Source organism: Bufo gargarizans, chromosome 2 (assembly GCF_014858855.1).
Source record: "Bufo gargarizans isolate SCDJY-AF-19 chromosome 2, ASM1485885v1, whole genome shotgun sequence".
NCBI classification, from domain to species: domain Eukaryota; kingdom Metazoa; phylum Chordata; class Amphibia; order Anura; family Bufonidae; genus Bufo; species Bufo gargarizans.
The window spans coordinates 40,400,561-40,472,649 of record NC_058081.1 but is presented as its reverse complement, the minus strand read 5'-3'; the positions used below and the strand labels follow the sequence as shown (position 1 = coordinate 40,472,649).

The window sequence follows — 72,089 nt, the reverse complement described above, 5'->3', positions numbered from 1 at the left end:
AAGAGCCACTATGAACCTGGAAGATACCAAGGAAAGTGTTTCCTTACAAAACCAGATGTTCCAAGGTCTGGGGGAGAGGAAAAGGCGGGTATTTTCAGTGCACAATAATATAAAATCACTCATATCCAGAGAGTGGAAGGACCCTGAAAAGCGTACGCCTGTTTCAGGTTCCTTTAAAAGAAAGTACCCGTTTGCTGAGTCTGATTCCAGCCTTTGGGACAAAACCCCCAAAATTGATGGGTCTGTGGCTCGAATTTCAAAGAAATCCTCACTACCATTTGAAGACATGGGTCTACTACAGGACCTGATGGATAAAAAGTGCGGGAGTCTGCTAAAAAGTGCCTGGGAGACGAATACAGCCATGTTCAGGCCTAGTATCTCAGCCACCTGTACCGCAAGATCCTTATCCCTTACCGTACTCAAACAAGTCTCAAATTTTCTAGCGGATGCCTCCGCTGAATTGGTAAAGCTTTCCGCAAGATCCGCAGCTATATCAAATGCCACCCGCAGAGCTGTATGGCTCCGACCCTGGTCAGGTGATACAGGTTCAAAAAATCGCCTTTGCTCAATCCCTTGTGAGGGGGTTAGGCTTTTCGGATCTGTCCTGGATAACATATTGGAAAAAGCGTCCGACAAGAAAAAAGGTTTCCCTTCAGAGCCAAAATATTTCCACCAGAGACGGTCCTTTCATTCCCAAAACAAGCCCAGAGGGGACCAAAAAAGGAGAGAATCCTCAGGAAGATGGCAGGCTTCAAAAGGAAGAGGAAAGGGGTTCCTTTTCAATCCAGATAAATCATCCAAATCCTCCCAATGACGCCAAAGGTCAGGTAGGGACAAGACTGAGAAGTTTTCGCCCCAAGCTGGGAAAAAATCGGAACCTTCCCTTGGATACTTGCCTCAATTCAAGAAGGTTTCAGACTAGAATTCGATTCTTACCCACCGCAGCATTTCGTTATAAACAATCCATTACCCAGAAGAGGAGAACAACTATGTCTGGAATCCAAAATAATGAGCCTGATCCAAAAAGAAGTCTTGCTTCCTGTTCCAGAGCACCAACATCAACAGGGATTTTATTCCCCAGTTTTTTTGGTCCAAAAACCAGGAGGTTCCTTCAGGCTAATCATAAACCTGAAAAATCTAAACAAATCCTTGACCTACAAGAAAATCTTCTGCCTCAATTTTGTTACATGGTAACTATGGACCTGCAAGATGCCTACTACCATGTTCCCATATCCGAAGATCATCAAAAATTCCTCAGAATTGCAGTCTTTTTAAGAGGCCACCTCAGTCAGTTTCAGGCTCTCCCCTTTGGCCTAGCATCGGCCCCAAGAATTTTTACGAAAGTTATTGCAGAAGTAAAGGTTCATCTGCATCTACGAGGTATCTTAATTGTCCCATACCTGGATGATTTTTTAATTGCAGCAGACTCGAAAGACCGTGTCATCTCCCATCTAAATATGGTCCAGGGCCGGCTACCTTCACAGATCTGGGATGGGTAATAAATTTAAAAAAATCGGATTTTACTCCTTCTCAGCGAAAATATTTTTTAGGAGTACTTCTCGACTCCCGCTCACTAATGTCCTTTCTCCCCGAAGAAAAGCAGACGGCCCTGTATCAAAAAGTAAGTCGTTTCTGCAATTTAAGAACCACGACCATCAGGGATGTCATGACCTTGTTGGGATCACTAAAAGCAACAATTCCTGCAGTCAGGTGGGCACAAAGCCACTCCAGAATTCTACAGGCTTTCCTACTGGATAGATGGAACGGCGAGAAAGGTACCTTAGACAAAAGAATCGTTATTCCCCCCCAAGCGAAGTACTCTCTGGCCTGGTGGAAAATAAAGAAAAATCGTCAAATGGGAGTCTTTTGGCGTCAGGAAGATCAGCTCGTGATTACTACAGACGCCAGCAGTTGAGGCTGGGGAGGTCATACCCAACAGTTGGTGGTTCAGGGCATCTGGGACCATTCTATGGCAGACGCCTCTTCAAATTTCAGAGAACTAACAGCGGTTCACAAGGTCCTTCTAGCACTCCAAGCAAAAAGGCCTCTTGGTCACATAAAGGTCCTTTCGGACAATACTACCACCGTGGCCTATCTAAACAAACAGGGCGGTACCCGAAACAAAAATCTGGCATCGATAACAAGAAAAATATTTCTATGGGCAGAGAGCCACCTGCTTTCTCTTACGGCGGTTCACCTAAAAGGGAGCAACAATTTAATAGCAGACTACCTCAGCAGGCAGACTCTGAAAGAGGGCGAATGGTCCTTAAACACCAAGTTATTTCTTCAGATCACAGAGAAATGGGGAAATACCCATTATAGACCTATTTGCAAACAAAGTCAATCGGAAAGTGGCGCGGTTCGGTTCCCTATCTCCTCAGGACCATCCGGATATCTTAGACGCTCTGTCTTGACCTTGGCCTCAGGAACTCCTGTATGCATTTCCTCCCTTCAGCCTGATTCCGAGGACCTTGATGAAGGTGGTAGAAGAGAATGCACAAATAATTTTGATTGCTCCTTACTGGCCCAGAAGGGCATGGTTTCCGCTGCTTCTGAGTCTATCGTCCGGAATATCCTGGACTCTTCGTGTGAGTCCAGGTCTCTTACATCAAGGCCCGGTCCCTCATCCAGAGGTCGCTCATCTGAGTTTGACTGCCTGGAAATTAAGCGGCTAAGTCTGGAGAACAAAGGTCTCTCTGATGCTGTAATATCCACCTTATTGAAAAGCAGGAAGAAAATAACCTAGAATATACCTCTTTTTATTGTTTGCAGGATATGAAATTCACCAGGAAGCCTTAGAGAATATCCCCAAGATACTGGATTTTCTACAGTCGGGCCTGGAGAAAGGTCTCAAGCCATCAACTCTTAAAGTCCAGATTACGGCTCTAGGGGTCTTCCTGGACACTAAGTTATCGGAGCACCCCTTAATCAAACGTTTCATTAAAGGGGAAATCAGAGACTCTCCTACTATCTGTGCTTCTGTCCCTCCTTGGGACTTAAATTTAGTCCTCTCGGTCTTGGTGAATCCTCCTTTCGAGCCCATTGAGGAAATCTCCCTGAAGCTCCTGACTCTGAAGACTACCTTCCGTCTTGCAATCACTACAGCCAGAAGAATTGGGGAAATCCAGGCTTTCTCCTGCCGTTCTCCTTATCTGTAGATTCTTGACGATCGCATAATACTGAAGCACTGTCCGTCCTTTCTCCCGAAGGTGGTATCTAGTTTCCACTGTAACCTAGAAATTACCTTACCATCATTTTGTGCCAAGCCTTCATCAGATCAAGAGCAAATTTTTCATAACTTAGATGTAAGACGATGCATCCTGGCCTATCTAAAATATTCTGATAAATTCAGGAATTCAGACCATCTCCTTGTCCAGTACCAAGGGCCTAATAAAGGTAAAGCAGCCAGTAAAGCTTCAATTGCCAGATGGATCAGGGACACTATCTCCTTATGTTATACCCAGCAGAATCAAGATCCTCCTGCAGGACTTGAAGCCCACTCAACAAGAGCCGTGTCAGCTTCTTGGGCTGAATCTGCCTCTGTCTCTATCGAACAGATCTGTAGAGCAGCAGTATGGGCAAATCCAACTACTTTCTTCAAACATTATAAATTGGACGTGGTCCATAACCAGGACCTCTCTTTTGGACGCAGAATCCTTTCTGCAGTGGTTTCCCCCTAGATTTATTCCTCTGAAAATCCTGTTGAGTGCTGTTGGGGAGGCGCCGGGAAAAGGGTTAATTACTTTTACCGGTAATTGGATTTTCCAATAGCCTCCCCAACAGCACTGGGATTTCCCTCCCTTATGCAATTGTCTTGTGGTTTGTATATGAATTAATATATAAATCTTTTTGTTTGGCATTTATACCGTGTACTCTGTTATTGACTTAGGTAAGGAGAGGAGGACTTTTAAGCTTCAAGCTTCCATGTTGTTTCCTGTCCTGGGGCGGCCTGTTGAGTGCAGTTGGGGCGGCTATTGTAAAATCCAATTACCGGTAAGAGTAATTAACCCTTTTTATAGTATGGGTGTTTTTGCATGCAGTGATAGGTATTATGTTTATTTTTTTGAATTATGTATTTTAATTTTGGGAAAATAGTTTTGAATTTGTGTGTGTGTGTATATACAGTCATGGCCGTAAATGCTGGCACCCCTGAAATTTTTCAAGAAAATTAAGTATTTCTCACAGAAAAGTATTGCAGTAACACGTTTTGCTATACACATGTTTATTCCCTTTGTGTGTATTGGAACAAAACCAAAAAAGAAGGAAAAAAAAAGCAAATTGTACATGTCACACCAAACTCCAAAAATGGGCTGGACAAAATTATTGGCACCCTTAACTTAATATTTGGTTGCACACCCTTTGGGAAAAATAACTGAAATCAGTCGCTTCCTATAACCATCAATAAGCTTCTGACACCTCTCACCCGGAATTTTGGACCACTCTTCCTTAGCAAACTGCTCCAGGTCTCTCTTATTGGAAGGGCACCTTTTCCCAACAGAAATTTTACCTCTTCCGGACACATGTGTATTTCCGATCACCGCCGCGGGGACCTTGGTTAAATGCGCGGGGGGGGGTCCCTTGTCAATTCAGACCAGCGGTTTGTGGCTTTTCAATGTTGCAGCTGGCGGCGGTGCTATTGGGTCCACGTGGGGCTGTAGGGGGGACCTGATGGCATGGAAGGCAGCGCGATGCATTCCTGAGGCATTGGCACTGCCTTCCTGTGACGAGCCTGTGAGATCCAGCCCCCTGGATCTCACAGGCCGGAAGCTGTATGAGTAATACTCACTGTATTACTCATACAGCCAATGCATTCCAATACAGCAGTATTGGAATGCATTGTAAAGGATTAGACCCCCAAAAGTTGAAGTCCCAAAGTGGGACAAAAAAAAAGTTGAAAAAATAAAGTTTGCCCCCCCAAAAATAAAAGTTTCAAGTAAAAATAAACAAAAACGTCAATTTCCCCAAATAAAGTAAAAAAAAAAAATTGGTAAAAAGTAGACATATTGGGTATCGCTGCGTCCGTATCGACCGGCTCTATAAACATATCACATGACCTAACCCCTCAGATGAACACCGTAAAAAATAAAAACTGTGCTAAATAAACCATTTTTTTTGTCACCTTACATCACAAAAAGTACAACAGCAAGCGATCAGAAAGGCGTATGCCCACCAAAATAGTACCAATCTAACCGTCACCTCATCCCGCAGAAAATGAACCCCTACCTGAGACAATCGCACAAAAAAAAACTATGGCTCAGAATATGGAGACACTAAAACATAATTTTTTTTGTTTTAAAAAAGCTGTTGATGTGTAAAACTTACATAAATAAAAAAAAAGTATACATATTAGGTATCGCCGCGTTCGTATCGACCGGCTCTATAAAAATATCACATAACCTAACCCCTCAGATGAACACCATAAAAAAATAAAAACTGTGCTAAATAAACCATTTTTTGTCACCTTACATCACAAAAAGTGTAATAGCAAGCGATCAAAAAGTCATATGCACCCCCAAAATAGTGCCAATCAAACAGTCATCTCATTCCGCAAAAAATGAGACCCTACCTAAGATAATCGCCCAAAAACTGAAAAAACTATGGCTCTCAGAATATGGAAACACTAAAACATGATTTTCTTTTTGTTTCAAAAATGATATTATTGTGTAAAACTTACATAAATAAAAAAAAGTATACATATTAGGTATCGCCACGTCCGTGACAACCTGGTCTATAAAAATACCGCATGATCTAACCCAGGGGTGCACAACCTGCGGCCCGGGGGCCACATGCGGCCCTCGATACCATTCTGTGCGGCCCCCAAACAACTGCTAATAGACATGTATGTCTATGTCTTATGGCTTTTTACATGTATCTTTCATGTATTCTCCTATTAGATGGGAGTCCTGGAACTGTAACTAAACATTTATAGAATATACTGTATGTTCAATATGCCAAAAACAGTATTTCAGTTGGTAATACCCCTTTAAGTTTTATTTTCGGCCCTTGGAATTGGTGTAGGCTGACAATGTGGCCCCCAACCAGAAAAGGTTGTGCACCACTGATCTAACCTGTCAGATGAATGTCTTTTAAATAACAATAGATAAAAACGGTGCCAAAACAGCTATTTCTTGTTACCTTGCCTCACAAAAAGTGTAATATAGAACAACTAAAAATCATATGTACCCTAAAATAGTACCAACAAAACTGCCACCCTATCCCGTAGTTTCTAAAATGGGGTCACTTTTTTGGAGTTTCTACTCTACGGGTGCATCAGGGGGGCTTCAAATGGAACATGGTGTCAAAAACCCAGTCCAGCAAAATCTGCCTCCCAAAAAACGTATGGCATTCCTTTCCTTCTGCGCCCTGCCGTGTGCCCGTACAGCGGTTTATGACCACATATGGGGTGTTTCTGTAAACTACAGAATCAGAGCCATAAATATTGAGTTTTTCTTGGCTGTTAACCCTTGCTTTGTAACTGGAAAAAAATTATTAAAATGGAAAATCTGCCAAAAAAGTGAAATTTTGAAATTGTATCTCTATTTTCCATTAATTCTTGTGGAACACCTAAAGGGTTAACAAAGTTTGTAAAATCAGTTTTGAATACCTTGAGGGGTGTAGTTTCTATAATGGGGTCACTTTTTTGGAGTTTCTACTCTAGGGGTGCATCAGGGGGGCTTCAAATGGGACATGGTGTCAAAAAACTAGTCCAGCAAAATCTGCCTCCCAAAAACCGCATGGCATTCCTTTCCTTCTGCGCCCTGCCGTGTGCCGATAAAGTGGTTTACGACCACATATGGGGTTTTTCTGTAAACTACAGAATCAGAGCCATAAATATTGAGTTTGGTTTGGCTGTTAACCCTTGCTTTGTAACTGGAAAAAAATTATTAAAATGGAAAATCTGCCAAAAAGGTTAATTCTTGTAGAACACCTATATTATGTAAGCCTCACAAAGTGACTTCAGACCTGAACTGGCCCTTGAAAAGTTGTTTTTTGAAAATTTCTGAAAAATTTCAAGATTTGCTTCTAAACTTCTAAGCCTTGTAACATCCCCAAAAAATAAAATATCATTCCCAAAATAATCCAAACATGAAGTAGACATATGGGGAATGTAAAGTAATAACTATTTTTGTAGGTATTACTATGTATTATAGAAGTAGAGAAATTGAAACTTGGAAATTTGCTAATTATTCCAAATTTTGGGCAAATTTGGTATTTTTTATGAATAAAAATGATTTTTTTTTTTTTTTACTCCATTTTACCAGTGTCATTAAGTACAATATGTGACGAAAAAACAATCTCAGAATGGCCTGGATAAGTAAAAGCGTTTTAAAGTTATCACCACATAAAGTGACACTGGTCAGATTTGCAAAAAATGGCCTGGTCCTTAAGGAGTTAAGATCTCTCCACAGGTGTTCAATGGGATTTAGATCTGGATTTATTGCTGGCCACTTCCGAATTGTCCTGCTGGAAGACCCAAGATCTCGGACGCAAACCCAGCTTTCTGACACGGCTCTACAGTGCGACCCTCAATCCGTTGGTACCTTGCACACATTCAAGGCACCCAGTGCCAGAAGCAGCAAAACATTAATGAACCTTCACCATATTTCACTGTAGGTACTGTGTTCTTTTCTTTGTAGGCCTCATTCCATTTTCGGTAAACAGTAGAATGATGTGCTTTACCAAAATACGAAAAAGCTCTATCTTGGTCTCATCTGTCCACAAGATGTTTTCCCAGAAGGATTTTGGCTTATTCAAGTTTATTTTTGCAAAATGTAGTCTGTCTTTTTTATGTCTCTGTGTCAACAGTGGGGTCCTCCTGGGTCTCCTGCCATAGCGTTTCATTTCATTTAAATGTCAACGGATAGTTCCCGCTGACACTGATGCTCCCTGAGCCTGCAGGACAGCTTGAATATCTTTGGAACTTGTTTGGGGCTGCTTATCCACCATCCGGACTATCCTGCGTTGAAACCTTTCATCAATTTTTCTCTTCCGTCCACGCCCAGGGAGATTAGCTACAGTGCCATGGGTTGCAAACTTCTTGATAATGTTGCGCACTGTGGACAAAGGCAAATCTAGATCTCTGGAGATGGACTTGTAACCTTGAGATTGTTGATATTTTTCCCCAATTTTGGTTCTCAAGTCCTCAGACAGTTCTCTTCTCCTCTTTCTGTTGTCCATGCTTAGTGTGGCGCACACAGACACACAATGCAAAGACTAAGTGAACTTCTCTCCTTTTTATCTGCTTTCATGTGTGATTTTTATATTGCCCACTCATGTTCCTTGCCCCAGGTGAGTTTAAAGGAGCATCACATGCTTGAAACAATCTTATTTATCCACAATTTTGAAAGGGTGCCAATAATTTTGTCCAGCCCATTTTGGGAGTTTGGTGTGACATTATATCCAATTTGCTTGTTTTCCTTCCTTTTTTGGTTTTGTTCCAATACACACAAAGGGAATAAACATGTGTATAGCAAAACATGTGTTACTGCAATACTTTTCTGTGAGAAATACTTAATTTTCTTGAAAAATCACAGGGTGCCAACATTTACGGCCATGACTGTATATATAAATTTTTTTTTATTTTTTTTAGTACACTTTTTTTTATAGTTCCCCCAATAGTCTCCAATGCACAGGTAGGGTCTTCATAGGAAGACAGCTGTTGCAGCCTTGGATCGTTCAGGAGCACCAAGGGTCAATAGAGGGAGCCGATGCATGGTCACATTTCACCAAGGCACCTGAAGGGATTAAATGTGTGCAGTCAATGCAGTCAACGTTATCGTCAATCACATACATTGGCCCCAGGTGTCTGTTCAAAACAGCACCCAGCAACCATGGTGCTCGCGAGTGCCCGCCATATTAAAATACCTACCCACCGAGTTATACTTACGTTGGGTGGTCAGGAAGGGGTTCAAGCATGGTACAGGGAGTCCCCTTGTAGCAGTAAATGCTGCTCCTCACAGATCCGCAGGGCGGTGTAATGTGCGTGTCTGTTAGGCGATTGATGGTGTCGAAGGCAGTGAGCTTTGGATGCATTATCCAAAGTCGCTTCATTTAAAACTTCGGAATAATACTGTACAGTGATCCGTCTCTGTACTGTATTAGAATGTATGGGCTCCGAGGAGCCCAAGTAAGTTATTCACGAAGTCGCGCAAGACTTCATTGAATAACTTCGGTAGTTGACTTTTAAAGTGGAAAACCACTTTAAAACTTGAAACAGAACTCGTCTTCGGTCCCTTCTAGTACCTCTGAACCGAAGCCGAGTTCAGTTTCAAGTTTTAAAGTGTTTTTCCACTTTAAAAATCAACTGCCTGAGTTATTCAATGAAGTCTCGCGTGACTTCGTGAATAACTTACTTCGGCTCCTTGAAGCCCATACATTTTAATACTGATCTCTGTACAGTATTATTCCGAAGTTTTGGATGAAGCATCTGAAGCTCACTTCACTCAACACTCACCATTATAGACGTCTGTGCCTATCTCTATGCACAGCTACAAGCGCCGAGAATACAGAAGAATGGCAATTAATAAAAAAAAAAAATATAGAGAAATTAACAAAAATATATAGAAATTTTTTTTGGGTTCAAAAATACGTTTTTATTAAAAACAGTAAAACTGGCAGCTTTCACTTCGACTTGTACAGTAGAAAATATATATGAATAAATATTGGGTGCGGAGAACATAATGAAAACCTGTTGTATTCAGTAAAACATGTCACATACAATATGGCCTCCCCAGATAGCAGCCCGCATACAAAATCACACTGAGCCCCCCCACCCCACATACAAAATTACACAGCACCCCCCCCCTCTGCATACAAAATTACACAGAAACCCCCCTCTGCATACAAAATCACACTGTGCCCCCCACATACAAAATTACACAGCACTCCCGCCACTGCATACAAAATTACACAGCACACACACCCCCCCCCTCTGCACACATTATTAAACGACCCCCCCCTGCACACATTACACAGCACCCCCCTGCGTACAATATTACACGGCACCCCCCTCTGCATACAATATTACATGGCCCCCCATTCTGCATACAATAATACATGCCCCCCCTGCACACAATATTACATGCCCCCCCTGCATACAATATTACACGGCACCCCCCTCTGCACACAATATTACATGCCCCCCTGCATACAATATTACACGGCACCCCCCTCTGCATACAATATTACATGGCCTCCCATTCTGCATACAATAATACATGCCCCCCCTGCACACAATATTACATGGCCTCCCATTCTGCATACAATAATACATGCCCCCCCTGCATACAGTCTCAGAATACAGTTCTTGACTCCCCTCAGCTCGTCCACAGCACACACATGTACCTCCAGCACTGACAGACGCTCTCTCCCCCCTCTATGAGTGATGAGCAGCCATCCGTGACCTGCTCTGCAAACAGCCTGAGCTCTCCAGCTTCCGACCCTTCTATTCACGCTGCCGATTCAGTCATGTGACAAGAGAATGTCATGTGACCCAGTGACGTCAGGAGATCAGTTTTATGCATTCTGAATGGAGAGAAATCCGATCAGGATGTCTTCAGTTCAGTCACTATCTGGTTTTTGGATGGAGAAAATACCGGATCCATCTACAAATGGTATCCGTTTGCACACAGATTGCCGGATCCGGCAGGCTGCCAGTGTTATCCAATACATTCCAGAACTGTAAGGGTTACATAGCATCATAAATCAATATAATTCTATGTAAGTCAGTGCTGGGAGGTCAGGCCGGGAGCCGTGATGTGGACTCGCTGCGGGAAGAACGCTTGTGTGCAAGGGGCCTAAGTGTGCTCACTCGGCTATTGTGAGTGACAGACACTTTTTAGTGATCTGAAGAAGTAATCGATTCCTACAGGTTTCGTGCCTAGAAGCAAAGCCTGTCTGCTTGCATTATGTGCTGTCAAAGTATCCATAGGACTTCAGGCACCTGATGACGGCCCTGAGGATCCTTTTGGCCTCTGTCAGGCTGGGAAATGTAGTACGGTCTTCTATGCTATTCGTTGCAGAGGGGCCCTGAAAAAAAAAAAAGTATACTACCTAGTATGCTTTTAACATGGGAGCCTGTGGGTGATATATGACTACTAAACAGTGGTCTACTCCCGTCATACACTGTCTAGGAGTTGCCTCAGCCCTGCCACACCTGCAGATTCTACTGAAGACAGTTTTATGTTTGGTCTAAGTATAGTTAGGCTTCAGAATGGGACTGTGGTGACATAGCTCACGTTATGTGCAGTTCCTTGTGAAATCAGAAGGTGTTTGTACGTCATAAGTTATCAGTGACATTGGAACATCTGTACATTACACCTCCAGGAGCTTCTATGACATCCCATTGTAAATCCGTGAGCATCAATATGGAGTTGGTCCCCCTTTGATCTTCTGGGATGAATTTCTACCAGATTTTGGAGGGAGTCGGTGGGAATTTTTGCCCATTCATCTAGAAGAGCATTTGTGAGGTCAGACACTGATGTTGGAGGAGAGGGCCTGGCTCACAATCTCTATTGTAGTTTATCCCAAAGATGTTGGATGAGGTTGAGGTCAGGACTCTGTGGCCAGTCAAGTTCCTCACCAGACTCAGCCAACCATACCTTTATGCTTTGTGCACTGGGACACAGTCCTGCTGGAACAGAAACAGACCTTGTTCCCACAAAGGTGGACGCATACAACTGTCCAAAATGACTTGGTGTGCCGAAGCATTAAGATTCCCCTTCACTGGAACTAAGGACCCCTGAAAACCCCCCCCATAGCATTACCCCTCCTCTTCTGTAGTTATGCACTCACTGTAAGACCTTCATGCAGCTGTTCTGGGTTCCTGAGAATAGGTCATTATTATCAAACTGTTGGAAACCCCTTTAGGGTACATCCACGCAGGAGGAATACGCTGCGGAGCTGCCGTTGATTTGTGTACAGCAGATCTGCAGTGTTTAAAGGGGTAGGTCAATAATCAGTATCTGATTGGTGGGGGTCCGACTCGCGGGGCCACCGTTGATCAGCCGTGGTAGCTGCAAATACAGTGAAGGAGTTTAAGCATGCATGGGATAGGTTTAAGGCCATCCTTCATATAAGATAGGGCCAGGGGCTATCCATAGTATTCAGTATATTGGGCAGACTAGATGGGCCAAATGGTTCTTATCTGCCGACACATTCTATGTTTCAGAAGGCACTGACGCTCCTGTAAGCGCCACAGCCTTCTCTCAGCTTTCCAAAGGCCGTGGCGCTTACAGGAGCAACGCTGCCTTCTCATACAGCTGATCAGCGGAGGTACCTGGTATCGGACCCCCCCCCCCATCAGATACTGATGACGTATCCAGTCAAAAAAGTCTTGGAAAACCCCTTAACCACCTCCGGACCGCCTAACGCAGATCTGCGGTCCGGAGGTGGCAGCTCTGCGCACAGTCACGCATATACGCGTCATCTCGCGAGACGCGAGATTTCCTGTGAACGCGCGCACACAGGCGCGCGCGTTCACAGGAACAGAAGGTAAGAGAGTGGATCTCCAGCCTGCCAGCGGCGATCGTTCGCTGGCAGGCTGGAGATGTGATTTTTTAACCCCTAACAGGTATATTAGATGCTGTTTTGATAACAGCGTCTAATATACCTGCTACCTGGTCCTCTGGTGGTCCCTTTTGTTTGGACGACCACCAGAGGACACAGGCAGCTGTGCAAAGTAGCACCAAACACCACTACACTACACCACACCCCCCCTGTCACTTATTAACCCCTTATGAACCCCTGATCACTTCATATACACTCCCTGATCACCCCCCTGTCATTGATCACCCCCCTGTAAGGCTCCATTCAGACGTCCGTATGATTTTTACGGATCCATGGATACATGGATCGGATCCGCAAAACACATACGGACATCTGAATGGAGCCTTACAGGGGGGTGATCAATGACAGGGGGGTGATCACGCATATAGACTTCTTGATCACTTCCCTGTCATTGATCACCCCCTGTCATTGATCACCCCCCTGTAAGGCTCCATTCAGACGTCTTTATGATTTTTACGGATCCACGGATACATGGATCGGATCCGCAAAACACATACGGACGTCTGAATGGAGCCTTACAGGGAGGTGATCAATGACAAGGGGGTGATCACGCATATAGACTTCCTGATCACTTCCCTGTCATTGATCACCCCCCCTGTAAGGCTCCATTCAGACGTCCGTATGATTTTTACGGATCCATGGATCAGATCCGCAAAACACATACGGACGTCTGAATGGAGCCTTACAGGGGGGTGATCAATGACAAGGGGATGATCACCCATATAGACTTCCTGATCACCCCCCTGTCATTGATCACCTCCCTGTCATTGATCACCCCCCTGTAAGGCTCCATTCAGACGTCCGTATGATTTGTACGGATCCACGAATACATGGATCGGATCCGCAAAACGCATACGGACGTCTGAATTGAGCCTTACAGGGGGGTGATCACCCATATAGACTTCCTGATCACCCCCCTGTCATTGATCACCCCCTGTAAGGCTCCATTCAGACATATTTTTTGGCCCAAGTTAGCGGAAATTTTTTATATATTTTTTTTTTCTTACAAAGTCTCATATTCCACTAACTTGTGTCAAAAAATAAAATCTCACATGAACTCACCATACCCCTCACGGAATCCAAATGCGTAAAAATTTTTAGACATTTATATTCCAGACTTCTTCTCACGCTTTAGGGCCCCTAAAATGCCAGGGCAGTATAAATACCCCACATGTGACCCCATTTCGGAAAGAAGACACCCCAAGGTATTCCGTGAGGGGCATATTGAGTCCATGAAAGATTGAAATTTTTGTCCCAAGTTAGCGGAAAGGGAGACTTTGTGAGAAAATACAAAAAAAATCAATTTCCGCTAACTTGTGCCAAAAAAAATAAAAAATTCTATGAACTCGCCATGCCCCTCACGGAATACCTTGGGGTGTCTTCTTTCCAAAATGGGGTCACATGTGGGGTATTTATACTGCCCTGGCATTTTAGGGGCCCGAAAGCGTGAGAAGAAGTCTGGGATCCAAATGTCTAAAAATGCCCTCCTAAAAGGAATTTGGGCCGCTTTGCGCATCTAGGCTGCAAACAAGTGTCACACATGTGGTATCGCCGTACTCAGGAGAAGTTGGGGAATGTGTTTTCGGGGGTCATTTTACATATACCCATGCTGGGTGAGATAAATATCTTGGTCAAATACCAACTTTGTATAAAAAAATGGGAAAAGTTGTCTTTTGCCAAGATATTTCTCTCACCCAGCATGGGTATATGTAAAATGACACCCCAAAATACATTCCCCAACTTCTCCTGAGTACGGCGATACCACATGTGTGACACTTTTTTGCCGCCTAGGTGGGCAAAGGGGCACACATTCCAAAGAGCACCTTTAGGATTTCACAGGTCATTTTTTACAGATTTTGATTTCAAACTACTTTGCAATGGACAAAAATAGGATATGTTCTATTTTTTTTGTGGGGCTACGGATTGGACATACGGATGTGGACAGCACATTGTGTGCTCTCCACATTTTTTGCGGACCCACTGAAATGAATGGGTCCTATCCGCAAAAAATATGGTCATGTGAATGCACCCTTAGGCCTCGGCACATGGCAATTTGCGGTCCGCAGCACGGGCCCGGTCAGCACACATTCGTGTGCATGAGGCCAGGTGGATGTACTGTACTTTTGAAGTGCAGCAAAATCTGTTGAGAAAATCTGCCCTGCGTGGCCATAACCTCAAGGGGTTTGTGCTGTTATGGCATAATAATGTCCTGGAGAGGGCTGCAGTCCTCAAGGCCACCTCCCATGTATGAGCCACAGCAGAGAGTCACTGCTAAGGGCGGCTGTCACTTCACACAGCCAAGTAGTTTGGAAAGCTGATGGGAAAATAACTAAAGTAGGTGTGAACAGAACCTTCATTCTACTTTATTTTTGGTTACATACATATATATATGAGTCACCATATTCAACCGTGCTGGATAGAGATTGTTATGTGTGATTGCCGCGGCTCGGTAGTAGCGGAGGATGGAAGTGGTAGTGGCTCTGACTACAACAGTTATTCACGTAAATCACTGCAGCAATCCTCATACCGAAGCTCCATAGGGCTTGGCACTGACAGGAGGGTGGAGTCTTTCTTCCCTTGGGGCACACCCTGATGTTGGGGCTCCTGCCTGATAGTACTTGATGTACCCTTGGTGTTATGCGTTTGGTACAGGTGCCGGGCAGGAGATGTAGATGCTGTGGCCGATGAATGGTGAGGAAGTTAGTAACCAGGCCAGTTCAGCTAATGATTTACGACTAACATCCTCCATGATCCGAACTCCTCACTCCTGTCTCCTTCTCTCAAGCCGCAGTAGTTCTCTGGAATGCTCTAGCCCAAGAAATTGGGTTAAATGGGTTTTCCAGGCTTTTAATATGGATGACCTATCCTCAGGGTAGGTCATCAACATCAGATTGGCGGTGGTCCGACAACCGGTACCTCCACCGATCACGCAACCTTTTACTTCACATCTACAGTTTTAGGCATCTTTTTAGGTTAGCCCAGGCATGCTTAACCTGCGGCCCTCCAGCTGTTGCAAAACTACAACTCCCATCATTCACGGACAGCCTACAGCTATCAGCTTACAGAAGGGCATGGTGGGAGTTGTAGTTTTACAACAGCTGGAGGGCCGCAGGTTGAGCATCCCTGGGTTAGCCTATGGCATCCCCTGATCTAACTCCTCTCCATTCCCCCACACCCCATGCACTCAGAAGCACTACAGATATCGGCTGATGACTGGCTCATGAAGCCCTATACTATCTGCTCCCCTATAGTGTTGTACAAAACAAGCGCTTGTTACCTTCTGTGTCGCCCCAATCTCCTCTTAGATTGTAAGCCATTGCGAACAAGGTGCTCATTCCTCTTGTTTTAATTGTTGACCTGTTTGCTGCTATGTTATTTATGACTCTGTTTGTACTTGAACCCCCTGATAGTAAAGCGCTGTTTTACTAAAGTGCAAAATAGGAGTTATAGTACATCCAGCAGTATCCAGTATCAGAGAGTGTAATTACTCCATGATACCTATGTATGGATATGAGCAATGATGGGGTGTGTAGTACTTTATGTTTCCAAAGTCTCTCTCTACAGATTCTAAGGCTGGCAATACGGTTCTTGCAAAACTTTGTAATTCCTAGGATGAAGGGTACAGAATTAAGATTTGGCTGGCCAGGGCCGTGTCAAAGTGTGGAAGGGTGTATTAACAATGTCCCTCTCTCTGCAGTAAAGTCTTCATCAGCCTTTAACAGTGAATACCTTATAAACTGACTCCATTGCTTGGCCCTACAGCTCCTGGACCTTCTAGTTCTTCCTTTCCTCTCTCTGGAGGACTGTACAGTAGATATGGCTCACTTGCTGTAAATATCTGGGACTCAGGCCTAGTTTCTCCAAGGATTGAGCACATGTAGCTCGTCTCTCTTCCCTAGCTAACACTAGAATGAACTAGGGGCGGACCTAAGTCCATCTAGCAGCTTCCTACAGGGCAGAGTCAGGATTGTTAACCCTGACTTATCCATAGAAGAACAATACGGGTATAATACATCAAAACATTGAATGGAACCAGATAATAATGATAACTTTGCAAGTTCCCTCTTCTGGAGTGCTGCACGATCTGAAGCACAACTACAGTCATGAGAGGACGGGTGCAAAACAGCTCCTTATCACATGAAAAAGCACTACAGCCCTACAGATCTAGAACAAATCTTAAGAACTGTTCACTATAGTTCGAAAGGATTTCCTGACAATAGGCTGAGGCCTGTGGCACTGTATGGGCATACAGTGGCATACATTGCCTTTAGGCTCCCAAGTTCAGCTCCGCTCCCCTCCTGCTCTATAACACTGTGCTTTCAGATTGCATTGCAGGTCCTCTTTACCATGTGATACAACTGTGCCAACATGAAGCATGCTATAAAGACTGGAATGCAAAGTAGTAAAATGGAAACCAATTCCTAGAAAATTGGCCGTCTTCAAGGGCTTTTCCAAGAAACATAATTCCTTTCATCTGGCATCTGAACGCCTGACAATCCAGCACATGTCCAGTACTAAACTGCAGGGTAGTGTGGAATCTCACAGGACTGGGCAGAGAAGCAGTGAGGAGACTGCTCTCATTTTATTCTTTGCTCTCTTCCTACAGGTATTTTTCTAATGTTTCTATGGCTTCTCGATTAATCATTTATTTTGCTGTATATTCAGATAGCGAAAATACTTAACGGCATGTAAGTTTTGGTGTGGCACTAGCTTTATGGTGGTCGTGGATGTAAGGCTCAGATGTGGCAAGCATTCTGATTCAGTCACACAGTTGTAACTTTTCTCGTAAAGTGGATAAGTTCCCACTCCTGACTCGCCTGTTTTAGTAAATTCTTGTATTCCCATGTAATAACTATGGAGCTTCTTTTCTAAGAACACTGGGGTAGATTTATTAAAGGGTTGTCTCATCTCAGACAATAGGGGCATATCACTAGGATATGCCCCAAATGTCTGATAGGTGCTGGTCCCACCTGCACCTATATTGAGAACACAGCCCCGAAACTGGTGGAGGGCGCACTGCGCTTGCTCAGCTGCCCACCATTTATTTCTATAGGGCCGCTAAAAATAGCTGAGCGATGGCTCGGCTGTTTCCGTTGGGCCCATTAAAGTGAATGGGAACGGTGGCCGGTCATGCGCGGTGTGCTCTCATTCACTTCTATGGAGAGAGAGCGCTTGGTGGTGGCAGGACTGGAGTCCTCCAGCCACCACTTTGTGGGGCTCCTTTGTTGATATAGGTTCGGGTCTCAGCGGTAGGACCCGCACTTAAAAGACAATGGGGGTATATCCTAGGGATATGCCCCCATTGTCTGAGGTGAGACAGTCTCTTTAAAGGGAACCTGTCATCAACTTTATGGTGACCTCACTGAGGGCAGCATAAAATAGTGACAGAAATGCTGATGTCAGCGGTGCGTCACTCATGAGCTAAAGGTAAGTGGTTGCCGAGAACCAGCATCATAATCATTGCAGCCCAGGCCTGGAAAAGAGTCACATCTACCTGAGAAGAGTCCTGGTTATCCATAATCTCCTGCTCTCCCGCCCATCTGCTGATGATTGGCAGTTATCTCCTAGAGAGAAAGGGAGAAAACTAGGTAGAAGACTGTCAGTCATCAGCAGGTGGGCAGGAGAGCAGGACTTCATGAATAACCAGGACTCTTCTCAGGTGGCCGGATTCTTTTCCAGGCCCAGTCTGCAATGATTGTGATGCTGTTTTTTGGCAACCACTTACTTTTAACTTTTAAATGACTGAACGCTAAAATCAACAGCAGTCTGTGGAGACGTTAGAAAGGCAGGCAGCAATCTCAGCCAGACTGAACCAGTGATGTCAAGAACCATTCCTCTCATGTATTATCCATGAAGGAAAATAGCTGCAGCCATAGTGATGTTGTAGGAGCCAAGGGAGGGTTCGCAGTTTCATGCTGTCCTGACTACATGTGACGGTGTCACCCGTGCTGTCCTAACCTTACTTGCTTATGTGTCTTTTCATTGTAAGGTGTGAATATGTTGTCTACCTGGGGCTTTGTCCTTAAAACACCTCAGCAGTAATTATCTTGTGATGCGACAGACCGCTGAGGCACAGACACTCCTTGGAGACACGAAGACTGGATGTACAGTATGAACACAGACTAGTTCACTGCTATTTAGGTTGGTCACTGATTTTATCTTCTATTTACTGGCTAAGGCCTCATGCACACGACCGTTGTGTGTTTTGCGGTCCGCAAACCGCAGATCCTCAAAACACAGATGGCGTCCATGTGCATTCCGTAATTTTGTGGAACGGCACGGTCAGCCTTTAATATAACTGCCTATTCTTGTCCGCAAAGCGCGGACAAGAATAGGACATGTTATATATTTTTTTGCGGACCACGGAACGGAGCAACTGATGCGGACAGCACACGGAGTGCTGTCCGCATCTTTTGCGACCCCATTGAAATGAATGGATCCGCAACCGAGCTGCCAGCCACCAAAACTGAGGCTCGGATGCGGACCAAAACAACGACCGTGTGCATTAGGCCTAACACAGTACAAATATATATTTTTACTAAGGCCTCTTTCACACTACCGTATGGCTATTTTCACGGATCCATTGTTCCGTTTTGTGTTTCTGTTCCGTTTTTTCCATATGGCATATACAGTATACATCTATGTTGGAGGCAAAACATTTTCAATAGATGGTTCCGTAAAAATGGAACGAATACGGAAGAAATATGGATGCATTTCCGTATGTGTTCCGTTTTTTTTGCGGACCCATTGACTTGAATGGAGCCACGGAACGTGATTTGCGGGCAATAATAGGACATGTTCTATCTTTAAACGGAACGAAAAAACGGAAATACGGAAATGGAATGCATACGGAGTACATTCAGTTTTTTTGGTGGAACCATTGAAATGAATGGTTCCGTATACGGACCGTATACGGAACGTAAAAAACGGCCCGCAAAACAGAAAAAAAACACGGTAGTGTGAAAGAGGCCTAACACTGAAGGATTCACACTACTAAGGCTACTTTCACACTCGCGTTTGGTGCGGATCCGTAATAGATCTGCACAGACGGATCCGTTCAGATAATACAACCGTCTGCATCCGTTTAGAACTGATCCGTCTGTATTATCTATAACATAGCCAAGAGACGGATCCGTCTGGAACACCATTGAAAGTCAATGGAGGACGGATCAGTTTTATATTGTGTCAGAGAAAACGGATCCGTCCCCGTTGACTAACATTGTGTGTCAGGACGCATCCGTTTGGCTCGGTTTCATCAGACGGACAACAAAACGCTGCAAGCAGCGTTGTGGTGTCCGCCTCCAAAGTGGAATGGAGACGGAACGGAGGCAAACTGATGGATTCTGAGCGGATTCCGTTTTGGATCGCTTGTGAGAGCCCTGAACGGATCTCACAAACGGAAAGCCAAAACGCCAGTGTGAAAGTAGCCTAAAGTAGACACAATAATGGAGTAAATGCAATCATCTCGCATTCTTTGAGGGGGGTTTTAACGCTCAGGTGTATGACAACCTTCTATATAGTGTCACATAACTGAGGCATTATCTGTCTGACATTGCACATGTGCCAAAAATAGATTTCCTCGTAATTGTAAATTCCAAGATGAAGAATGTGAAATCCTGGAAACAAAGTAAGACCATGACACGGATCCCAGAGTACTCTACTACAGGAGACACTTAACAGTTTGCTATTCCATACAGTTAGTACAAAAAAATAATAAAAAAGCTAAAAGGAGAATAAATTGACACGCTGCCTCTGTTGGATGAATTAGGGGCCTGTGGATGTGTCTGATATACAGTACAGACCAAAAGTTTGGACACACCTTCTCATTCAAAGAGTTTTCTTTATTTTCATGACTATGAAAATTGTAGATTCACACTGAAGGCATCAAAACTATGAATTAACACATGTGGAATTATATACATAACAAAAAGTGTGAAACAACTAAATGATTTTCCTATTTCATGACGTAAAGTCATAGTTTTATTAAAGACACGGAGGCGAGTATTGCTATCTCCTTCTTTACTTTCCACCAATAGCAGCAAAGAAGAAATTTACATAATCATAACAATAAAGGACCCTCCCCTGATAGATCCTATAATAAGCAGTGTCCTCTTTATCAACTTCCTCTTTCTTGACAACCGCGACACCAACTGCAACTGAAACTGGAACCGGAACTGGAACCGGAACTGGACCCGAGAACTGCAACCAACGGGACCCACGAACAGCAGAATCAAGCCAACCGGGCTAACACCTCAGGAAACCTGGAACCATGGAACAGACCAAACACCGTGGAGCATTCAGCCTGAAACAGAGCAAACAATATAGCCAGTGTAAGAAACGGGTCAGGCAATGAACGAAAAACGACCCTGGAAACAGAAGCACACAGCCAGGTCGGTGAAAAAACATAGGATAATACATGATATACATCAAATATATATAAATATCAACTAAAGACAATGTAAACAGTCCAACAATAACACCCCACAAAAAAGGGCGGGCAGAAGAGATATCCAGGGCGGGCAATACTCGCCTCCGTGTCTTTAATAAAACTATGACTTTACGTCATGAAATAGGAAAATCATTTAGTTTTACATCAAGACACGGAGGCTCATATTGCAAGTTCAAAGTCGACCAACAATGGAGGAAAACACATGAGGAGGTGGTCGAAAATAAAATTCCCGAAATGTGGAGGCCCTAGACCAATCCGCCAAGCGCAAAATGTCCTCCAAACGAGCCCCCGAAACCGCCAGGGCGGTGGCAGCCGCGCCCCTGGCCGAATGAGCAGTAAAGACCGCTGTATCAATCCCAGCAAGGGACATGACCCACTTCAACCAGCGCGCCAAAGTGGGGCTAGACACAGGGCCAAAAGGATAGCGAATAGAGAGGAACAACTGTGGAACGGCCACGGAGCGGTGAGCACGAGTGCGCAACTCATATTCACGCAAGCAAGCCACCGGACATAGCGCCGGGGAAGACGGGAAACAGGGATAAGAGACAGACCGAATATTGGTCTTGGTGCGCCGCGTGATGTTAAAGGTGACGCCCTCAGGAGAAAAGGACCGAGCATGGTCCAGAGCCCTGACGTCAGAAACCCGCTTACAGGAAATAAGGCAAAAGAGGTTCAACAACTTGGCCGAAAGCTGACGGAGGGAAAGAGACGCGTTCTCAGGCCACGCATTGAGGAAAGAGAGGACCAGCGAAACGTCCCAAGTGGTAGTGAAGCGCGGCCGAGGAGGCCGAGCCAAACGAGACCCACGCAGCAAGCGCGACACCAAAGGGTGCTGACCCGCCGGAACACCATCAAAACCCAGGTGGGTCGAAGAAATCGCCGAACGGAACAGATTAATGGTCCGATACGCCTTTCCCACCTCAAAAAGAGACGTAAGGAACTGCAATAAATGGGTCACAGGCGCCGAAACGGGATCAAGGTTCCGTTCCACGCACCAGTTAACCCAAGATCGCCAAGCTGCCCGGTAAGATTTTCGGGTGCCGGGAGCCCAAGCGTTATCCAGGAGGCGTCTAGTCGCCTCCGAAACTCCCACGACCTCTCCGGGAGTCCCGAGATCCGGCACGCCAGAAGCTGAAGGGATCCGTCGACCAGTAGGGGGTGGGGCACGCCCAGAGGGCCCTGGAGGAGATCCGTCCGAACCGGGAGGAGGAGAGGTACATCCACCAGGAGTTCCAGGAGCATCGGGTACCAGGCCTGAGTCCCCCAGAAGGGGACCACCACTACCAACTCCGCCATCTGACGACGAGTCTGAAACAGCATCCTCGGATCATGGCAAAGGGCGGAAACGCATAGTGTAATGCCGAAGTCCAGTCCTGGAGAAACGCATCCACCGCCTCCGCTTCCGGATCCGGGCGCCAGCTGAAGAACCTGGGAAGGTGGGTATTGAGCCGCGACGCAAAGAGGTCTATGGTGCAAGGGCCCCAGATGGCCGAAATCGAGCAGAACGCCTCTGGAGCGAGCCTCCAGTCGCTGCCGTCCGTGAAGTACCGGGAGCTCCAATCCGCTCTGTAGTTGTGAAGACCCGGGAGATATTCCGCCTGCACCATGAGGTCCCTGGAGAGACAGTAGGACCAGAATTCTTTCGCGAGGCGAGCCAAAGTAGCCGACTGAGTGCCGCCCAGGTGATTGACGTAGCGGACCGCCGACACATTGTCCATGCGCAAACGGATACACGCATGGGCCATGCCATTGGAGAAACTCCGGATTGCGAACGAGCCCGCCAGAAGTTCCAACGCGTTGATGTGAAGACGGCTCTCCTCCTCTGACCATCAACCACCCGTGGAAATGCCTTGGCAGTGGGCACCCCAGCCCTTGAGACTCGTGTCCGATTCCACCACGAAATCCGGTTGGAAACCGAAGATCGCTCTGCCGTTCCACGCCTCCAAGTTCTCTATCCACCAACGGAGCTCCTCCCGAGCCTCCTGATCCATGACCACCAGATCCGCAAAGGTGGCACCGGCTCGAAGATGGGCGATCTTCAGTCGTTGTAGAGCCCGATAGTAGAGAGGCGCCGGGAACACCGCTTGGATCGAAGACGCCAACAGGCCAATGATGCGGGCCAGATGGCGCAGCGACAGGGAGGTAGCCGCCAGAGCGTGTCTCAACTCCTTGCGGATCGCCCGCAATTTCGCCATCGGGAGGCTGAGGGACTCCGAAACCGAGTCCACTGTAAAGCCCAGGAACTCCATCTGACGAGATGGCGTGAGGATCGACTTCTCGGGGTTCAGCAGGAAACCCAGGTCTGTCAAGAGTTGTGAGGTCCACTGAAGGTGTTGCAGCAGCGTCGACTGACATTGATGCATAACGAGGATGTCGTCCAGATAGACGATTAGACGCACACCCCGACACCGCAGCCAGGCCATGACCGGACGCAACAGTTTGGTAAAGCACCAAGGTGCTGACGACAGGCCGAACGGGAGGCACGTGAAACGCCACACTTCGTCCCCCCAACGGAAACGTAGGAGATCTCTGGATGCCGCGGCAATCGGGACCGTCAGGTACGCATCCTTGAGGTCCAATTTCACCATCCAGTCCCCTGGAACTAATAAGTCCCGCAGGAGGTGGATCCCCTCCATTTTGAAATGGCGATATCGCACCACAGAGTTCAGGGCGCGGAGATTTATCACAGGACGCATCTGGCCGCCCTTTTTCTGGACCAGAAAAATGCTGCTGAGGACACCCCCGGAGGTCGGGGGAGCCCTCTCTATTGCCCTCTTTTGGAAAAGGGATCGGAGCTCGATGTCTACGAGTTCTCTGTGTGGTTGGGCCAGACCCAGTGGCGGGGGAGGAAGGATGAGCCCTGGGGAGTCCGTGAGCTCTATGTGAAACCCCCTCACCGTAGTCAGCACCCATGGGTCTGACGTAACCATGGACCAAACATGGGAATAATGACGGAGTCTGCCCCCGACACAAGGATCCAAAGAAATCCCCACTGGGGATAGACTTACCAAAGGATTTGCGAGGGTTCTGGTTTCCTCGAAACGACCTTGATCGCCATTGGCCGCCTCTGGCCGGGAAAAATGGAGGAGGAGGGCTTCTCTGCTCCTGGAAAGGTCGTCCTTGCGAATAGGAGCCTCTGCCCGAACTGCGGGCTTGGAATGCGGAACGGCCGGACAGACGGCCCCTACCACTGCCGGCCCTGGTGGAGACCCGACCCCGGAACACCCTACGCATGGAGGATTGGGCCTTGTCCAGCGCCGTAAATGCCCCCACATATCTACCGAGGTCCTTGATAAAGGAGTCCCCAAAAAGTAGACCATTAGCGTCCTTTCCTGCCTCGGTAAGAGCCAGATTAGCCAGTTTCGGGTCGATCTTAAAAAGTATGGCTTTACGCCGTTCAATGGCCAGGGATGAGTTAGAGCTGCCCGCGATACAGATGGCTCTCTGTATCCACCCGGAAAGCTCCTCCGGGTCTATCGGAGAGCCGTCAATTCTGGCCGATTCGGCCATCTCAAAAATTTTGGCCAGAGGACCAAAGATGTCTAGGAGCTTGTCCTGGCAACTCCTCAGCGCCGAATCTAACCCTTTACGGGGATTCCAGCCGGTTTTGGCCAGGAACTGGGTCATCTTCGGATCCACCGAAGGCGTCTCACAGACCTTGCTTGGCACTAACGGTCTGGGACATTCGGACCTAAGCTTACTGCGCGCCTCTTTACTTAGAGGACGGCGCACCCAGTGCTCCAGATAGGTGCTCACGTGGGCCGTTGGCAGCCATTCTGATGACCTGGGGTGGTGAAGGGCATCAGGGTCAAACAAGGGGTTGCCAGAGGGATCCACCAGGGAAGGAGCCGCACTAGGTGCGGTGGTGGCAGGACCCGCAGACCCAGAGGTGGAAGGCACAGGGTCAGTAGTGCCAGGGATTTCATAATCCATCTCCTCCCCAGAGTGGCCGCTCGCCTCCGCGTTAGCCTCCGCATCAGAATCCAACTCTGATTCTACATCACTGATTAGTGCTCTAGCACTTTTCCATGTACGCGCCCTTTCTGCCTGGCGCGGCAAGGCTCTTTTGCGCGATCTATGCGCGCTATCAATGGTGGCTGAGATCACACCGGTCTGTTTCTCCTGTACATGAGGAGTCTCACCAGCGGCAGGCTGCGGATGGGCTATAGGCGACAGACTAGAGGGGCCAGGAGCATGGGCAGATAAGGCCTGGGCAATTGTTTGGGAAATCATGGATGACATGGATCCCATGGCCTCAATGATTGCGCTGGATACAGAGCGCTGTAATTCTAGGGCCTGCATGGTCGTATCAGACCTGCCAGGGTCCCCAGATGGGGGTGAGAACGGTCGGATGACATGATAATTGTAAAAGATGACGATGACAATAAGGCATCCTGTGAAACTAGGGGGAACCGAATTGGAGCAAGGGGATGCTTCACAAACCGCAAACTAATCGACGAGGGGTTAGTCACCCCAGGAGCCGCAGGGAGAAGGAAGCGCTGCCGTCCGGAGCCGATGCAGAGCCGAAATCCCGCGAGAGTACGCACGGAGTACACCCAAAATGGCCGCCGAGATCTCGCGGCCGCGGGAAAACGAATCGGGACTTGCGCCGGAGCGATGCGATGCCGTGGAGCGCAGCGAAGGTAAGAGGGGTAAATACCAGGGCCTGGGGATCACTTCCGAACGCAGGACCCGGCCACAGGCAAAGCGGAACAACAAAGGGGGGGGACCGCCAGACACAAATCACAGCCGGAGGAACCGGCACCCCACGATAGGGGAGAGATAAAGGATGGGTAAAAAGGAGGGGGGGGGGACCCCCCAAGGAGGCAAAGATGGCCTAGAAGGACCAGAAGGATACAAGGCCCCAAGACAAATAAAATAAAATAAGATAAGATAAGGGCCATGGGATAAGAATCCCAATAAGCAAAGCGCATACAATATGGAATTCTGAGCGAACTAAAGCCCAGAAAAATCAATCTTATAACTACAGCAAACAAGTAATAAGCATATAGCAAATAGAGGTTACTTATCTTGGTGGAGCAGCAAAGAAAGAGGAAGTTGATAAAGAGGACACTGCTTATTATAGGATCTATCAGGGGAGGGTCCTTTATTGTTATGATTATGTATATTTCTTCTTTGCTGCTATTGGTGGAAAGTAAAGAAGGAGATAGCAATATGAGCCTCCGTGTCTTGATGTAAAACTGAAAATATGTCATATTCTAGGTTCTTTAAAGTAGCCACCTTTTGCTTTGATTACTGCTTTGCACACTCTTTGCATTCTCTTCATGAGCTTCAAGAGGTAGTCACCTGAAATGTTTTTCACTTCACAGGTGTGCCCTGTCAGGTTTAATAAGTGGGATTTCTTGCCTTATAAATTGGGTTGGGACCATCAGTTGCGTTGAGGAGAAGTCAGGTGGATACGCAGCTGATAGTCCTACTGAATAGACTGTTAGAATTTGTATTATGGCAAGAAAAAAGCAGCTAAGTAAAGAAAAACGAGTGGCCATCATTACTTTAAGAAATGAAGGTCAGTCAGTCCGAAAAATTGGGAAAACTTTGAAAGTGTCCCCGAGTGCAGTCACAAAAACCATCAAGCGCTACAAAGAAACTGGCTCACATGCGGACCGCCCCAGGAAAGGAAGACCAAGAGTCACCTCTGCTGCGGAGGATAAGTTCATCCGAGTCACCAGCCTCAGAAATCGCAGGTTAACAGCAGCTCAGATTAGAGATCAGGTCAATGCCACACAGAGTTCTAGCAGCAGACACATCTCTAGAACAACTGTTAAGAGGAGACTGTGTGAATCAGGCCTTCATGGTAGAATATCTGCTAGGAAACCACTGCTAAGGACAGGCAACAAGCAGAAGAGACTTGTTTGGGCTAAAGAACACAAGGAATGGACATTAGACCAGTGGAAATCTGTGCTTTGGTCTGATGAGTCCAAATTTGAGATCTTTGGTTCCAACCACCGTGTCTTTGTGCGACGCAGAAAAGGTGAACGGATGGACTCTACGTGCCTGGTTCCCACCGTGAAGCATGGAGGAGGAGGTGTGATGGTGCTTTGCTGGTGGCACTGTTGGGGATTTATTCAAAATTGAAGGCATACTGAACCAGCATGGCTACCACAGCATCTTGCAGCGGCATGCTATTCCATCCGGTTTGCGTTTAGTTGGACCATCATTTATTTTTCAACAGGACAATGACCCCAAACACACCTCCAGGCTGTGTAAGGGCTATTTGACCATGAAGGAGAGTGATGGGGTGCTGTGCCAGATGACCTGGCCTCCACAGTCACCGGACCTGAACCCAATCGAGATGGTTTGGGGTGTGCTGGACCGCAGAGTGAAGGCAAAAGGGCCAACAAGTGCTAAGCTTCTCTGGGAACTCCTTCAAGACTGTTGGAAGACCATTTCAGGTGACTACCTCTTGAAGCTCATCAAGAGAATGCCAAGAGTGTGCAAAGCAGTAATCAAAGCAAAAGGTGGCTACTTTGAAGAACCTAGAATATGATATATTTTCAGTTGTTTCACACTTTTTTGTTATGTATATAATTCCACATGTGTTAATTCATAGTTTTGATGGCTTCAGTGTGAATCTACAATTTTCATAGTCATGAAAATAAAGAAAACTCTTTGAATGAGAAGATGTGTCCAAACTTTTGGTCTGTACTGTATGCGCAGGGATGTATAGCAGAGGGTATATGGAGTAATTCACTTCTGGCTGTGTTCTTCATGGACCACTTCGGTTCTTTTTACTGACAGAATCTGGCCTTTCTATTCAGTGGGTCAGTGACATCCATGGACAGCATGCGGATGTCATCATTGTGTGAGGTCTGTTTTTTACCGCTTTAGTGCAAAAAAAAAAAACTCATTAAACTTTTTTCACCTGTGCAACAGTTTTTTTTTTAGAAAAGTAACTAAATAAAATATTTTTTGAAACAAAACTGAACTACACCGGTCACCTCCACACATTCCTTCTCCTGCGAAACTGCAGCGCACAGTGACTCAGCAGTACACTGAGGAGACAGGCGGTGCTCTGTGCACAGAAACTTCCTGGTCTGTGAGGAATATTTAACCCACCTCTTGTGTAATGCCCAGGGGGGATTCCTGGAACAAGAGTGCAGTGTACTGAACACAGGGAGGGGCAACAACATGGTGAGAGGGTATATGGGGCAATAGGAGGAGACATAGGAGAGGTTATACATCACTAACCTGATCAATCACTGTTTTTGGTAGAAATGATATTTCTACATGGTAAATAATTTACTGGCAGGTGTAGTAGAGTAATAGAAATCCAACAGACCCACCAGCCATGACATGCATGCTGCTGATTCTCTGTAATTCAATCGCTTATTGAAAGGGGCATGTTCAAAATAATAGCAGTGTGGAGTTCGATGAGTGAGGTCATTCATTCTTTGAAAAACAGGTGGCAATTATTGCCCTTATTTAAGGAAGGAAGGCAGCAAATGTTGTACATGCTGGTTACAGTGCATTTCTCTCTGAAATTCTGAGGAAAATGGGTCGTTCCAGATATTGTTCAGAAGAACAGCGTACCTTGATTAAAAAGTTGATTAGAGAGGGGAAAAGATATAAAGAAGTGCAGAAAATGATAGGCTGCTGAGCTAAAATGATTGCAAATCCTTTAAAATTGCAACCAAAACCTGAAAGACAAAGAAGAAAGTGGAAAAACTACAATTCGAATGGATAGAAGAATAGCCAAAATGGCAAGGACTCAAAGAAGGTGTAAAGTTACCTGTGAGGACTGTTACAATTAGAAGACGCCTATGTGAAGCCAAGCTATCTGCAAGAAGCCCCCGCAAAGTCCCACTGTTGAAAAAAAGACATGTGCTGAAGAGGTTACAATCTGCCATAGAGCACATTGACCGGCCTAAAGAGACATGTTGTGGACTGATGAAAGTAAGATTGTTCTTTTTGGGTCTAGTGGCCGGAGACAGTTTGTCAGACGACCCCCAAACACTGAATTCAGGCCACAGTACATTGTGAAGACTGAAGCATGGTGGACAAGCATCATGATATGGGGATGTGTCTCATACTACGGTGTTGGGCCTATTTATCGCATATCAGGGATCATGGATCAGTTTGAATACATCAGAATACTTGAGGAGGTCATGCTGCCTTGAAATGGGTGTTCCAACAAGACAACGACCCCAAACACACCAGTAAACGTGCAACATCTTGGTTCCAGACCAACAAGATTGACGTTATGGAGCGGCCAGCCCAATCCCCAGATTCTAATTATATAGAAAACTTGTGGGGGGGGGGGGGGACATAAAAAATGCAGTTTCTGAGGCAAAACCAAGAAATAGAGAAGAACTGTGGAATGTAGTCCAATCATCCTGGGCTGGATACCTGTTCACAGGGGCAGAAGGTGGTGACTCCGAGCAGCACAGTTGTCCAGCAGTTCTCAGAAACAGCGGTTATACAACTACATATTAGTGAAGGGATTCAAAGGAAAGCAAAATCTTTAAACATTTTTCAGTTTAGATAGTGAATGTTTGAGTTTGTAAAGAAGAATACAAACTGCTACTTTTTTTTAACAGTCAAATATTCACTTTTCTTCAATTTTTTTAGAGGAACAACACAAATTTGATACATTTTTATTTATGTTTTCATTTGGAATAGAATGTGTAGTGTTCCCAATGCATTTGTGTGTATGGAAATAGAAGCTATTACAAGGATTGTGAGCTTTGTTAATTTTTTTAAACACACTGCTATTATTTTGAACACAACTGTATGGAGTAATAGGAGGAGACATGGGAGAGGATATATGAAGTAATATGAGGAGATATAGGGGAGGATATATGAAGTAATAGGAGGAGATATAGGAGAGGTTATATGGAGTAATAGAAGAAGATATAGGATAGGTTATATGGAGTAATAGGAGGAGATATAGGAGAGGATATATGGAGTAATAGGAGGAGATATAGGAGAGGTTATATGGAGTAATAGAAGAGGTTATAATGAGTAATAGGAGGAGATATAGGAGAGGATATATGGAGTAATAGGAGAGGTTATACGGAGTAACAGGAAGAGATATAGGAGAGGATATATGAAGTAATAGGAGGAGATATAGGAGAGGTTATATGGAGTAATAGGAGGAGATATAGGAGAGGTTATATGGAGTAATAGAAGAAGATATAGGAGAGGATATATGGAGTAATCGGGGGAGATATAGGAGAGGTTATATGGAGTATTAGGAGGAGATATAGGAGAGGTTATATGGAGTAATCGGAGGAGATATAGGAGAGGATATATGGAGTAATAGGAGGAGATATAGGTGAGGTTATATGGAGTAATAGGAGGAGATATAGGAGAGGTTATATGGAGTAATAGGAAGAGATAAAGGAGAGGTTATATGGAGTAATAGTAGGAGATATAGGAGAGGTTATATGGAGTAATAGTAGGAGATATAGGAGAGGATATATGGAGTAATAGGAGGAGATATAGGAGAGGTTATATGGAGTAATAGGAAGAGATATAGGAGAGGTTATATGGAGTAATAGAAGAAGATATAGGAGAGGATATATGGAGTAATAGGAGGAGATATAGGAGAAGTTATATGGAGTAATAGGAGGAGATATAGGAGAGGTTATATGGAGTAATAGGAGAGGTTATAATGAGTAATAGGAGGAGATATAGGAGAGGATATATGGAGTAATAGGAGAGGTTATACGGAGTAACAGGAAGAGATATATGAGAGGATATATGAAGTAATAGGAGGAGATATAGGAGAGGTTATATGGAGTAATAGGAGGAGATATAGGAGAGGTTATATGGAGTAATAGAAGAAGATATAGGAGAGGATATATGGAGTAATAGGAGGAGATATAGGAGAGGTTATATGGAGTAATAGGAGGAGATATAGGAGAGGTTATATGGAGTAATAGAAGAAGATATAGGAGAGGATATATGGAGTAATAGGAGGAGATATATAGAGAGGATATATGGTGTAATAGGAGGAGATATGGGAGAGGTTATATGGAGTATTAGGAGGAGATATAGGAGAGGTTATATGGAGTAATCGGAGGAGATATAGGAGAGGATATATGGAGTAATAGGAGGAGATATAGGTGAGGTTATATGGAGTAATAGGAGGAGATATAGGAGAGGTTATATGGAGTAATAGGAAGAGATATAGGAGAGGTTATATGGAGTAATAGTAGGAGATATAGGAGAGGATATATGGAGTAATAGGAGGAGATATAGGAGAGGTTATATGGAGTAATAGGAAGAGATATAGGAGAGGTTATATGGAGTAATGGAAGAAGATATAGGAGAGGATATATGGAGTAATAGGAGGAGATATAGGAGAAGTTATATGGAGTAATAGGAGGATATATAGGAGAGGTTATATGGAGTAATAGGAGAGGTTATATGGAGTAATAGGAGGAGATATAGGAGAGGATATATGGAGTAATAGGAGAGGTTATACGGAGTAACAGGAAGAGATATAGGAGAGGATATATGAAGTAATAGGAGGAGATATAGGAGAGGTTATATGGAGTAATAGGAGGAGATATAGGAGAGGTTATATGGAGTAATAGAAGAAGATATAGGAGAGGATATATGGAGTAATAGGAGGAGATATAGGAGAGGTTATATGGAGTAATAGGAGGAGATATAGGAGAGGTTATATGGAGTAATAGAAGAAGATATAGGAGAGGATATATGGAGTAATAGGAGGAGATATATAGAGAGGATATATGGTGTCATAGGAGGAGATATGGGAGAGGTTATATGGAGTATTAGGAGATATAGGAGAGGTTACATGGAGTAATCAGAGGAGATATAGGAGAGGATATATGGAGTAATAGGAGGAGATATAGGTGAGGTTATATGGAGTAATAGGAGGAGATATAGGAGAGGTTATATGGAGTAATAGGAAGATATATAGGAGAGGTTATATGGAGTAATAGTAGGAGATATAGGAGAGGATATATGGAGTAATAGGAGGAGATATAGGAGAGGTTATATGGAGTAATAGGAATAGATATAGGAGAGGTTATATGGAGTAATAGGAGGAGATATAGGAGAGGTTATATGGAGTAATAGGAGGAGATATAGGAGAGGTTATATGGAGTAATAGAAGAAGATATAGGAGAGGATATATAGAGAGGATATATGGTGTAATAGGAGGAGATATGGGAGAGGTTATATGGAGTAATAGGAGGAGATATAGGTGAGGTTATATGGAGTAATAGGAGGAGATATAGGAGAGGTTATATGGAGTAATCGGAGGAGATATAGGAGAGGATATATGGAGTAATAGGAGGAGATATAGGCGAGGTTATATGGAGTAATAGGAGGAGATATAGGAGAGGATATATGGAGTAATAGGAGGAGATATAGGAAAGGTTATATGGAGTAATAGGAGGAGATATAGGAGAGGTTATATGGAGTAATAGGAAGAGATATAGGAGAGGTTATATGGAGTAATAGTAGGAGATATAGGAGAGGATATATGGAGTAATAGGAGGAGATATAGGAGAGGTTATATGGAGTAATAGGAAGAGATATAGGAGAGGTTATATGGAGTAATAGGAGGAGATATAGGAGAGGATATATGGAGTAATAGGAGGAGATATAGGAGAGGTTATATGGAGTAATAGGAAGAGATATAGGAGAGGTTATATGGAGTAATAGGAAGAGATATAGGAGAGGTTATATAGAGTAATAGGAGGAGATATAGGAGAAGTTATATGGAGTAATAGGAGGGGATATAAGAGAGATTATATGGAGTAATAGGAGGGGATATAAGAGAGATTATATGGAGTAATAGGAGGGGATATAAGAGAGATTATATGGAGATATAAGAGGTTACTCACTGTGTGGTGGTTTCATTTGGTATTGTAGCTGTATTATTAGGTCACTATATGGTAGTATTAGTGGGAAGATTTTTTTCAGTCACAGTAGTATTAGGTCACTATAAGGCAGTTGTTACTTACCACTCCTCGGTTCGGTGCCACGCCCCAGAAAGTACTGCCATGTGCATTTGGTTGGCGAGGAAAGCAGACACTTCTGTCACTGTTCCCAACCTCAACTGTGGTCTTACTAGATGCAGCCACGGATCTCGCTCTCCTAGGAGGTTTATCTATTCTGGGACCGTTACCTATGGATTTTCTCACAACAAAGTCCATATCTCCCTGCAAAGCAGGCAGGGAACTTTCAGTCTAATTGTGGATTATGCATAGTTTTTCAGTGCAGAAAAAATGCAGTGTAATACAGTACCAACAAAGTGTATGAGATTAGAGAAATCTCATGTACACTTTGCTCTTTTTTTCTTGTGGAAGTTGGCCTGCCGAACGGATTTAGAAATCTGCAGGATCTTAATTGTTTCTGCGATTTTTGGCACGGATTTAACCCTTTTCAATAGAAGAACGAGATCTTTGCAAAAATCGCAAGTAAGTAACACATGCAGTTTTTGCTGCAGATCTGGTATGGAAATGCAGCCTGCAGATTTTCTGCAGGTTAACCTGCACCCGTACAGTGGGCCAATATGCCTTCTCAGGGGCGTAGCTGAAGGCTCATTGGCAGGGGCGTACACAGAAATCACTGGGCCCCATAGCAAGAGTCTGAATTGGGCCCCCAACCCCGCCCACTACCCACCCCTGGCCCATCCCACCTCCTGGCTCCTCCCCTGCCACACCCCCATTTGCCAATAAAAAAAATGTATACATGTTCTACTGAAACCGTTAGAAACCTTTAAGAAATAGGTGCTGAATTCAGGTGCTTATAGCGCTTTATAATCCATACTCTCTCTGTATGGGAGTAAGGATCTCAGCCATGTACAGCACACATCACTGCTCCTGCCTGTCTGCTTTGGTAAAGTCGGGCATAAATGGGCGATGTCAGGCTTTAGCAAAGTGGGCACAGGGCGCCATATGTATGCGAGCACAACTGAACGAGTGCAGGGAAGGAGCCCGCATATATATCACTCCTCCTGCCTGTGCCCACTGCGGTAAAGCCTGACACAGCTTTGTTACCAGCGCCATTTTTTCATCACTTCTCTCACCCCAAAAAATGTAATAAAATGTGATTTAAAAAGTCACACACACTCCAAAAGGGTATCAATAAAAACTACAGTTCATCCCGCAAAAAATGAGCCCCCACACAGCTCAGTAGATCATATAACTATAAAAAAGTTATGGGGGTCAGAATATGGTGATGTAAAAAAGTTATATTTTTTTTTTTTTATCAAAGTGTTAATGTATTTTTACACTATTTAGACATAAAAAACCTATACATATGTGGTATCGTTGTAATCGTACTGCCCCAGAGAATGAAGGGCACAGGTCAGTTTTGCCACAAAGGTAAAGCTGTAGGAACAAAACCCCTAAAAAGGTGGAAAAATTGTTGGGTTTTCCCACAAAAAAAAGTTATGGCTCAAGGAAGATAGGGAAGGAAAAATAAAATGCAAAAATGAAAAAACCTCTGGTATCCTAAGGGTTAAAGGGGCTATCTAATCCCTATTATGCCCCCCCAAATTGCCCAGGCACCGCATACAGTTAATACTTATGCCCAATGGGGGGGGTGCAGACAATAGCAGGCTGCGTCGGAAATGAGCCTCCCTAGCGTCACCCGCGATGCTAGGGAGGCTCGTTCCCATTGTGGCCTGCTATTGGCTGCTCCCCCCTATGTCGCTGGATGTATTAATCTGCGTGACGGGAGGGAGGCAGTGGCGGCTGTGTGGGCATCAGCGACTCTAGACTCGACGAGTACGGGGCACTTTAAGGATCACTCGCATCACGGCGTAGAGCGCACCGACAGTCGCACGTCCGGCAGCGCCTGCATCGCGCCAGTCAATTCTGGTTTGTGCAGGCGCGGCCACGCAGGAAGTGGAGGAACAGACTCTGAGGAGCGCAGCTGAGGTACTCCCTGGTCTGTGCTGTGGGCCGTCGGGGATTGCTCAAAGGGGGGGGGGGGGGGGGGAAGGGCAGGCGCTGGTAATTTTGAAAATACCTACTGTGTGGGTCCTGGGAACAGCTGAAAGGGGGAAATAAATAAGTGTGAAGAGGGGACTGAAGGGTCTATGTGAAGGCCCTTCACACTTTCACAGTATTTATTAACCCCTTTCAGCAGTTCCCCATTCACAGTATTTATTAAGCCCTCAGGGGACTGCTGAAAAGGGTTAATAAATACTGTGAATAGGGTACTGCTGAAAGGGGTTACCGTTAATAACTACTACTGTCCCTCCAGGACACCCATGACCCCTCCACAAGTTCTTACCTCTCCTCCACCCGTTTCCCGGCAGGCGATGGGGGCGTGGCTTCGCGGAGGTGGGCGTGGTTTGTAAGTTCTAGGGGCGTGGCCGGCGAGGTCCGTGAAGCCAGTGGCCACCCTAGTCTCTATGTGTGCCTGGCTGCGCTGCTCCTGCTGCGTGATACACTGGCCAATCAGCAGCAGCAGGATCCTTGCCGGGGAGGGAGATGCAGCCCGAACAATGGGTGGGGTTGAGGGAGAAGTTCAAGAACGCCGCCTGAAACTATGAATACACTGAGTCTGTCACTGTCTTGTGCAGAGTAGGGGGCGGAGCCTTCCATGTGCTCCGGGCCCCCCTGTGCTGCGGGCCCCATAGCAACGGCGTGGTCTGCCTATATTGGCAGTACGCCACTGCTCATTGGCCTTGGTGCAAGAGTTCAGCTTAGGTGCCCCCCCCCTTCTCTCAGTGCTTTTTGACAAGGGGCAAGGGTGCAACTAGCCTTTCTGCTGTCTGAGGTAAAAATTGGAACGTTCCCCCATGCCAAATTCTCAACCTAACCATCCCTCCAGTCCTACTGTAAAAGGGGTTGTCCTTTTCTTACTACTGATGACCTATCCTCATCAGATCGGCGGGGGTTCGACCCCTGGCACCCTTGCCGATCGGCTGTTTGAAGAGAAGGCAGCGCTTAAATAGCGGGTAAATAGAACAGAGAAGGCAGCGCTCGTATGAAGAAAAGAAAAGCAGACAACCCCTTTAAAGACATACTTGAATAACATTACATACAGCGCTACAGAACATACAGGATAATACGGTGCCACATAAATGATGTAGACGTTCTCTTTCTTTATCTTCTCCAGACCGCCATGAGGATCTAATTCAGTTGTGTCTTGTCTCTGCAGAGTTTAACAAACTGACATCTTAGGCCTCTTTCACACGGGCGAGTATTCCGCACGGATGCGATGCGTGAGTTGAACGCATTGCCCCCACACTGAATCCGGACCCATTCATTTCTATGGGGCTGTTGACATGAGCAGTGATTTTCATGCATCACTTGTGCGTTGCGTGAAAATCGCAGCATTCTCCTCTTTGTGCGTTTTTCACGTAACGCAGGCCCCGTAGAAATTTGTGCGATTTTCACGCACGGTTGCTAGGTGACGATCGGGATGGGGACCCGATCATTATTATTTTCCCTTATAACATGGTTATTAGGGAAAATAATAGCATTCTGAATACAGAATGCATAGTACAATAGGGCTGTCTTCTGTGCTGTGTGCAGGAAAAGGACCTGTGGTGACATCACTCCGGTCATCACATGATCCATCATTATGGTAAAAGATCATGTGACGGACCATGTGATGACCAGAGTGATGTCACCACAGGTCCTTTTCCTGCACACAGCAAAGACGAAGACAGAAGAGATGCCGGGCTTCGCGATCAAGTGAATTAAGGTGAGTAAAATATTTATTTTTATTTTTTTAACCCCTTCAGCGCTATTTTACTATGCATTCTGTATTCAGAATGCTATTATTTTCCCTTATAACCATGTTATAAGGGAAAATAATAATGATCGGGTCTCCATCCCGATCGTCTCCTAGCAACCGTGCGCGAAAATCGCACCGCATCCGCACTTGCTTGCGATTTTCACGCAACGCATAAGTGATGCGTGAAAATCACCGCTCATGTGAACAGCCCCATAGAAATGAATGGGTCGGTATTCAGTGCGGGTGCAATGCGTTCAACTCACGCATCGCATCCGCGCGGAATACTCGCCCGTGTGAAAGGGGCCTTAGTCTTCCACATCCTGATCACAACAAGCCTTTCTTCCTGCATGTGGATACTACATCCAAGTATTATTCAGTCACTGTACATTGGTAGTATAGCAGTATTATTTGGTAACACTATAGCAGTATTATACAGTCAGTGTATATCAGTATTATTACTGTATTGTTTTGTCTCTATGGTGGTATTTTCTATTAGCGGAGTATTACTCAGTCACTGTACTCTGGTATTATTACAGCAGTATTATTTGGTCACATTGTGGCAGTATTATTTGGTCACATTGTGGCAGTATTATTTAGTCACACTATGGCAGTATTATTCAGTCACTGTACTCTGGTATTATTACAGCAGTATTATTTGGTCACACTATAGCAGTATTACTCAGTCACTGTACTCTGGTATTATTACAGCAGTATTATTTGGTCACACTATGGCAGTATTATTCAGTCACTATACTCTGGTATTATTACAGCAGTATTATTTGGTCACACTATGGCAGTATTAGTCAGTCAATGTACTCTTGTATTATTACAGCAGTGTTATTTGGTCACAGTATGGCAGTATTAGTCAGTCACTGTACACCGGTGTTATTACAGCAGTATTATTTGGTCACACTATGGCAGTATTAGTCAGTCACTGTACTCTGGTATTATTACAGCAGTATTATTTGGTCACACTATGGCAGTATTATTCAGTCACTATACTCTGGTATTATTACAGCAGTATTATTTGGTCACACTATGGCAGTATTAGTCAGTCACTGTACTCTGGTATTATTACAGCAGTATTATTTGGTCACACTATGGCAGTATTATTCAGTCACTATACTCTGGTATTATTACAGCAGTATTATTTGGTCACACTATGGCAGTATTAGTCAGTCACTGTGCGCCGGTATTATTTTTCCTGGGCGGTATTGTTCAGACACTAGTCCTATTATTAGTGCAGTATGATTCAGTCAGTGTACATGTAGAGGGCGGGGCCTCGCACAGGACAGCTCGCCCGCTCCTGGAAGCCCCGCCCATCACTCCTGAGAATCAGCTGCTCAGGCTGAACTTTCACTTCTACAAAGTTCTACAAGCCGCGCGTCTCAGCCAATCAGAGCGCTCCGCCCGCTCGCCATCCCCGTATTCTATGACGCGAGAGCTCCGCCCACGTGTCTGTCCTGTGACGTGTTGGGCACGCCCCCTTCTCCTTATTGTGACGCTGCTGGGTCCTGCTGCTTAGTCACGGTGACTGCTCAGAGTATGGCGGGGGCGGAGGATGGCAGCGCTCGGAGACGGTGAGAATCCGGGGCTTGGGAGCCGGGCCAGGGACGTGTCAGCATGGAGGAGTAAGGCAGATACAATAATGCCGGGTATTAGCAGCGGGGGAGGAGAGGAGGAGTAGTAGTCCATATGGGGTGTCAGGAGAGGGCGGAAGTATAACACAGAGGGCAGCATTGGCAGGGCTGACTGTGCCCGATCACTCCTGGGAGGAGAGTCGGAGACTTGAACATATGGATCAACAAGCTAGAGTCAGGGACCTGGTGGGGTTAGGGGCAGGTGCTGGTAGTGCCAGGGCTGATGGTAGAGGGGCAGGTGCTGGTAGTGCCAGGGCTGATAGTAGAGGGGCAGGTGCTGGTAGTGCCAGGGCTGATAGTAGAGGGGCAGGTGCTGGTAGTGCCAGGGCTGATAGTAGAGGGGCAGGTAGTGCCAGGGCTATTAGTAGAGGAGCAGGCAGGATGGTCAGGTGCTGGTAGTGCCAGGGCTAATAGTAGAGGGGCAGGTGCTTGTAGTGCCAGGGCTAATAGTAGAGGAGCAGGCAGGGTGGTCAGGTGCTGGTAGTGCCATTGCTAATAGTAGAGGGGCAGGTGCAGGTAGTGCCAGGGCTAATAGTAGAGGGGCAGGATGGTGAGGTGCTGGTAGTGCCAGGGCTAATAGTAGGCAGGCGACAGGACAGGATGGTCAGGGGCTGGTAGTGCCAGGGCTAATAGTAGAGGGGCAGGTGCTGTTAGTGCCAGGACTAATAGTAGGGGATCAGGCAGGATGGTCAGGTGCTGGAAATGCCAAGACTAATAGAAGAGGGGCACCCAGGACAGGATGGTCAGGGGCTGGTACTGCCAGGGCTAATAGTAGAGGAGCAGGATCGCTAGCCATGTGCTGGGTAGTGCCAGGCTGTTAAGAGTCTAGGGGCACTCAGAGCCGTCTAAAAGAGGGGGATGGGGGTCCAGCACGGTGATAGGCAGTAGTTGATCAGATCTGGGTAATGCCAGGCCTAGCTTTAGAGCATAGTCGGTGCAGACTGTGAGCAGTGCCCGGGCTGGCAGTAGAGCCTTGTGTGGGCAGACTGGTAGAAAGGTGGTCATGTCCTGGGCAGTAGAGGGGCTGGTATTAGGTAGAAGCAGTGTGCCAGAGCAGCAGATATCGGACAGGGCCAAGTCCACATGGTAGATTGGCAGCAGAGGCACGTGCGGGATGTTGCGGCACAAAGGTTGAGCGCTACATCACAACAGTACTGAGAGATTTGGCACCATCTGGAGTGGGTGGTAATAGGAGGGCAGCGGGTGCTCATGGGTGAGACGGAGATGCTTTATAGATGATGACCTCGCTGCTTTAGTATGGTCATCCTGAAGCTGTCCGCCACAAGGAATATGGTGGGTATAGGTAGGCGCCACCCATACGGGCGAAGCTAGTGTGTGCAGGGGATCGGCACTGTCTTCTAAGGCATAGGATCGGATCTGCCTGCCTCATGTCAGTGGATGAGGAAGGGTTTAGCGGGTGGAGGTGCAGATTTGACAGTTCTGGCCAAGGATGCATGTGATTTCACTGCATAAAGATAAGCGGCCCCCAGAACCCACTTATCTCCGGGGTAAAAGCTGCCACATCAGCTTACCCTGAAACCCACAGGATAGTGCTCCTCAGCTGTAAGCCACCCCTCCCCATGTAGTGTCATGGTCTGATGCTGAGGAGCAAGTGAGTCCCTTCCAGTTATCTGCTCGAAATGACAAGCCTGCAGCCTGTTCAGATGTAGCAGAGTCGGGCAGTGCAACAAGTGTGCGCAGTGCTGCACTGGAAGTGATTGAGACTTTGTAACCTGGTAGAGATAAGCGGCGGTCGATACCGCAGGGTAAGTGACACTTCACTTCATCTGGACTGGTGTGAAAGGGAAAGTGTGAGATACAGGAGCAGCCGCCTCGTCCTGCGCAAAAGACAGACACCGGGCGTGTGCGCCCCGCATCGTGGTGCGCTGCATCTGCGGATTGAGCACTCATTGATGTCAGTGCACACGTCCCGTGTCTGTGTTTTGCGGACCCGTGTGAATGAGGCCCTAAGCCTCGTTCATCTCCCCGATGAAAACCCTCCAGGGGCGGGGTGGGGGTCTCATCCTGTTATTTAAAAGTGCCGCTTGTTAGTACACCTGCAGTTATCAAGATCTCTGCTTGCAGCTATTGAATTGGAACCCTCACCGTTTACTTCCAGAGCATCCGTCCTGGTGATGCGATGACTGGGCACTGTGATGAATCATGTGTCCGTCATACTTGCGTGGACTCGTACACTGGAAGTAAATCGTAAATGCTCCAATTCAGTGGCAGCAAGCAGAGGTCTTGAAAACTGCAAGGAACTAGTACTCAAAGTACGTTAGAAAAGCAATCCTCTGGGATGGGACATCCCCTTTTGGCCTGATGAAGTCCAAGCTGTGGTGAAGCCTCGTTCCTCACGGTCTACGTTTCTTCTAGGTATCAGACGAAGAATGAACTAGTTGGCGGCGCGCTCTCTGGGACTTCCTCTAGTTGGATTCTGCAGCACTAGAAGTCTCCATCCTGGATTGTCATGGAATAAGGAGGTTCATCTGTGGGATGGTAGCCAGGACACCATGGAGTAGCTTCTCGTTTTTGCCAAAACATTTTTAGCAATTGCATTTTTAACACTTTCCATCCTATGTAACATCCCCAAGACGATCTCCTCTTGACCAGTAGTTTAGTTTCTTTATTCGAGACCCTTCTCACATTCATCTTTTTTTTTTTTTCCCTTCCCCTGGATAATGTGCAACTGAAAAGCGGCTGGTAGCGTGACGGGGATGTATGCCACCGAGTGCCAGGCTGAAGTGACGCCTTCACACAGCAATGGCAATCGCCAGTTCCATTACTCGCTGGCGGATCACACCAACCAGGCTTTCCAGATCATGAATGAGCTGAGGCTGGGGAACCAGCTGTGCGACGTGACGCTGAGGGTCAAGTACCATGAGGTCCAGGCGGATTTTGTGGCCCATAAAGTCGTCTTGGCCTCAAGCAGCCCCGTCTTCAGGGCCATGTTTACCAACGGGCTCAGGGAGTGCGGCATGGAGACGGTGACCATCGAAGGCATCCACCCCAAGGTCATGGAGAGACTCCTGGAGTTTGCCTACACCGCTAGCATCTCGGTGGGCGAAAAGTGCGTTATCCACGTGATGAACGGGGCGGTCATGTATCAGATGGACAGTGTGGTCAAGGCCTGCTGTGACTTCCTCATCCAGCAGCTGGACCCAAGCAACGCCATTGGGATCGCCAGTTTTGCGGAGCAGATCGGCTGTGAGGAGCTCCACCAGAAGGCCCGGGAATATATCTACATGCACTTTGGAGAGGTAAGGCCATATGAGATATAAAACAGGGGACTGGAATTGTCCTAGTGTCACGGCCACTTCAGTCCAAAGGGGCCTCCATTACGGTCACTTTAGGGGTCAGGGGTTGGCCTTGCAGTCAGACAATTCAAAGAGTTCTCCATTTTGGATAGTCCCTGCTTCTTAAAAGGTCCCCTTGCCTGCCACATATGGCTGATGACCAAGTGCCCTCTTGCTGCGACTCTCAGCCATCAGCTGTAATCTGTGGAGGAACTTGACAATGTGTTCAGTTTCCCTACAGCGCCACCCCAGGAGAAGTTAAGCATTACACAGTGCCCATTTAAATCAGCTAGTTGTGTAATGAAGGACAGGACGAGTCCTCCAGAGAGAGATGTGGATCCTGTACGGAGGACTCTGAATTTGTTAAAAGGGTTGTCCACTTTCAGGAGGACAGCCCTCAGGAGTAACTACCCGACAGGTCCTGCTCCACCGCTCAGGTTCTCCCAGCAGGTCTGTATTTACCTGGCTGCAGCTGTGACGTTATGTCGACCACACGTGACCACTGCAGCCAATCGCTGGCCTTGATGAGGCTAGTGATTGGCTGCAGTGGTCACGTCATTGCTGCAGCCGGGTAATTAGAGCCTGGCCAGAAGAACCGGAGCGGCGACGCAGGACCTGTCGGGTAAGTACTTACCGCTTCTTTATTGCAACCAGAACCAGAGGTTTGTCAGGTTGCTTCCTGAAACTGGACCATTTCTTGAAATAATGGCACTAGATCAGGGATCAGCAACTTCCAGCTGTTCTGGAACTACAACTCCCAGTATCCTCCTTTCACTTCTATGAGAGTTGCAACAGCAGCCAAGAAAGTGTGTATATGCTGGGAGTTGTAGTTTCATAACAACAGCAGTGCTAAAGGTTGCTGATGCCAAAACTTAATATAGGCGGGCTGCCCCTTTAAGGGTATGTTCACACGATGGAATTTCACATGGATTTCGGCACGTAACCGCTGCACAACCCCCCTCACACTCCTAAGAATATTTCCTCATGACGTCCTAGCAGTGTCAGCCTTGGACTTCTGGGAAGCAACATGTACATTGGGAAATATTCCATCATGTGAACACGGCCTAGGAGAGAAAGTCCAATGTCTGACGGGCACACCTGGCAGGCGAGCCTATGCTGGTGGCGGGGACCCCGGGAATATATTTGACTATTGGGGCTGTCACAACAACTGCTAGCTGACTAAAATAGACTTGCTCCTCCCCAGGGGGACATTTCGAGGCGAAGCCTTTACACATTAAAGGGGTCCTGTCGCCAGGATAGATAGATTTAGTTGAGCATATTGGGTATAGACGTTAGTATAATGCCACTCGGTAAACAGCCCAAAAGTGCCAAACGGGGGCAGAAAGATATTTTTTTTTTAAAGCGTGTGTCACGTGATCCCTCTGAGCCAATCAAAAAACATAGGCAGAGATTTCTAAAACAAAACGGTCTTTGTTGCCCATAGCAACCAATCACAGGGCAGCTTTCCGTTTTCAAAAATAGAATGCAAACTGAAAGCTGCGCTGTGATTGGTTGCTATGAACAACATGGATAACATACAGAAGTCTCAAAGACTGTCGTGCTTTTCGAACAAACTTTATTGACAGAACGTTCTGTTGAAGTGTGTGTGTCCTGCTGAGGAGCTGCCAGTCCAAGGAGCGGGAAGCTGTAATGCCTGCTGTTCTCTCTGTATGGAGAATTCATAGCACATGATGACCCCGAGAGCCAGCGAGCCCAAGGTTTTTTTTGTTTTTTTTTCTCCATTATATAGATATTGATGAATTGTAATTCAGAATCCGGCATTGCTATAATGGCGGATTACCAGAATCTGTTGCAGACTTTTTAGGGTAAAACGAACAGACGTTTTCAGAACCATTATAGTCTATGGGGCTGTTCACTGTGCCATTATATGTCCTGGGGGCAACACTGCGTCATTATTTATACTGGGGGCACAATGGGGGCCATTATATGTCTTGGGGCACATAATATATACTGTGGGCACTGCAGGGGTTGGTTTTAAGGAAAAAAAAAAAAAAGAAATGTATTTGTTTTTATCGTCCTGTTAGACAGCCAGGGAATGGATGCAAAATGATGACTAAAAGCTGCCGGTTGTTCCCCCCCCACTGTCATGTGACTGCTCGTGTCATGTGTCTCCATTACTGTTGTTTTTTCATACTCCTGTTTTCTGAAGTTTTTAGCTTACACCATATTCTGTCTCTTGACGCCTCGCAGTTTTTTTCTTCTTCGTCGGCTCAGTTTTGTGAAAGTACCGTGTATCCCCCGCAAGCGCTGAATCAGCACTTTGGTCGTTGACTGAAGCGGCAACCAACTGGGCTGCAGGTCAGCGGACTGAAGGTCTCGGCCCTTCTGTAAATCTGTACAGGACGTTGCCCCTTATGAAAGTTTTTACTGTACAGCTGTAAAAAAAAATAAAAAATTGGCCATTGGATTGTGTAACAAATTTTTAGACAATTCCCGCTACAAAATTTGCGTCAAGTTGAATGGTCTTTTTTTTTTTTTGGGAAACGGGAAATAGTGGACCCTCGATGTGCATCTGGTCTTAAGGGACTCTGAATTTGAGGGACTGTCATCTCAGGGGTCAATATGCCCTCTGGTAAGGTAGTGGGAGTAGTCCCCCCTCAGCGCTGGCGGTGGTATAAAAGTTGTATTGGGCGGATGTACTAAGTTGGTGATCGGGGTACCCAATACAGAAGTGGTCTCCAATCTCAGGATCTTCAGCTGGTGCCAAACTACAGCTCCCAGCATGCATGCAGTCGTCAGAGCATGCTGGGAGTTGTACCTAGGAGGACCACACTTTGGACGCCACTGCTCTAGAGAATTGTTCGAAGTACCATATATTGTAGGGATCGGTTTAAACCTTCCCAGGAGCCCGTGGGGCCCTAGGTCCTTGATAACGGATACCAGAACCAAACCTCTTATGTCCAAGTCATCACAGCTTCTACGCCATTCCACCCTAACATTTAGCAGTGCCACATGGTGCTGAACCACCACCGTGGGTTCTCGTCAAGTCCAGGTGGAGCAGATATCAAACTACTGCCCCACAGTCGCTTCCTAAAGACCCAGCTACAGGTGACGTGAAGAACATGGGTTATCTCGTAACAATGACTCTTGCCAAGGGTGGGATATTTGGGCACAAAGTAGTTCAGTTCTTGACTGCAGCAAGGGGGATGCGTAAGGATCTGAGGGACCTTAATGAAGGCCAAATTGTGATGTCTAGACGGCTGGGTGAAAAGCATCTCCAAAATGGTAGTTTTTATGGGGTGTTCCTGGGATGCAGTGCTTAGTACCTACTAAAAGTGGTCCAAGGAAGGACAACCGGTGAACCAGCAACAGTCATGGCAGAAAGGGTCCATGCTGACCCTGTCCACTGTCAAGTGCCTGCAGTGGGAACATGAGCTGAACTGGACCATGGAGTGATGGATAGGTCTGTGCGTGTTTCACTTACCTGTGGAAAATATGGCTTTAGGATGTTCTGGGGGAAGACCGGCTGGCTGAGGCAGTGTGATGTTCTGAGCAATGTTCTGCTGGAATCCTTGGGTCCTGACATCATGTAGATGTGACCCGTACCACCCTCCTAAACATTGTACAGACAGGTACCAGTCTTCATGACAACGGTGCCCCCTGATGGCAGTGGCTTCTTTTAGCAGGACAGTGCCCCGGACACACTGCAGAAACCGTTTAGGAATGAGGAACGTGATGGAGATCAAGGAGATGACTTGACTTGTCTCCAAATTCCCCAGATCTCTATCTTATCGTCATACCTAGGATGTGCCGGAAAAACAGGTCCGATTCACAGAGGCCGCTGTCACTGTGAGCATACGTTAAATTACTTATCCTGTATTATACTCCAGAGCTGCACTCACTATTCTGCTGGTGCAGTCACTGTGTACATACATTACTTATCCTGTACTGATCCTGAGTTATATCCTGTATTATACTCCAGAGCTGTAATCACAATTCTATCTAGCTTTAGAGCTGAAATCTCACAGTATTTTCTGCTGGCTTGAAGTTTGTACATGGCTTTCTATGGTGACAGGCCGTGCACCGTAATCTGATGTGGGTAGAGTTAGATAGTCTATGCTTAGCTGTTAGGCCTCATGCACATGACTGTATGTATGTTGCGGTCTGCAAAAACGTATCTGCATTCTGTATTTTGCGGAACGGAACAGCTGGCCCCTTATAGAACAGTACTATCCTTGTCCGTAATACAGACCATAATAGGACGTGTTCTATATTTTTTTTTTTTTTTGCAGAACGGACATACGGAAACGGAATGCACACGGAGTACCTATTATTTTTTTGCAGACCCATTGAAATGAATGGTTCAGCAAAAAAACGGAATGGACACGAAAAGAAAATGCGTTCGTGTGCATGAGGCCTTAAGGGCGTGTCTGACAAGAATGTTGACTGTTTCCAATAAAAACCGGCAGAATTGTGAACTCGAGATGACCACTTGTATACAGAGCTCTACCTCTTGCCCGTAGTGGCTGATGATATGTGGACAGAGGACCCCTTTAAGGGTTGAGTATCACTGGGGGCAGTAAGAGGGTTTTTCAGGAGGTGGTGTTCTTTCTGGGGGCAGGAGTGTTCCTTTAAATCTCCTATTTCTTTCCAAGAACTGGAAATAGAAAGTTTTCAGACTGTTATCAGAGCTGAGTAATGTGATCGGCAGTCCTCGAGGCCGGAGCATTGTGTGCGGCCATTGTTTTCTTGATTGCCTCGTTACATGGACACAGCCGGATAAAGGACAAAATAATGGACCTGACTTGTCGCCTTGCGCATCCAGGTCAGCGCTATCATGTGTCCGCACAGTCTCTGCCACCAGGACCATCCTTGCTCCAGAGCAGTGGTTCTCCAGCTGATGCAAAACTACAACCCCCTGCATTGCTGGGTATGGGTATGCTAGGAGTTGTAGTTTTTCCACTGAGCTTCAGGGCAAGCTAATGCCAAACACCCAGGTCCTGTAAAATTTACTGGGAGGACTGGATTCCAAAATAGAAAAAAAACAAAAAAACTCTTTTCTGGTCACTGACGGCAAGCAGAGATCTCAAAAAGGGTGAGGATTTCAAGCCGTTTAATCAGTCATATTATTCATCCTTGAGAAGAATGTGCAGATCCTTATCTAAACATTGAGCATTCCAGTCACTGACAGCTAGCAGAGATCTTGAAATTGATGAGGAATTGACTAAGTAAATTAGTGAGTTGTCCCTAGAGATGTCTTTATTTTTATATTACTTAGCTTTCTACTTCATTTCAGTTCCTCGCAATTCTCAAGATCACTGCTTGCTGTCAGTATAAGGAAACATTCTTCTTCACACTGACATCGTTTAGATTAGTCTCTCTTTCAAATTCTGTTTACTGTCAGATGGTGAAGCCCCTCTCCTGACTATGATCCAGCGCATTTATTGGTGACCGCCAGCAGAGATCTTGAAAATGGAGTGAGGAATTGAAACAGACAAGAAACCAATTTCCTAAAAAAAAAAAACTGTCCCTTTTGGACCATAGCAACCAATCAGATCGTGGCTTTTATGTTTAAATGGCTTAGAATTAACAAAACAGCGCCACTTCCTCCTGTGGGCAGAGTCTGGTATTGCGGCCTCGGTCAAGTGAATACCATGGACATAATGGGGGGGGGGGGGGTGGTATGTTTGATTCAGAAGAACGGCAGCCATGGTTTGAACCCGGGCTCTTCAATACCAGTCACTTGGGGCACCTATGTGGACGTTCTGATAAGCCGGCAGTTTTCGACATCAGATGGTGTCAGTCGTGGGCGGCAGTAGGCCCAGGGAGATGTTTACGGGATAAGTCACACGTCCTTGTGTCTTGCTGAGTCATGGCCCCCTCCCGGGCAGGAATGTGCACTCACCGGAGTCACTTATATAATGATTACACCAGGAAAAACCAGAGTAACAGACTGCTGGGGCTGCGCTCCTCTGCACCTGAAGATTAATGCCCCATAACCATGAGCCATAAAGAAACCGGGCAAATGGTATTACATGGCACCCAGGTCTAGTCCGGGTAAATGTCAGTATCCGTGGAGGTTTAGGGCAGAGAAGGGGTTAATGCAAGAATCCCTGGTAGTCTAGGGCAGTGAATCGGGTGAAAGGGGTTTTCCGAATTCTAAAAGATCCCCTCCTATGCCTGGGCCCCTCGCATACATAATACTGACCCGACACCTGCGTCGTTCCGGATCCCTGCGCGGCTGCTGCATCAAAACATACGGTGGGAGCAGCCAATAGCACGCTGCGATGGTGATGTGCCCCCCTTGAGGCTGGTCACTGTCACGACCTGCTATTGGCTGCTTCTCCAACAAACCCCCCCCCCCCCCCATCGACGGATGTTTTGATCCGCGTGGCGGCCGTGCAGGGATCCGCAGCGACGCAGGTGTCGGGTAGAATGTAAGTATAATGTATATGAGGCGCCCGGGCATTGGAGGGGATCTTTTAGAATTTGGTTAACCTTTAATGTCAGTATACCTGGTGGTCTAGGGCAGTGAAGGGTTAAGGTAAGAATGCCAGGTGGTCTTGGGAATGAAATGGTTTCATTTCAGCATGCTGACACCTCACCAATCCCCCTCTTGCTTCTGTTCCAAGGTTTTCTGCCCCCCCCCACAGGGACGCATGACCAGTAATTGGCTGCAGCGGTGACACAACCCTGTGTCAGAACGTCATCTCTGCAGCAGGAAGTCGAGAATGGCGCAGGATTAGTCAGGCTTGGAGCAGTGGCAAAGTCGCAATGTTTTTATATTTTGTTACCATGTTGATTGGTTTTAAAATTTTTCTTTTTTTATCCTGGAAACCACCCCTTTAAGAGCTCTGATGGAATGCAGTGGAAGGGTTAATGCCGAGTCCAGTGGTTACTCGCCTCTCCAGGCTCCTGTAGTGATTGGCCTGGGTTTCCTCCCTTGGTTGATCATAGAGATGAGTGCAGGAACGGGATAGAGAGGACGGAGCAGCTGTCGGCTGCACAGTTCTCTTTATGATCGGGCAGAGCAATTTGGGAACGTTCTGCCTGTTTTTTTTTTTTTAAGTGACGGAAGTTAGCGCCGGAGCTACACCGGACCAGCAACATTTTAGCGGTGGGGGCTCACTACTATAGCTCTGTTCACATTGAAGTCAGTGGGCGCCCCTCTCTCTTGGTCAGCACTCCGATCCAACACTGTGGACTGAGGATAGGTTGTTATAATGGAACAATCCCTTTAATTATATTACCCTCCTGGAAAGGTCTGCAGTACTGTATTCACTACTGATCTACTATGTATACTGGGTAGTCTCCTTTGTGTCTTGTCTTGGCATATTCTCACGTTATTTTTGTTTCCATTACACAGGTGTCCAAGCAGGAGGAGTTCTTCAACCTCTCCCGCTGTCAGCTGGTCAACCTCATCAGCCGGGATGACCTGAACGTGCGCTGTGAATCTGAGGTCTTCCACGCCTGCATAAACTGGGTCAAGTATGACTGTGAGAACCGGCGACCCTACATTCAGGCGTTGTTGCGGGCGGTGCGCTGCCATTCACTGACCCCCAACTTCCTCAAGCTCCAGCTCCAGCGCTGTGAGATCCTGCGTGGAGACACCCGTTGTCAGGACTACTTGTCTCAGATCTTCCAGGATCTCACTCTCCACAAGCTCACCAGACCTCAGGGGAGGATTCCTAATGTTCCTCAGTTCATCTACGTGGCCGGAGGCTACTTCCGACAGTCCCTCAATTTTCTGGAGGCTTACAACCCAATGGAAGGAGAGTGGCTTAGTTTGGCGCCGTTGGAGGTGCCGCGAAGTGGCCTCGCCGGTTGTGTACTTGGGGGTCTCTTCTACGCAGTAGGGGGCCGTAACAACGCACCTGACTGCAATGAGGATTCCAACGCCATGGATTGCTACAATCCAATGAACAACCAGTGGTCACCCTGCGCTTCTATGAGCGTTCCTAGGAATCGGGTTGGAGCAGGCGTCATAGATGGACAGATCTACGCAGTCGGAGGATCTCATGGGTGTCTTCATCACAACAGTGTGGAAAGGTGAGTGCTGTAAGTGAACAGGGGTCACCTAACTCCCGTTCTTCTGATAGCTAATAGGTTTGAAGGTGGGAAGGTGCGGATGGGAGCTGCATACCGTCAGTGAAGAGACTGGACGGGGCTTGTTCATCACCTATGCGCTTGACCCAGTCCCATCTTACCTCATCCCCAATCTCGGCACAGTGTTTATCCCAGCCCTAATCCGCCTCTTCAACCAATCACTAACCACTGGCGCCTTACCCTTCTCTTTAAACTATTACATGCGGCACAACATAGCTGTAGTATACGGAGCTGGATCATCAGCTAATCATGCTCCATACGTGGCGGTGCCGGCTGTATAATAGAGTCGGTACCGGGCTGCAATGACTGGGATTGGAGATTCACCCCCTAGATGTCACAGTCAATAGCGACTGCAGCATCCAAGCGTTTAGACAGCGAGAGGGGGCTCGCTGTGTCCTCCCATCGGAGCCTCCGCTGTAAAATTACAGGTTTCACCTGCAGAGCTGTGCCCGAGGCACAGCTTTACAGGCAGCCAGTGAAAATGTCATAGACTGCAATAGTGTTCTATTTCAGTCTGTGGTACATGCAAGCAATAGATCTAATGTAAAAGTCCCATAAGGGGACTAAAGTTGACAGAGTTGAAAATTCTAATCCCCTCCCTTTCACAAGTTTATATATAAAAATCAACAATAAAAAAAACATAAGTTAAAATGGCCAAACTACTAAAAATTTAAATATATAAATATATTTTTCCTGCGAGGCGAATGCTTTTGTGTTTTTGGCTACCTTGCCCTCCCCACATAAAAATAGAATAAAAAGTGATAAATAAAATAAAAACTTAGCAGCTGAGCAGACAGAAAAGTAAAAAAGTTCTGGGTGTCAGAATATGGCGAAGCAAAGAAAGGTGTGTGTTTTTTTTATTTATTTAGGTTATTTTTTTTAAAAGTAGTAAAACATACTAAGGCTACTTTCACACTTGCGGCAGTGTGATCCGGCGGCCAGTTCCGTCGTCGGAACTGGCCGCCGGATCCGCCGATCTGCCGCTGACTGAAAGCATTTGTGAGACGGATCCGGAGGCGGATCCGTCTCACAAATGCATTGCAAGGACGGATCCGTCTCTCCGCTTGTCATGCGGACAGACGGATCCGTCTTGTACATTTTTTCACATTTTTGCCGATCTGCGCATGCGCATGCCGGAACGATGGATCCGGCATTCCGATATTCTGAATGCCGGATCCTGCGCTAATTCATTGCTATGGGAAAAAATGCCGGATCCGGCGTTCAGGCATGTATTCAGTTTTTTTGGCCGGAGAGAAAACCGTAGCATGCTGCGGTTTTCTCTTTTGCCTGATCAGTCAAAACGACTGAACTGAAGACATCCTGATGCAAACTGAACGGATTACTCTCCATTCAGAATGCATGGGGATAATACTGATCAGTTCTTTTCCGGTATAGAGCCCCTGTGACGGAACTCTATGCCGGAAAAGAAAAACGCAAGTGTGAAAGTACCCTAAACTATATAAATAAGGAATAAACTGATCTTCTTCTTCTTCCCTTTTTTTTTTTTTTTAATAGTGCCCAGTGAACACTGGTAAAAATAAAGGGGGTCATTTATCAAACGGTGTAAAGTAGAACTGCCTTAGTTTCCCAAAGCAACCAATTAGATTCAACCTTTCATTTTGGATAGCTCCTTTGGAAAATGAAAGGTGGAATCTGATTGGTTACTATGGGCAACTGAGCCAGTTCTACTTTACGCCAGTTTGATAAATGACTAAATGACCCCCAAAAAACACTTAAATGGTGCCATTAACAAAAATAATCCTACGTACGGCTCTGAACAAAAAAACTAAAAAAAGGTTATGGCTCTTAGAAGGAGATGAGGAGAAAATAACCATAGTCCATGTCCGGAAAGGGTTAAACACGCAACCACCACATACCTTCCCCTTTTACCCATCCCCTTTGTCTAGCTATCGCCCCATATCGCTGCTCCTGTTTGCTTCAAAGCTCCTTGAACTGTCCTCTCACCTCTCTGGAGTCGCCTTCGATTCTGCCCTGTCCTTCAAACCACACATCCAAGCCCTCTCCGCCTCCTTCAACTCCGCACATTCCTCGACCATAAGTCTGGAAAATTGCTTTTGCACCTACTCATCACCTCCCGCCTAGACTACTGCAGCCTCCTTCTCCGTGGCCTCCCCTCTAAGACCCTATCGCCCCTCCCGTCCACCCATCGATTCTGCTGCCCAGCTAATCCACCTCCCTCCCGTTACTCCTCCATCTCTTCTCTCTGCTCCCCATCGCCCAGAGAATCCGGTACAAGACCGTCCATACATCTGTGACCTCCTCTCTCGCTACCGTCCATACAGAACCTCTTTCTCTACTCTCAATCCCCTCCAAGATTTCTCCTGTAGGTTGTAGGCTTGTCTCTACCCAACACATCAGACTCTCAGACAAGCCTACAACCTACAGTAGCCCTGTTTCCACTAGGGTTGGGCAATATCAAAACTATTCCCATGTGGAGGTCACAATAACGCCTGTACAAGGGTCATAGACGCCTGTTCAGGCCATTTTACTCCCTGGAAAAAGTCTAAGGCTACTTTCACACTTGCGTTCAGAGCGGATCCGTCTGAGACGGATCCGCTCATATAATGCAGACGGTGGCTCCGTTCAGTACGGATCCGTCTGCATTATATTGTAAAAAAAATTCTAAGTGTCAAAGTAGCCTCAGACGGATCCGTCCAGACTTTACATTGAAAGTCAATGGGGGACGGATCCGTTTGAAAATTTAGCCATAGTGTGTCAAATTCAAACGGATCCGTCCCCATTGACTTACATTGTAAGTCTGGACGGATCCGTTTGCCTCCGCACGGCCAGGCGGACACCCGAACGCTGCAAGCAGCATTCAGGTGTCCGCCTGCTGAGCGCTGCCAGACTGATGCATTCTGAGCAGATCCGCGTCCACTCAGAATGCATTAGTGCTGGACGGAAGCGTTCGGGGCCGCTTGTGAGAGCCTTTGAACGGAACTCACAAGCGGACACCCGAACGCTAGTGTGAAACTAGCCTAAGGTGTGCCAATATGCCTTAGACTTTTCCCTACATTCATCGACGCAGTGAGCGCTGTGAACGGCACAGGCAGCGCAGTGATGCTGCCTGTGCCTGAAATAGCCAATAGCACAGCTCCTTACAGCTAGCTTTGTTATTGGTTGGTATAGGGGCGCGCCGGAGCGATACAGGTCATGCATCTGGGAAAGCTGGAAGGAGGAGGGGCCGGCTCCCGGGTGGCTGTTGTAATGAGAGCGGGGCGCGCTGCCCGAGGACCTTGGGAAACATGACAGGGCCACTGGAGAGGTAAGGAGCCGCGGACTCATGTGACAGGTCCCTGGTGACCCTGCTTCCCCCTCCTCCTGTCACCCCACTAGTGACCCTGCTTCCCCCTCCTCCTGTCGACCCACTAGTGACCCTGCTTCCCCCTCCTCTTGTCACCTCACTAGTGACCCTGCTCCCCCCTCCTCCTGTCACCCCACTAGTGACCCTGCTTCCACTCCTCCTGTCACCCCACTAGTGACCCTGCTCCCCCCTGCTCCTGTCACCCCACTAGTGACCCTGCTCCCCCCTCCTCCTGTCACCCCGCTAGTAACTCTGCTCCCCCCCACTAGTGACCCTGCGTCCCCCCTCCTCCTGTCACCCCACTAGTGACCCTGCTCCCCCCTCCTCCTGTAACCCCACTAGTGACCCTGCTCCCCCTCCTCCTGTCACCCCACTAGTGACCCTGCTCTCCCCTCCTCCTGTCCCCCCACTAGTGACCCTGCTCTCTCCTCCTCCTGTCCCCCCACTAGTGACCCTGCTCTCCCCTCCTCCTGTCCCCCCACTAGTGACCCTGCTCTCCCCTCCTCCTGTCACCCTGCTAGTAACTCTGCTCCCCCCCCACTAGTGACCCTGCTCCCCCCTCCTCCTGTCACCCCGCTAGTAACTCTGCTCCCCCCCCCCACTAGTGACCCTGCTCCCCCCTCCTCCTGTCACCCCACTAGTGACCCTGCTCCCCCCTTCTCCTGTCACCCCGCTAGTAACTCTGCTCCCCCCCCCCCACTAGTGACCCTGCGTCCCCCTCCTCCTGTCAACCCACAGGGAAGAAGCTCAACAGACTCCACCGATGGAGACAGCAGGTTCTGTACTCGCCAGTGTACTGCAGCCCAGCTCTCTTTCCCTTAAATTGGAGTTGAGCTGCAGTACACATGCATGGCCGCTATACCACGTACAGAGCTGCGCTCCGTACACAGTATGATTTATTGCACCGTGGGTGCCTGAAACAGCTGATCAGTGGGGGCGTCGGGAGTCAGACCCCCACTGATCTGATATTGATGACCTATCATGAAGATGGGTCATCAATATCTAGCCCAGACAACACCTGTGATGTGAGTGCAGTGGCCTGGCGTTTGCCAGCCTCATGATATTAAGAGAAGGCCACGCTACGAGCGTCAGGTCCTTGTTCTTCCACTGTTAGGCCCTGCCTTCAGAACAACTTAACAGGGGACCTACAGAGTCCCCATAGACTGCAGTAATAAACCATTGCAGTCTATGGTATCATTCAGGTCCCTAAAAATAAATGTTAAAAAAAGTTCTTAAGGGGGTATCCCATGATTATTGTAAAAAAAAAAAATGCATCTTATAGTACATGACGACATCCTCTTTCTAACAAAGCTAGAACCAGCCCTGTACCTCGCATGGATCCATAAATCTTCACTTTCATTGCTCTGCAAGATTTATATCAAGCTGACAGCTCAGGGGGGTGTCTTTTATGCTGCAGCTAAGGGGGCGTGTCTCAGCTCTCCCTATCACAGCTCAGGAGGCGTGTCCATGATCTCCCTATCACAGCTCAGGAGGCGTGTCCATGCTCTCCCTATCACAACTAAGGAGGTATTTGAAGGATGAAACTGAGCATGTGCGGCCATCTCAGTGAGCAGGACAAGAAATAAGAAAAAGAACAAACAGCAGGTGGCGCTATACAGATAGATTTTATTGAATAACTCACTGGCTATAATACATTTTTAATTACATGCAATTTACAAAAGTATTCAGATTCGGGTGCTGGTTTACAAACTGTAGAATCTTTTTTTGTGGGACAACCCCTTTTAAAGATATAAAAACACACAAGAATTAAAAATTCAAACTTTACATATCGACAAAAAAAAAAATATATACATAACTGGTATAGCAGCGTCTGAAAATGTAAAAATAGGGGAAATAAAAGGGGAGATTTATCAAAGCTGGCTTAGGCTACTTTCACGCTGGCGTTTTGGTTTCCGTTTCTGAGATCCGTTCAGGGCTCTCACAAGCAGTTCAAAACGGATCCGTTATGCCCTTAATGCATTCTGAATGGATAAGGATCGGCTCAGAATGCATCAGTTTGCCTCCGATCCGTCTCTATTCCGCTCTGGAGGCGGACACCAAAGCGCTGCTTGCAGTATTTTCTGTCCACTTGACGAAACGGAGCACACAATGTAAGTCAATGGGGACGGATCCGTTTTCTCTGACACGAACTGGCACAATAGAAAACGGATCCGTCCCCCAATGACTTTCAATGGAGTTGATGACTGATCCGTCTTGGCTATGTTACCGATAATACAAACGGATCCGTTCATGACAGATGCGGTTGTATTATTGTTGTAAAAAAAAAAAGCCCATCATGAGGCTGTGTACAGAAGGCTGCGGAGGAAAAAAACTTAAATGAAAATTGGCCCGGTCCCTAGGGATTTTAATAAGTTTATGGGTGGTCGTTTGCATTGTTCGGCAAATATCTCATTCGCTTTGTGTTTCAATTGCCCTATACAAGGTCTCTGCTTGCTGTCAGGGAATAGTTCTTATTTGCACCTGGAAACCTTGTTAGAGCTTGTTGCACCATATCTAAGTCTACACAATCCTCTGGGAGATGAGTAGAGATCTCTCTCTTATGCACTGAGGGTTTGCTACAATGTATCAGTGTAGGTGAAATGTATCAGTCTGCCCTTTGTTTGACCACAGAGGACTGTTTACACTAGATACAATTGTAGCAAACTCTCAGCTTTCAGACTGGTAAAGGCCAAAATACCCTACCCCCATAGGACTGTCCGTGGAGCTGCAGTAAGTATCTGATACTTATGGCGTCTGTGCTGATTACTCTGCCCCCTGGTCGTAGGTTTGGTGCCACCTTGCTGTGCCTATTCTTCTAGCAGATGTGGTTGGCATTCAGCCTCCTATAAATAAAGCTTGCCGTCTCCCAGCGTTTCCTCTTATGTTTCCGCTTCTTACTGGTTTTATAAACTTCAGTGAAATGAAAGAGGAAGCTCAGACCCACTATATAAAGGAATAAGCGGGACTTTCAGACAGGGCCGAGCGCTATGGAGAACTATCAATCCCTCTGCCCATCCCTGCTCCGATGAGTCTGCTCAAACCGGACACAATCAGCTGCCCCGGACCACCAAGGATGTTGGCTTTAGCCCCTTCACTGCCCTAGACCACCAGGAAAATCTCATCACAGCGGGGAACTTATTAGGCGTGTTATTTGTGAAGTCCACTTTCCTGGAGGCAACGTGACCGTTATCTCCTGTCTCTTGACCCAATGACATCCAGCACCGCGGCGCCGCTCATGCTCCTCTGTCTGCCGGGCACTCGCACTGCACTGGCCAATCAGGAGTGCAAAGCTCCTGCTGCTGATTGGCTAGTGTGCAAGTCGCAGGCTGAGCAGGAGACAGAACTGTGCAGGCGGGCACTCGCGTGCTGCGGCTGCCACATACCCGGCCTCAGCATCGCTGGCTTGGCCTGTTGTGTGCCGCTGCCACTACAAACTGAGTGACAGACTCTATGCTTAAAAAAGTTTATGGAGGGGATGGTTAGTGGGGGGAAGAGAGTAGCAGCAAGCAGAGTTCCTGCAGGGTTGGGGGGGGGGGGGGGGGGGACTGTTCTATAAGGCTTATTATTATATAGAGGACTCAGGACAGTGTGATCCATCCCGCCCCCCCCCCCCCCCCTTATGAATTCTGCTTGCTGTTGAATTGCTATTGTAGAGGACAGTGCGCCCTGGCCATGTACCGCACCCACTAACCATGATACTGTATATACATTGCCATATATACCTGTACACACTGCATATATTATACCTTGTACCTCACATATCAGTACAGTGCTGTATATACTATATATCTGTGCACACTGCATATATTATACCTTGTACCTCGCATATCAGTACACTGCCGTATATACTATATGCCTGTACACACTGCATCTATTATACCTTGTACCTCACATATCAGTACACTGCTGTATATACTATATACCTGTACACACTGCATATATTATACCTTGTACCTCACATATCAGTACACTGCCGTATATACTATATACCTGTACACACTGCATCTATTATACCTCGTACCACACATATCAGTACACTGCTGTATATACTATATACCTGTACACACTGCATCTATTATACCTCGTACCACACATATCAGTACACTGCTGTATATACTATATACCTGTACACTGCATATATTATACCTTGTACCTCGCATATCAGTACACTGCCGTATATACTATATGCCTGTACACACTGCATCTATTATACCTTGTACCTCACATATCAGTACACTGCTGTATATACTATATACCTGTACACACTGCATATATTATACCTTGTACCTCACATATCAGTACACTGCCGTATATACTATATACCTGTACACACTGCATCTATTATACCTCGTACCACACATATCAGTACACTGCTGTATATACTATATACCTGTACACACTGCATCTATTATACCTCGTACCACACATATCAGTACACTGCTGTATATACTATATACCTGTACACACTGCATCTATTATACCTCGTACCACACATATCAGTACACTGCTGTATATACTATATGCCTGTACACACTGCATCTATTATACCTCGTACCACACATATCAGTACACTGCTGTATATACTATATACCTGTACACACTGCATCTATTATACCTCGTACCACACATATCAGTACACTGCTGTATATACTATATACCTGTACACACTGCATCTATTATACCTTGTACCTCACATATCAGTACACTGCTGGATATACTATATATCTGTACACACTGCATCTATTATACCTCGTACCTCACATATCAGTACACTGCTGTATATACTATATGCCTGTACACACTGCATCTATTATACCTCGTACCTCACATATCAGTACACTGCTGGATATACTATATACCTGTACACATTGCATATATTATACCTCGTACCTCACATATCAGTACACTGCTGTATATACTATATATCTGTGCACACTGCATATATTATACCTCACATATCAGTACACTGCTGTATATACTATATACCTGTACACACTGCATCTATTAGTATATACAGCAGTGTACTGATGTAAGAAGTGCAAGGTATAATATATGCAGTGTGTACAGGTATATAGTATATACAGCAGTGTACTGATATGTGAGGTATAATATATGCAGTGTGCACAGATATATAGTATATACAGCAGTGTACTGATATGTGAGGTACGAGGTATAATAGATGCAGTGTGTACAGGTATATAGTATATACAGCAGTGTACTGATATGTGAGGTACGAGGTACAATAGATGCAGTGTGTACAGGTATATATTTTTTCTTGCAACTGTATGTGAACCCTTTGGAATGATATAGATTTCTGCACAAATTGTTCATAAAATGTGATCTGATCTTCATCTAAGTCACAACAATAGACAATCACAGTCTGCTTAAACTAATAACACACAACGAATTAAATGTTACCATGTTTTTATTGAACACACCATGTAAACATTCACAGTGTAGGTGGAAAAAGTATGTGAACCCTTAGATTAATGACATCTCCAAGAGCTAATTGGAGTGAGGTGTCAGCCAACTGGAGTCCAATCAATGAGATGAGATTGGAGGCAGAGGTCGCAATAACGCCTGTACAAGCGTCAGACGCCTGTTCAGGCCATTTTACTCCCTGGAAAAAGTCTAAGGTGTACCGATATGCCTTAGACTTTTCCCTGCCATTCATCAGCGCAGTGAGCGATGCTGCTGCTGCCTGAGACAACCAATAACAAGGCTCCTTACAGTAAGGAGCTTTGTTATTGGTCAGTTTGAGCGGGCTGGCGGAGCTTATGGCACACCGCTCTGAAGGGAGGAAGGAGGTGCGCGATCCTCACTGGCGGGGTAAGTGGGGATCTGTGAAATTTAGTGGGGATCTGAGCGCCTTGTTTTTACCCTATGGTGATGAGTCTGCAGCGCTCAGCCGAGCGCGGTCTCTCCTCCCTGCTGAGCGCGGTAGTGAAGACGGCCTCAATAGAAGGTCTAGGGGACAGTCTTCACTACCGCGGTCAGCAGTGAGGAAAATGGCTGAACGCTTCAGACTTCTGCTTATAGACGTCAGTGGGGTCCCATCGCTGGACACGCCAACAGGAGACCTCCATAACCTGTCAGCTTTCCTATGAATCCATCAAGGATTCATTGCAGCATGTTCCATCAGATGCTGCTTATAAGGATTTCTTCTGTAAAGCGGCGCCGCATGTGGCCATTTACAGCCTCCAGGACATAGTCCTCTGCCAAGCACATGAAGTCCAGTAACCACAGCGGTGGTGGCTTTTTTGTGGAATGAGATAGGACAATGGGTCATGGAAGACAAACTCCCCTTTATAGCAAGATCAAGCATAACACAGAATGACAGCCTCTAGATCAGGGATCGGCAACCTCCGACACTCCAGATGTTCTGAAGCTACAACTCCCAGTATCCTCCTTTCACTTCTTTGGGAGTTACAAGAACAGCTGAGCAAGTGTGCATGCTGGGAGTTGTAGTTTCACAGCAGCGCTGGAGTGCCAAAGGTTGCTGCACCCTAGATCAGTGGTTATCACTGCGTGATGACGTCATCCAGATCCGTCTGCATTATAGTTTAGAAAAAATTCTAAGTGTGAAAGTTGCTCAGACGGATTCGTCCAGACTTTATATTGAAAGTCAATGGGGGACGGATCCGTTTGAAAATTGAGCCATAGTGTGTTAACTTCAAACGGATCCGTCCCCATTGACTTACATTGTAAGTCTGGACGGATCAGTTTGCCTCCGCACGGCCAGGCGGACACCCGAACGCTGCTGAGCGGAGCGGAGGACAAACTGTGCCAGACTGATGTATTCTGAGCGGATCCGCATCCACTCAGAATGCATTGGGGCTGGACGGATCCGTTCGGGGCCGCTTGTGAGAGCCTTCAAACGGAACCCCGAACACATGTGTGAAAGTAGCCTTAATCAACAACAGAATGGCTTAAACAGAAGAAAATACACCTTCTGGAGTGGCCCAGGCAGAGTCCTGACCTCAGCCCGATTGAGATGCTGTGGCATGACCTCAAGAAAGCGATTCACACCAGACATCCCAAGAATATTGCTGAACTGAAACAGTTCTGTAAAGAGGAATGGTCAAGAATTACTCCTGACCGTTGTGCACGTCTGATCTGCAACTACAGGAGAAGTTTGTTGTGACTTAGATGAAGATCAGATCACATTTTATGACCAATTTGTGCAGAAATCCATATCATTCCAAAGGGTTCACATACTTTTTCTTGCAACTGTAGTATATACGGCAGTGTACTGATATGTGAGGTACAAGGTATAATAGATGCAGTGTGTACAGGTATATATACAGCAGTGTACTGATGTATGAGGTACTAGCTGTAATTTATACCTCACATATCAGTACATTGCTAGCCATTTATTGTATATCTCGCTGTGCTTATCGAACACGATTAGTTTAAATCTTCAGCTGCAACCAGCTATATCTTCTTGTTTGAAGCTGTAGAGAGTTGCATCAGAAAGGACACGCCAGCTGACCAAAGAGATCTCTTAAAGCTAAAACCAGCCCTGTACCTCACATGCGTCGTTAGAAAGGTATTGTCATGTACTATAGGATGTCTGGTTTTCATTTTTACATCAGTCATGGTCTAACCCCATTAATTAAAAACGTTCAGCCATTTCTGAAGTACAGGGTTAAAAAAAAAGTCTGTTTGCAGGCTGTCAGTAGCTCTTATTTCTGATCTCCTGATCTCATAAACACTTAACTGAGCTATAATGAGTATCTATGAGATCAGAGGATCAGAGATGAGAGTTACATACGAGTGGTCAGATGACCCAAATCAAAGAAAACACTGTGACCATCAGCAAACAGACTGATTTTGTAACCCTGGTATCTCAGAAATGGCTTAACATTTTTAATAAAGACCAATTGAAAAAATGATTTGTAGCCCAAAATGAGTAAAAGGCAATGAGAAGGGAAGGGGTCCATAGCCTTTAAAATCACATACCATGTAATCCTTCATATTTCTGTATAGAAATGGATAGCTGTATTATCGATATGATATATATCAGGTGGGATGGATCTGAACCTATGTGAGACTCACCCCTTTATCATTACTCCAAGCTTCATACTCGTCCTGCTTCCCATAGGTATGACCCAGAGAAAGATGAATGGCAGATCGTAGCTCCAATGAGAACAAGGCGGATCGGCGTCGGCGTAGCTGTACTGAACCGGCTCCTCTATGCAGTAGGTGGCTTTGATGGGACGAACCGACTAAACTCAGCGGAGTGTTATTACCCAGAGACCGATGAATGGCGGAGCATTGCGTCCATGAATGTTGTGCGGAGCGGCGCTGGTGAGTTCAGTGCTTTTACTAGGTTTGGCTACTTAAAAAACATGCGAGAAACATACATGCTTGCCCAAGAATGAATATGGGGGTCAGGAGAGATAGAGGTTGACATCTATTGAAGGTGTAAGGGCACCTCAGGATAGGTAATTAATATCCGATAGTTGAGGGTCCGAGACCCCGCACCGACACAGATCAGCTGTTCCCTGCAGCCTCCACCACTGGAGCTAGCACTTGTAATGGAATTGGAAGCAGACAGCGCCGTTCGAAGTGTAGTGGCCATGCTCGGTACTGCAGCTCAGCTACTCCTGAAGTGAATAGGATATGAGCTGCAGTACCCAGTACGGCCACTACACTTTGAACGGAGCTGTGCTTCCTGATCCATTCCAAGTGCGGTTCCAGCATCGGAAGCTGCAGAGAACAATATTGAGGATAGGTTATCAATATCAGGAGCCTGGAAAACCCCTTTAAGGTGACCTTACACCTTCAATAGATGTGAACAGCTATTCCTCCTGACCCCCATATACACTCTTGGCAGAGAATGCATGTTTGTGCAATGGGGAAGGAGAAAGTCCCTGTCAGCGGGTTGCCTCGTGCACCTGGTCCTTCTGTCCCCAATATCTTATGTCGGGAGAGGATCAGGACCTCCCCATACACATCGGCCAACAATAGTGTAATGTGTCTGGGAGTCTTTAGGCTCTTTATTTGATCTGACAGAGTCCTTTAAAAAATCTACAACTTGAAGCTGCATACGTGAAGCCTGAGAGTTGTAGTTGGAGAGCCACAGGTTGTAGTCTGCTGGTCTGCAGCTTAATAAAGTGAGACGCAAATCCAATAACTGCTAAATAATATGGTAAAAAGAAACGTCCAGCTCCCCGATAACTTTCCTCTTGTAAGTGCACGGAACGACCCAGGTAAGTCCTTGTATAACCACACGAAAAAACAGAATTCCAGCACTTGTATGGATCTTTAGGTCTGGTCTTTATTTCCACAAATATAAAACATCCAGTGGCACCTTCTCCCACTTGCACACCTTTACGCGTTTTGAACAACCGTGTTCTTAATCAAAACATGATTGTTTGAAATGCGTAAATGTGTGCGAGTGGGAGAAGGTGCCACTGGATGTTTTATATTTGTGGAAATAAAGACCAGACCTAAAGATCCATACAAGTGCTGGAATTCTGTTTTTTCGTGTCAATAACTGCTATGTGCATCTATCATTGTGCTCAGATGGTAACGTTTCTTCTCTGCAGGTGCCTGTGAAGTGGATACAAGTGTCTATGCTATGGGAGGTTACGATGGGAGAGACCAGCTGAACAGTGTGGAGAAGTATGATGTGGAAAGAGACTCCTGGAGCTTTGTGGCACCTATGAAACACCGGAGAAGCGCGCTGGGGGTCACTGTCCACCAGGGAAAGATCTATGTGCTAGGTAAATGGCAAGACTGGATACATCCTGTACATGTTTGAAATGTACTGACTAGGGAATCCCTTTTCCATGAAGATGGATGTGATAGTGTCCACTGCTACCATCTAGCTGTAACCTCACTCACAACAGACAACAACAAAGTTACATTTTATACAGAATGTACAGGAATATAACAACTATAATACTGCCTCCTATGTACAAGAATATAACTACTATAATACTGCCTCCTATGTACAAGAATATAACTACTATAATACTGCCCCCTATGTACAAGAATATAACTACTATAATACTGCCTCCTATGTACAAGAATATAACTACTATAATACTGCCTCCTATGTACAAGAATATAACTACTATAATACTGCCTCCTATGTACAAGAATATAACTACTATAATACTGCTCCTATGTACAAGAATATAACTACTATAATACTGCTCCTATGTACAAGAATATAACTACTATAATACTGCTCCTATGTACAAGAATATAACTACTATAATACTGCCTCCTATGTACAAGAATATAACTACTATAATACTGCTCCTATGTACAAGAATATAACTACTATAATACTGCCTCCTATGTACAAGAATATAACTACTATAATACTGCCTCCTATGTACAAGAATATAACTACTATAATACTGCCTCCTATGTACAAGAATATAACTACTATAATACTGCCTCCTATGTACAAGAATATAACTACTATAATACTGCTCCTATGTACAAGAATATAACTACTATAATACTGCTCCTATGTACAACAATATAACTACTATAATACTGCTCCTATATACAAGAATATAACTGCTATAATACTGCCTTCTTTGATTGTATTTTTTCTAGGTGGATATGATGGGAACACGTTTTTGGACAGTGTGGAGTGTTATGACCCGGCCCAGGATACATGGACAGAGGTGACCCACATGATGTCAGGACGTAGCGGTGTAGGTGTGGCAATCACTATGGAGCCTTGCCGCAAAACTCAGTGTGGAAGTATCTTTCCAGAGATACAAAAAGATGAGAATCAAGACAGACAGAAAGGCAACTGCATCTTCTCCTCGAAATGCAAATAAAATCTGAGCAACTAACCTGTTTTTTAGAGTGTCCCGCCGCGTGTTGATACGTGGATGCAGTGACGTCCACCCGTGTATTAAATCATTGCCCGGCAATTTAAAGAGGGGAAAAAAATCCTTTTTTTTTATTGATCCTGATCAACTAGAAAACGAAAGAAAAAAATCTCAACCTTTTTATTTTTTAAGCACCCTCCGCTGTCACCGAGGGGAGCCAGTGCCGCGCTTTCCCGACCGCACGGTGCGGACTGAGAGTTGTGGGTTTTTGGAAAATTTTGATGGATAGACACTTTATAAAAAATGTTCAGTGTTAAAGAAAATAAATTAACAATTTTAATAGTTGTTTTTCTGGGTAGGGGTCCAAGTGGTGTGTGGCCTGCATCACAGGATCCCAGGTGCCATGGAGTGGAGGGGAAAAATCACCAGTTTTTTTTGGCAATAGGGGATGCAACATCTTTATGCCACCTGCACACTTTGCGGAATGCATGCGCTTTTTCCGCGTAGATTCCAGTGCAGAAAGACCGCAGCGTAGTACATCACCAACAAAGTGTGTGTGGGAACACTAATCTCATGTACACGTTGCAGATTTTTTCAGTGCGGAAATTGACCTGAATTGCGGATTTCAAAATCTGCAGCATGTCAATTTTGTTTGTGGTTTTAGCTGCGCATTTCAGCCTTTTCAATGGAAGGGTGAGATCTGCGAATCTGCGACAAAAACCGCTGTTAGACATTGCGGATATGCTGTAGAAACGCACATAAATCCGCACTGAGGAGAAGGGAGGGATCTGCCAGGTGAGTGATGGTCACTTCTTTATAACAGGCGTTGAGCCCTTATGTGTGTTTTTTTTTTCCCCCAGTTTTTTTTTTTACAGCAAAAATTATTATAACTATTTTTAATTATAGTAAAATATTTACCTTTTTTGTGATGAGAACCCTGAATTTTTTTTAAGGTAGATACTAGGGATGAGCGAACTGCATAATAGAAGTCTATGGCCAGCATAATGGATCTGTCCGAGTTTGGTTATGCTGGAGTCCTCTCCTGCATAACGTAAACCGGACGGATTCGTTATGCTGGCCATAGACTTCTATTATGACTGAATGAGGCATTGCGTGATGCATTCCGTCATAGAATTGCATTATGGTCCGTGGTAACGGAATCCATAGCGCAATTGAGCAAATACACCAACTCTAACGCAAACTTCAAAATATGAAGTTTGCTCATCCCTAGTAGATACTATTATTTAAAGCTCGTTATTTTCTTCACCAGTACCTTATCCGGCAGGCTGTTGGGTCACCGGATAGTAAACTATGAGATCTGGTGGGGATCAGGCTGCTTTCCGGCAGGAGTACCGGGTTACGGCCAGATAAAGAATGCTGCATGCAGTAGTTTTTTCCAAGCCTAAACCTGTCGCTCACGGCCGGACCCCATTATGGTCTACAAGGTCCGGCAGTGAATGGTGGTATCCGGCAATGTCCGATCTGGTGAACTCCAGCAGTCTGTTCTCTGCTGGAACAGCTTGCCGGATCAGGTTACCAATGATGTGAACGTAGCCTATTTTTTCCAGATGCTGAGTAAAAATGTTTTTTTTTTTTGTTAGATTCTAAGTAATAAATAAAATCAATTGAGATAATGCAAAAATGTCAACATCTTCCCGTCTTTATGTAGCAGGTGACGGCGTCACGGCGCTACAACTGTCATACAAAATTGAGTTTTGGATAAATTTAATTTTATAGATTTCAACTATAGTTAATTTTTATTTACTCATGTGCTAGATATAACTCTTGTCTTTCTAAATTACATTTGGCATCAGTTTTTTAAACTAACTTTTTGCATAACAGTTGCACTTTAAAAACACCGACCCCCCAAAAATTTAGATTTTGTTTTCCTTTTTATTTATTTTTTTATTTTTGCATTTTTTTGCTCGTTCAACTTTGAAGTATTCATGTTCGATATTTAGACTATGTGTGTATATAATGTGGTATTTAATATTTCTGTGTCCCTCTGGAGCCAGAGGTTTTTCCTTTGCAGCTTCTAAGCACAAATGTAATAAGTTTTTAGAATCTGTTTATATTTTGGGTGAATTTTTTTTTTTTATTGCCTCATACATATGAAATGATGTCTGAGCCTTCAAACAGAACTTTGTCAGTAGGTGTACGTGTCAGCAGGTCCCCAGCTCTGCTTTATTCGTCCTGTGTTACAGGGTGTTACGCCCGGTAAATAAAGTATAAAAATGTAAGAGTCCAGGGGTCTTACTGACATGTAAAACCACGGTGGGCACTTTCTTGCAAGGTTTATTGATCTCTAGTTATAGATCAGCCTTTACTTTCACTCAAGATGTGCGAAAATTGTAGACTCCATTTTGAAATTCTTTCCCGTTTTTAACCTCATATGTACATTGTACTTTGGCTGACAACATGGAACATGGCGTGATGATGTCCACACCGACCCAAGGACCCATCTTGATCTTCTCCAAGACACTGACCTACAGAGCCTCCTCCTGGATGAAACCATTGTTTATCTTGATCGTGATTCTTGCCTCGATCCTAAGATTTGTGAAGGGAGGGTTCTCTAGTTGGTCAGACATCTTCAGTCGCTCACAGACACACTTCTTTCGTATATACCAAGTCTTTCGTATATATACTAAGACTTAACTCCTTGCCAAGAGTTTATTTTTTATTTTTTTCATAACCCAGTGGATGTATTTTTTTTTTTTTAATCAAGACATCCACACCGACCCAAGGACCCATCTTGATCTTTTCCCAAGACATTGACCTAAAGAGCTTCCTCTGAGTCCATGGATGAAAACGTTGACCATCTTGATCGTGATTCTTGCCTCGATCCTACGATTTGTAGAGGGGGAGGTTTCTCTAGTCTGTCAGACATCTTCAGTCGATCACAGACGCACATCTCTTATCTTTCGTATATACCAAGACTTAACTTCTTGCCAAGAGTTTCTATTTTATTTTTTTGATAACCTAATGGATGGATTTTTTCAAAATCTTTTAAAATGTTTAAAAATGTTAAGCTCTTTATCCAACATCGTCAGCACTCGGCGACCTCTGGTTGATTGTGACTGGCAACCTCATGGCTGGCCGATACGGGAGGTAAGGTAGCAACTGTTCTCTATTGGAATTCCTTTTTTGATGTCTTGCCAAGGGCCGTAAGCCCTACGAGTTTATACATACGTGTATCTAATGTACATACTGAAGATGTATAGGACTGGTTTTCACACATTCAGTTTTTTTGGGGCACAGTGCTGCTTTTATTATACCATGTACATAGAGTGCAGACAGCGGCTCCGCCTGTGATACGTGTGTATTGTACAGCTCTGTTTTATTGGCAATGTTTAACTGTAATTTATCACGGTTTTCAATATAAATTTGTCATTTCATGAACGTCTCCGTTTTTATTCACCGACTTCTACTACATATTCTATACGACGCTGTCCTGGCAGATTACTATCTAATGGCTCAGATTTCTAACTTCCGGCACAGACGAGACAAATCTCGCACCGAAGTATAAATGGTTTGTGGTGTGATTTGCAAGAAGGAACGTAAAAGAATCGCTGCGGGGAGATTCGCTTTGACCTGTGCAGAAACACTATGTATTTTTTGTGGCCATTTACTCCATGTAGTCCTATAGGTGGGTGAATGGGTCATCAGTATCTGATCGGTGGGGGTCCAACAGACACGCCAGTCGGCTGTTTGTCGGGACCGCGGTGCTCCAGCGAGCAGCTTACCAAGCACAGCGCCGTACATTGTATAGAACGTGATGTCACTGGTCTTAGATAAACTGTGAGAAGGCCGCAGTGCTCACAGGAGCGATGTGGCCGTCTTAAACACCTGATTGGCAGGGGTCCCGGATGTCGGACCCCCACTGATCAGATACTGATTGACTATCCTGAGGAAAAGTCTTCTGTAGTGTTGACCGAATCGAAGTGGACTTCGATCCGAATGTCAGGAAAAATTCTGACTAATTTCCTCACGTTTCATGGTAACTAATCAATTTTTCCTGAAATGGTGGTGAAAAGAAAAAAAAAACATACCTCATTGATTTGTGCGCAAAGAGGCCCTTACAGCCATCTTGATTGCTGAAACCACGCAAAATCTCATGCGGGGTGACGTGGGCATCACCGTGTGAGATTTTGCATGGTATCTTCAATCAAGATGGCTGCGACGGCCTCTTTGCGATCAAATGAATAAGGTATGTATTTTTTTTTTTTTTTTTTTACCGGATTAGCACCCGAAGGGCCCTAAATTTGAATTTCTGATGGCGCGATCATCAATGAACGCAGCATCTGAGGGGTTCAATGACGGGGGGCGGCGCAATGACTGTTCCCCATCATTGCACCCTCTACATACAAAGTTTTTCAAAACTTCTGCAGTTCGCCCTGGCATAGTGGACATCAGCTTCTGGGCCAAATCCTGACTGCTGACAGACCATTCTTGCCTAATCAGTGCTTGGAGTTGATCACAGTTTCTGATTGTCCACCCATTGAGGATTGACCACACGTTCTCACTGGGATTGAGAGACGGGGAGTTTCCTGGCCATGTACCCAAAATTTTAATGTTTGGCTCACAAAGCCACTTAGTTCTATCTTTGACTTTGGGATATGGTTTCCATCATGCTGGAAAAAAAACATTGTTTATCACCAGATTGCTCCTGGATGGTTGGGAGAAGTTGTTTTTGGAGGAGGTTTTCATACCATTCTTTATTCGTGGCTGTGTTCTTGGGCAAAACTGTCAGTGAGCCCACTCCCTAGGATGAAAAGCGACCCCACACCAATGGTCTCAGGATGCTTTACTGTTGGTATGACACAAGACTCATGGTAACGATCACCTTTTCTTCTCAGGACAATAATTTTTCCAGATGTCCTCATCAGTCTGAAGGGGCTTCATCAGAGAAAATGACTTCACCCCAGTCCTCTGCAGTCCAATCCCTGTACAAAATGTCAGCCTGTCCTTGATGTTTTTCTTGGAGATTAGTGGCTTCTTTACTGCCCTTCTTGACAGTAGGCCATCCTTCGCCTCACTGTGTGTGCCAACAGTAAAGCATCCTGAGACCATTCATGTGTGTTGCTTCTCATGCTGGGGAATGGCCTCGCTCACAATTTTTCCTAAGAACACTGCCATGAATAGAATGGGATCAAAACATCCTCCAAGAGCAACTTCTCCCAACTATCCAGGAGCAAAGTGGTGATGCATGATGGAGACCATATCACAAGGCAGAAGTGAGAACTAAGTGACCCACTGAACAATCCCATTGAGAACCTATGGCCAATCCTCAAAAATCCTACGTTTTTTATGTTTTTTTACATTGCACTCTATGCAGTAAAAATGACTTGTGCTCTTCATTTTCCAGGTCCGTATAATTCCGGCGATACCACATATGTATAGTTTTTCTTGTGTTTTTAATCTTGGAAAAAAAAAATAACTTTGGATTTTCTTTTCCTGTTTCATCGCCATATTCTGACCCCCATACCTTTTTTTATTTTTTTTATAGTTATGTCTACAGAGATGCAATTTTTTTTTTATGGGACGATCTGTAGTTTATCTTTTAAGTGATAAAAAAAGAAAAAAAAATTTGGCAATCACCGTAAGGGCTAACTTTTTTTTATATTTTAGTACTACGGGTGTTTTCGTACACGGTTATTGTTTATTTTGAATTGGGGAAAGGGGGTGATTTTGAATTTTTATATCTATATTTTAAAGTTTTTATATTCTTCAGAACTTTGTTTTACTTGTGCAATTTATGCAGAATAATGGAAATTGCTCCATTATTCCATATAGAAATCACGATATCGCAGTTCAGTGCTGCTGCCTAGTACAGGCTTCGGCTCATTATTAGAACAGGACGCTTTCCCGATCTCAGCCGTGGAAAGTGCGGCTAAAGCGTAAGCATGCGCTTCCGGTTTTTAACACTCAGACACGATCGTCACGAGTGGTTAAATGTCTGCGGTCGGTTTTACCGTCAATCACGGACATTAGCTGCGGGTACCTGCTGTATGAAACAGCAGGCACTCGATTGCTGTGGTGCCCACTCTGCTCCAGAGCAGGCGCCATCTTTAAAGACATGTGCCGTTCATGTATGGTGGATGTCGGAAAGGGGTTAAACTCCAGACCAGACCAGACCACAAATTTTTGGGTGCTTCAGCCATGTAGTGTTTTATCAACAGCTTAGAAAATTATAAAACAATAAAAGCAGTGACAACTTATTGATCCACCACCCTGCCCTTCGCAATCACTGGCTACAGCCGTCACATGTCCGAGTCAGGAGGTCTTGGTTATGCCAGCGAGGACAGGGGACGCAGAGGCGAGGACAGAAAGAGAATGCTACTTTTTTTATTTTATCACATTCTAATCAGTTTACAATTTTTTTTTATATGGCTGGACAACCCCTTCTTAATACAAGCCCAGAGTAGACCCCAAAATTAATATAGACCCCAGATTAGCTCCAAATTTATTCAGACCCTAGACCCCAGATCAAACCCGAAATTCATTCAGACATCCAAATCCATACAACAACAGGATCACAGCCCAAATTCGTGTGGCTCCATATAACCTCCACCCGCTTTTGCCTTAAATGCAGAGATGAGACGAAAAACAACTTGCCCCTTCTGCTTTGGCCGGTGAAGCCACTCTGGGTAACTGGAGAAGATCCGAGAGTGGTGAGTAAATCCAGCACTACACAATACAACCACCCTCAATACCGCCACCGCTCCCCTCATACCTCCCCCTGCAGGGCCGATGCGCTGCTTTATCCCCTGCAGTCCCATAGAGAATGAATGGAGCAGCAGATCTAGGGACCGTAATTTTCCGAATTGGTGGGGGTCCCTGTGGTCAGATCCCACCCTTTCATTTAGTTATCCCCTATCCTGTGGATAGAGTATAACTTTCAAAACTTGGCACAAGTTCCCTAATGTTCCCTACAGGAACTTTTCACTGAATGAACAGTTCCTTTAAGGTAAAGTATTTTTTTTTATATTTCCAGTGCAGAAGTAAGAAAATGCCATCATCACTGGTGTCTCATGTCAAATTCTGCAATAATTGGAGTTTTTCTTGTGCAGTTCCTCTCTCTGGCCAGCAGAGGGTAGTGTTACATTATAATGTCTCACTTTTAAAAAGCAAACCGTCTGGATGGGAAGGAGTTAATGAGCTAAAATCACCCCCCCCCCCCCCAAAAAAAAAAAAAAGAGAACAATGTCACATTACAAAATCATCATGTAAAAATAAATGTCACTAAAACGAGGCATACATCAGACATGAATATAGGATGTAGGCCTCTTTCACACAAACGTATTCCGTTCCATGCATTGCGGTCCCCAATGCACGGGCAACGTCCGTGCGGCGGCCAGAACCAATTCAGACCCATTCAACTTGAATGGGTCAGTGATCCGTCCGTTCCGCAAAAAGAGAGCAAGTTCTATTGTTTTGCGAAACGGAAGCACAGATCGGAACCCCACGAAAGCACTCCGTAGACAGGATTTATGAAATAAGAAGAATGGGACGGATTTACTTAAAGAATTCGCCACATTTGTCAATCAGCAGTGAGTATTTACTTGAAAGGGGCTGAGCTGCAATACCAGATACAGCCTATAGTCGTGGCACTGTGGTTTCTTAAAAAAAAAAAAAAAAAAAAAAAAAGGCATTTCTACCAAATTTGCAGATCGCTTATGCTCGGTGATGGTGAGCGAGGAGGTGAGATATTAGGACAAATTTGGTGAGCAGCTCCAGTCGTTGCCACAGCACAAGGGTAGGAATAGAGCGTTCAGAGCTCAGTGATGCCCCCTGTACAGATTGTGGCAGACACAGCTGGAGCAGAAACATCCTTTCAATCAGAGATTGGGGTGAAACAGTCATATAAAGTGAGTGATGAGAATCTGTGCATCCTTCTAAGCCATGATGGGAGTCATACCCAGAATCTGGTCATTTTTTTAAATTTTTTCTAAAATCCAGAAGTGTATGGTTAGACTATGGGGCTACACTGGTTGTAAAGAGTTTAAAAAAAAAAAAAAAAACAGCACCACATCTGACCACAGGTTTGTGTGTGGTATTGCAGTTCAAACCTATGCTCAGATGCAATACCAGACAAAGCCCATGAACAGGTGTGGCGCTGTCTCTGGAAGAAAGCTGCCATGTTTTTTTTCCATAGAAAGCAGAACACGGAGCTTGTACTTGAATACCTTCAGCAAACATCTTGACCACCATCCACGACCTGAAGGATGAGGCTGCTCTGTT

The 72,089-nt window shown here is 45.7% G+C and overlaps 1 protein-coding gene across 3 annotated transcripts; it reads left to right on the top strand.

Moving 5' to 3' along the window:
• Positions 1-38,189: 38,189 nt before the first annotated feature.
• On the top strand, positions 38,190-67,243 carry KEAP1 (kelch like ECH associated protein 1). 3 transcript variants are annotated; one of them, XM_044278802.1, is made up of 6 exons: positions 38,190-38,295; positions 40,732-41,615; positions 48,979-49,661; positions 61,148-61,353; positions 62,598-62,774; positions 63,625-67,243. In XM_044278802.1, the coding sequence occupies exons 2-6, from the start codon at positions 41,073-41,075 to the stop codon at positions 63,852-63,854; spliced, it is 1,839 nt and encodes a 612-aa protein (XP_044134737.1). In that variant the 5' UTR covers positions 38,190-38,295; positions 40,732-41,072; the 3' UTR covers positions 63,855-67,243. The 3 variants fall into 3 exon arrangements, with proteins under 3 accessions (XP_044134737.1, XP_044134738.1, XP_044134736.1); XM_044278803.1 differs by having other exon boundaries at positions 38,287-38,346; XM_044278801.1 differs by lacking the exon at positions 38,190-38,295 and adding an exon at positions 38,637-40,121.
• The last annotated feature ends 4,846 nt before the right edge of the window (positions 67,244-72,089 follow it).

Bases quoted from the DNA above. Each gene is read 5' to 3' on its own strand.
- KEAP1 (XM_044278802.1), top strand. From the start codon at position 41,073: ATGTATGCCACCGAGTGCCAGGCTGAAGTGACGCCTTCACACAGCAAT. The intron at 49,662-61,147 runs GTGAGTGCTGTA...TGCTTCCCATAG, and splicing joins CATCACAACAGTGTGGAAAG to GTATGACCCAGAGAAAGATG. The intron at 61,354-62,597 runs GTGAGTTCAGTG...TCTTCTCTGCAG, and splicing joins TGTTGTGCGGAGCGGCGCTG to GTGCCTGTGAAGTGGATACA.